At 39.2% G+C, this 72,089-nt stretch overlaps 3 protein-coding genes and 1 long non-coding RNA gene across 4 annotated transcripts in view; 2 read left to right on the top strand and 2 right to left on the bottom strand.

Annotated features, from left to right (window-relative positions):
- slc6a15 (solute carrier family 6 member 15) overlaps window positions 1-4,291 on the bottom strand; it is a 16,762-nt gene extending 12,471 nt beyond the window's left edge. The window contains exons 1-2 of the mRNA XM_026175030.1: window positions 4,132-4,291; window positions 2,196-2,677 (exon numbers count right to left, since the gene is read on the bottom strand). Coding sequence (XP_026030815.1) covers window positions 2,196-2,496 — 301 coding nt within the window. The 5' untranslated portion in view covers window positions 2,497-2,677; window positions 4,132-4,291. The remainder of the gene's footprint in view (window positions 1-2,195; window positions 2,678-4,131) is intronic.
- Window positions 4,292-19,246: 14,955 nt separating this feature from the next.
- lrriq1 (leucine-rich repeats and IQ motif containing 1) lies at window positions 19,247-53,801 on the top strand. Its single transcript, XM_026175025.1, has 27 exons — window positions 19,247-19,326; window positions 19,464-19,555; window positions 20,362-20,458; window positions 20,565-20,647; window positions 20,746-20,860; window positions 22,486-22,661; window positions 24,193-24,267; window positions 24,605-26,257; window positions 26,412-26,564; window positions 26,681-26,831; window positions 27,648-27,841; window positions 28,595-28,722; window positions 29,014-29,087; window positions 29,548-29,641; window positions 32,680-32,859; window positions 36,977-37,366; window positions 37,893-38,076; window positions 39,845-39,970; window positions 40,181-40,270; window positions 41,503-41,594; window positions 42,964-43,035; window positions 43,138-43,226; window positions 44,083-44,184; window positions 49,654-49,762; window positions 50,175-50,235; window positions 50,815-50,935; window positions 53,526-53,801. The coding sequence occupies exons 2-27, from the start codon at window positions 19,478-19,480 to the stop codon at window positions 53,657-53,659; spliced, it is 4,821 nt and encodes a 1,606-aa protein (XP_026030810.1). The 5' UTR covers window positions 19,247-19,326; window positions 19,464-19,477; the 3' UTR covers window positions 53,660-53,801.
- On the bottom strand, window positions 20,647-21,522 carry LOC113026348 (uncharacterized). The gene is made up of 2 exons (XR_003272906.1): window positions 21,214-21,522; window positions 20,647-21,132 (listed from the first exon to the last, which is right to left on the bottom strand). It is a non-coding gene; the product is annotated as an uncharacterized LOC113026348 (long non-coding RNA).
- Window positions 53,802-58,657: 4,856 nt separating the features above from the next.
- Window positions 58,658-63,666, top strand: alx1 (ALX homeobox 1). The gene is made up of 4 exons (XM_026177043.1): window positions 58,658-59,030; window positions 59,386-59,690; window positions 60,050-60,178; window positions 62,525-63,666. Exons 1-4 carry the CDS (start codon window positions 58,841-58,843, stop codon window positions 62,858-62,860), a joined length of 960 nt encoding a protein of 319 aa, XP_026032828.1. The 5' UTR covers window positions 58,658-58,840; the 3' UTR covers window positions 62,861-63,666.
- The last annotated feature ends 8,423 nt before the right edge of the window (window positions 63,667-72,089 follow it).

Raw genomic sequence — 72,089 nt, 5'->3', positions numbered from 1 at the left:
TGCTATACAAAAGGTTTTTAGAACTTACCTGTTTACATTTAATAGAGGCTTATATTTATGCTTTTATGAGTTAGCTGTCTGTTTTTAGTGACAGGTAGGTACCATCTCATTTGCTAATGGTCAGTTAGCGTCACCTAAGCTAATTCAACTCTGGATTTCTGCTCAGCTAATTCTACCAACAGCCTGTAGACACAGAAATCAAATGGCACCTTACCTTTCTAAACAAAATGATAGAATTTCATCTGTAATTTGTTTATTAGCACTAATTAGCAGATACATAAAAATATAGTCTCTGAATGTACCTTGCTAACCAAACTTGCTAGCGTTAGCTGCTAAGTTAGCACTCCACCTACTAATCAAATTATGATTAGTTCTGGCTCAAAAAACAAGATGGTGATAGCTGTTCTATTTTATAATACACATTTGGTTGGTGCAGAACATAAAAGAAAAAATGTTGTCCTCTAAATTTGATGTTCAGAGCTAAAAGAGAAAGATGAGCAAAAGACCCTTTCCTTTACTAAAGCTTCTGCTCCCAAGTGGGTTCAAAACTCACTCACTGGTCCTCACAGACATAACAATATAACACACACACACACGCACGCACACACACCGGTTTCAGCCCCCATTTTAATCTAATTACAGTGGAACACAGCAGGGTGACCAGAGCCGTTTAAAACAGACCTGAAAGCATGACAGTCTGTGAGAGGTGGTAATTTTTCTGAACGTCCCTGAGCACACATGCACACTATCTCATGCCAATTATATACACACTTCTAAGAACATGATTCAAGGTGGTATTCTATACCAATAAAGAGCCGGGCCTCTTTTTCTGAAGACGTGTCACTACAGTGGAGTATTTCAGACTCCACTGTAGTGACACGTCTTCATCAACCACACATTTCTCAAAGATTCTGCATCTACTGACCTCCCCCTAAACCACCTACCTGTGACTCAGAAGTGGGAGCGACTTGAGGAATTAATATTCAAATTTTCCTTTTAATAAACTGCAGAAAACTTACATTTCCCCCTCTTTTTTAAACCTGGAGTTGTGTATAGTGTTGGGCACAAACCCCAGTCTCCCAGGTTAAAGTCCTGGGTTTGACCTGTGCAAAATGCTTTCTTTCTACTCAGAGAGTGGACGTCATTACTCTTTAACTCTACATGCACTCACAAGTTATCATAGTCCCTAACAAGCAAGCAATTATGAGGTGTTTTTCACATAATAGCACATTAATAACTAATGTAATTTGCCTAACACATGATTTTTTATTAACTTATATATTAATAGCCATTTATGATCATGATGAGGATTACTTTTCCTAGTTTGGGGAAATGTTGTTTGCCCTGAGTCTACACAGATCATTCAGATCTTCAGTGTAGTAATAAACCTGGACGGAGTTTCTATCCTGTCTGGCCAACCTGTTTAGTTAATCAGCTTTCCAGAGACACTCAGTAGCTTTACATAATCTCCATGCAACACCTTATCAGGACACACACACATACACACGTTAGACTAGAGACACAACAATTGTCTGCGAGGAGTCAATCAAGTAGAGCAGACCGCATTGTAGGAAACGTGGTTATCATAAACTATAATCCGAAGCATCACGCTCTTCTTAGAATTATTTCCTGTATGTTGAAAGCAGTGTCAGAGGTTCTGTGTTTGGTTATTTGCTCTTGTATGTTCTATGAAATCACAGACGTAACAAGGCAGTCGCATTAACATTCTGTCTGCGGTGAAGCTCACAGCCGAGTCTAGTTTTGATGGACACATCACGGGACTCTGCACCCACATGGTAAACACAGAGTACAACACGTTCACTGTAAAATGGTAATTTCATGAAGTCATGACGCCATTTAAAGCCCATTCGGAGTGTCTGCAAAGAAACAAAAGTGGAAGGTGATACTTCTGGTTTCTCAGCAAGGATGAACAAAAAAACAACCAAATCAAACACATCTTCTTTAACTATTTTTTATCCTCTGTAAAAACATGCACATGTAGATGCTAGACTTGGCTTCTACCCAAGAATATCACATCCCGGATCTACGAACACTTTTAATTACCACGGAAAACACGGAACTCCTTTTGTCCCCTTGTGTCTTGGCCTTTGTTCCTTTTGTTATCATGCTTAACATGGTGCTACCCATCAGTTATACGCTCTTACTATGTGTGTGTGATGCTAGCTGAGACTCACCCCCCCCATTCTTCTGACACAGGTAGGGGAATCTCCAGACGTTGCCCAGGCCTACAGAGAAGCCAACCTGGGCCAGGATGTACTGGAGCTTGCTGTTCCAGGCCGGTCGTTCCTCCTCCTCGGCATCTGACCCTCCTTCCTCCACATCGCACTCTTTCCCTTCGCCTTCATGGTTGTTGACGATCAGCGAGCTCTTCTTGAAGGAATCATCACAGGCGTCCTCGTTGGAAAGCAGATCTCTGACAGACTCCGTGACATCGTCGTCAAGCTCTCTCTTGACGGCCTTGCTGTTTTTGGGCATTTGATAAAGCAAACAAGGGCGAAAGGGTGGAACGTCTTCTTGGCTGGAGGGCTGGTGGGACAGAGCCGGCGTGTGAAAAGAACTCTGCGCAACGGCACAAGTTTGAAAGTATTCTGGGTTCAACGGCCAGCGGGCTTTGACAAAGTTTGTAGAGGTTTATTTCCTCATTATCACCATATATCTGCGGGGGAGAGATAGGAACACAGCAAAGGGTAAACAGCCAATGAAAGTGAAAACCTGTCTTTATTTTTTACATAGTTTCAGGTACTTATTTCCTTCCTAAAATGCGAAAATAACTTTGACAAGAGATGACCAGAAATGAACTTACTAAACTAACTAAACCCAAAGGTAACCCTTTATTTGGTTTACCTTTGGGTGATTTGATTTCAGTTTGACTCCATTTATATATTTCACATGAAATAAACTACTTTTTTAACCTTACTCCTTATCCCTCAGCATCTTACTCGAATTTACACTGTAGAGAGAATTACTTCTCCATCTGAGGGATGCTGATTTATTCCTCACATGGATATCACATGACTGGAAAGGGCACCGAAATCAGTGAATGGGATTTTATTCTCAGTGCTTGTTCTGGACCAAAAAAATGGGCCTGGAGCATTTAGCTGGTTGAGCACGCTGCCTAGGACAGTGACACACTGGGATACAGAGGCTATCCCGTTTCAAGCCCCCTGAATAATTGAACAGGCAAAGCGATTTGCATACAAACCCAAACATTCCCTCCTTTTACCTGATGGGGAAAGCCCTCAAATATAAAAGCATATGAGCTTCCCAAATTACACTTTTCTCTCCTATAAAAGAGCTTCATCACGGTGCATTAACATTTAATGACGCTTAGTACCGGCAGCACTGGAAGAGAATCAAGGGTGTGCCGACCACCTAAAGGCTGATTAAGGTGCGCAGCATCCTTGACTCCTAAATGTGAGCATCCTTTCAGGGAGGCTTCACATCAAGCTCAAATCCATCCTCGACCATTTTCATTTAAACTGTCAGAGGCGCAAAAAATATCCCCAGCACGACGAGGGGCGTTGCGACCACGAAGCACTGCGTGTCTCCCGCCTTTCACCACACAGAGGATTAAGAGATTAATAGATTTCTTTCAGTGCTTCCAGATTAGCCTGGTTTGAATGAGGCAAAGGCCATCGTTTCATAATGCAGTGAGCACAACGCGGCGTCCAAAAACGAGCAACGATGCTGCGCAAGCCTCGCCTCTGTTCATATTAATCGTTTAATAGCAGAGCACTTATTACAAATATTAAACATATGAGTGCGTCTAGAAGGAGAATGACTCATTCTGTGGTATCTTTTTTTGTATGCACATGGCTCGGCCTGTTGGGTTAACATGACACACCAAAGCGGATGAAGCAATAGATTAAAAAATAGAAGAAAATGTATTATCAACCCAACCGGTGTCACTAGTGCCATGTGGCGTTGTCCTCGTTAATTCATTTCCTCCCTCCCGCTCACAGCCGTCATGTCATCGCTGAGGAGTGTTTCATCATTCATCGGTCATCCACATCAGGGTACCTCAATCCACCCAATACTCTCAATGTATCACGCCTTGCCTTTACCATCAGCCTGTTTATCCCTGCTGGAGATGCCGAGGATGGTACTCACCTTCGCGGAATAGCAATCTTCTGAAATGACTCGTCTCAAGGAATGAAATTGTGAGAGCACATGCACGGGGAAGACATTATCACCAGTTTGTATCTCAGCCGGTGTGTAGAGCGGCACTTCGGTCTCCTGCGCTTCACTTGTCTGGCTCACACAGTAGAGCGCCGCTCAGAAAGGAAAGGAGGGGGGCGGAATGGGTGGGGGGGTTTCTCCGCCTCCAACTCACTCGTGACCGTCAGTAGGCAACTCTTTATTTACTTAATATTTAACTTTATTTAGCTTATATCACATATCTATGTCACACTACACGCCACGCATGCTTACACCGTTCCTATTTAGTTGAAATAAGCATATTTGTACCCTCTTCCTCCCCCGGTTTGCCACTTGGTACACTCCACTACTACTAATCCGGCAGAAAGGGGCTGGCTTAAGGACAAAAAAGCAATGTGCCTCTGTTTATAAACGCGGATTTTCTCTGACTGGATATGTATTTGGATCGTACATGTATTTTTTTATTTTTTGCAATTTATTTAAAAAAAATACAGACTGAATTTAGGGGGCATGGCGTGCAGATAGCAAGGTTTCTGGTTCAAGGTCGTCGTTTTGAGCGACATCCACCATTCGACCTCCCAGAGCGGTGCGATGAAATTTACATACATCCTCGACGAGAGAGAAATCAGACAGAAATATTGTTTTGTCATGCTTTTTATTTAAGATATATTTAGATAATACCATTATGTCAGCAAACTAAATGAATGAAAACAATGAATATTATATTACAGGGAGTAACACCTGCCGTCATGGGTCCAGTTAGGTCTACAGTAAATGTATGCCAAGGTGTAATATGGATCAGAGATTCATTATATATTTAAATTGGAATCTTGAGATCAAACTAAACTGTATGTCGTCCATGAAGTGAATTGAGCTTCATACCTAAAAGCATGACGACTAAAAACAGGTATAAAGGCAGTCATCTGGATACTCACATTTATTTTCCTATTACACGGAGGTGGCATAAAATGTCATTTTCTGAAATGTGGTCTCAAAGATTTTCACTTTGACTGTTTGCAGAATATTTCAGACCAAGTATTAACTTGTCAGAATGTAGGAGAAGTTTGAGCGACTAAGAGGAAATATGTGGTTTAAGGTTGCATAACCTGAAATTCGGGCGTTATCTCGGAGATGATAGGTTTACCGTTGCCTTCGTTTTTTTCCCTTTCTTTTTTCTCTATAAAGTTGTTCTATTCTCTGAGAAGAAAATCATGCACTTGGAAACACCACCCACGTTTATGTCCTGTGTTGCCCTGGTGGCTAGTGTGAAATCCACCCACAGTATTTCAGGTGCATCATCACAGAACTCAGTAGTTGTCACCCCAGTTGATCTGCTGATGTAGGCTACTGCAAATCAGAGGATTATAGAAAGGTGATTAAAGGACTGGGAGATTTTGTTTTTGATTTTTTTTCTAGAGGAAATTGATCTTTTAAAAAGTTTTTCCACTGGTTGATTTTTTCAGAGTGGTTATGTAGATCTACATTTCACAAAAAATACATTAAAAAATACATAAGTACAGAATACAAAGAACTAGCACCTGAGGCTAATTAACAGAGCTGATAAGTCTGGGTTAACCTTCTGGGGATTGGGCGCAGTGGATTTGTGGTGTTATGTGTTATGGTAAATGTCACGGATTCAGCTTTTTCTAGTTAGGTAAGTCATAAAGTGAAAAGAAGCACTTCTTTTCACTTTATGACTTTATGACAGCAACAGCAGAGGATTACACTGGTTCTTGATGACTACTGTATAAACATTATTCAATGGAATAGCAAAGTAGCTTCAGGGGGTGGAAACAGTTGGCTGCTCAGTCTACAGATCCAAAGATAATGATGATGATTTGTGTGCTGAGTAAAAGGAAGACCTCTAAATTGAATTCAGTTCAATTCAATTCAATTTTATTTATACAGCGCCAAATCAGAACAACAATCGCCTCGAGGCGCTTTATATTGTACGGTCGACCCCACAATAATACATACAGAGAAAAACCCAACAATCAAATGATCCCCTATGAGCAAGCACTTTGGCGACAGTGAGAAGTGAGATTCAGGATCACCTGGTCCAGCCCTAACTATATGCTTTAGAAAAAAGGAAAGTTTTAAGCCTAATCTTGAAAGTAGAGATAGTGTCTGTCTCCTGAATCCAAACTGGAAGCTGGTTCCACAGAAGAGGGGCCTGAAAACTGAAGGCTCTGCCTCCCATTCTACTTTTAAATACTCTAGGAACAACAAGTAGGCCTGCAGAGCGAGAGCGAAGTGCTCTAATAGGGTGATATGGTACTACAAGGTCATTAAGATAAGATGGAGCCTGATTATTTAAGACCTTGTATGTGAGGAGCAGGATTTTAAATTCAATTCTGGATTTAACAGGGAGCCAATGAAGGGAAGCCAAAACAGGAGAAATCTGCTCTCTCTTTCTAGTCCCTGTCAGCACTCTTGCTGCAGCATTTTGGATTAGCTGAAGGCTTTTCAGTGAGTTTTTTGGACATCCTGATAATAATGAATTACAGTAGTCCAGCCTGGAAGTAATAAATGCATGAACTAGTTTTTCAGCATCACTCTGAGACAGGATATTTCTAATTTTAGAGATACTGTGCAAATGGAAGAAAGCAGTCCCACATATGTGTTTAATATGTGCATTTAAGGACATATCATGGTCAAAAATGACTCCGAGGTTCTTCACAGTGTTACTGGAAGCCAAGGTAATGCCATCCACAGTAAGAATCTGGTTAGATACCATATTTCTAAGATTTTCAGAGCAGAGTAAAATAACCTCAGTTTTATCTGAATTTAGAAGCAGAAGGTTAGCGGCCATCCAGGTCTTTATGTCTTTAAGACATTCCTGAAGTTTAATTAATTGGTGTGTGTTATCTGGCTTCATGGACAGATAGAGCTGGTGTCATCTGCATAGCAGTGAAAATGTATACTATGTCTTCTAATGATATGGGAAGCATGTATAATGTAAACAAAATTGGTCCTAGCACTGAACCCTGTGGAACTCCAAAATTAACCTTAGTGTGTGAAGAAGACTCTCCATTTACATGAACAAATTGGAGTCTATTAGATAGATGTGATACAGCCCACTGCAGTGCAGTATCTGTAATACCTACAGTATGCTCTAATTGCTCTAAAAGGATATTATACTCAACAGTATCGAACGCTGCACTGAGGTCTAGCAGGATAAGCACAGAGATGAGTCCACTGTCAGAGGCCATAAGAAGATCATTTGTAACCTTCACTAAAGCTGTTTCTGTGCTGTGATGAACTCTGAAACCTGACTGAAACTCTTCAAATAAACCATTCCTCTGCAGATGATCTGTTAGCTGTTTGACAACTACTCTTTCAAGGATTTTTGATATGAAAGGAAGGTTAGAGATTGGCCTATAATTAGCTAAGACCGCTGGGTCTAGTGATGAATTTTTAAGTAAAGGTTTAACCACAGCCAGCTTGAATGCCTATGGTAAATAAGTGATTGTTAGAAACAGGTTTATCATATTAAGATTGAAGCATTTATTAATGGCAGGACATCTTTGAGCAGACTTGTAAGAATGGGGTCTAAAAGACACGTTGATGGTTTGGAGGAAGTTTTGTGGTCTGGTTACCTATAGGCTGGCCATGATCAGCAGCCATCAACTTTACGACTCATGATAATCACATAGCTGTGTATCTTCTGCAGATCCTTTTCATTTCTCCTTTAATTTCCTTGTATTCAAGATCATTGCGTCTTTAAGAAGTTATGAACATAGGCCAACAACCAGTAACTAGTCACTGTGAGACCACTTATTTTGTCACTGGCCAATCTGGTCATTGGTTCCTCCTCCACAATATGATCTATGGAAGCAAGTGGAAGCAACATGCTACAGATAAAAACCCCCAAACAAAAACAAACAAACAAACAAAAAACTTTAGTTCCAATAATAAACCTTAATGAACATTGCGTTATTATTAATATTTTTTGGTCAAAATTAAAGGACCTCCATAGTGACAATAAAATGTAGTTAAGGTTATGTAAAGGTTTTTAAGAGTTAAAAGCATGCTAACGTTCAATGTTTTGTTGACCCATAAAAAGTGTTTAAACAATTCCAGTCTGGTCCTGCATGCTCCTGCTTGATGAAGAGTGTAACTCAGCGTGGAGTCACACGTCACACTGCGTCTGTGGCTGTGAGTGTGACTCCACATGTTGCAAAATGAGCTGATCCTCATGTGGTAATGCAATAAAGATCTCTTTGTAGTAACAGTAAGGGTGGTTAACAAAAAAACAACAACTATGCAGTGAGGGATATAATATATTTTTAGGGGGAAATACTTTGTCTCTCTTTGCGAAAAAAGCGACTAGCAAAATGATATCAGTAAAGTGTAAACCTTTAATAAAGTGTTTTGGGATATGAAATCAGAAATTGAGGGTGAAATTACATAAAATGGTCCTCACACTTATCTCTTATCGTTTCACTGCAATCAATTAGCTGTGCTGATCAGACCCTGTGCTACAGTAATTTAACCACTGACTGACAGCTGACTGGAGCCAGTAGAAGGAAAATGGAGGCGAGAGAAGACCATAAACAGTGAATGGTGGCAGAAAAACAGCTAATCTGTAAGATGCAAAAACCAAAATCATTAAGAACCACAACACAGGAAACTGATATAACAAGTACAGCAGAGTGGAAAGAAAACGCTTGTGGACAAAATACACAAAGGGCAGGTCTCCCATGGAAAACAGCTGCAGCTGATGACAGACAAATCCTTCAAGCTGTGAAAAAGAACCCCAAAACAAATGTCAGTGACGTCAGTACCAGTCTCGAGAAAGCAGGTGTTATTATGTAGAAGACTCGAACAGCAGAATTACAGAGACGATGCTGCAGGATGCAGACATTATGAGCTGCAGGGATTCAAATGTAGGATTGAAATTTGGGCAAAAATAGAAAAGACAAGCCAAGTCAGAAAGTAATATAAGAGCAAAATGAGCTTTTACCAAAGTGTTGGAAAGCCCACATTCATAAGATACTAAATGTTCAGTTATGATTTGTTGCAATTAATTATTAAACTCGTACTGCACTGGGACTTAGCCATTTTGTCTTTTTTGTCTTTATGTATTGGCCAAATTAAATAAGACTTGAATTAATTCTCTGCATTTATTTGCAGTTCTTTTATGTGTGTCCCAGATATCGGTTGTTTGTTTGTAACAAGGTATAAAACATGTGGTTAAGTACGAGGTGTTCCCCATCCCGTGATGCTGTTTTGTTTTTGTGATGGTAAACACAGAACTGGTCACAGATGGCAGCTTACACTGGTTACCTGCTGAATACTTCATGAACTGCCTCTGACTTTGGTAACATTATGCCATTTGGTTGTCATGAGTTTTCCCCTCCCGGACCTCTGATGGAAAGTTATGGCGGATTGGTTTTCACTGTGTCACAGATACGTAGGTTGTCAGCCAATGGGAATCACACAGAGGTAGCATAAATAAATGAACTGGGGACTTGATGGTGGACATGAATTTCCAGGTTTCTTAGTTTGAGGAAACAAATCTTGCAGACAGGTCACTTTTACAATGTTTAAATGTATTTTATTTTGAATAGTGTTATTTAATTCCCTGATTTTTCTTTAAATGAGTAATTAATTAATAACGAGCAATCAAAGGACTGAACAAGTAAAGCATGATTTCTTAAATGAAAACTGTGAAATAAAGTAAGTTCATAAGTGGACTAGCTTTCAATTTAATATAAAATAAAGAGCATTCTAGACCCATTATCCAGTCCTATGATATATATTTTTATTTTTATTGTTACATAGAATAGTTATTTCTACCTTAAATGTGTGCTGTTGTCTCAAAAAGATCTGATTTTGCCTTGGGAAGGAACAGAACATGTACTTGATGTGCTCTCTGCGAGCTGCTTTGAAAAGCCTGTGTTCTGTGATTGGCAGCTTGATCCTAATTTGATAAAACAAAAGAAAACAGCCAGTGATGAGACTTCACTGTATCAGCCTTGGTAAGCCCCCTCCCCCTCCCCACCACCACTACCACCACCTGAACATTGAGGTCACAAGGTCATGAGAAGTTGTGATGATTGGAGAATAGAAATGAAAAATAAGGTACTGATGATAAATACAATCTGCTTCCACTATGTTGTGTCTTCTTGAGTCAAAGTGTTCCAGGTGGTTACTCGAGGATATTAAAAAATAATAAAAAAAAACCCTCCATGGATTTGTTTTCAAAATGTCCCATTTTTGTTTTTCCAGGGGAAAAAAAGGACTAAAGAGTTTTGGATACATTGTGGATAAAAAGTTTTTGACCCTTTCCTGATTTCTTACTTTTTTGGATATTTGTCACACTCACATGTTTCTAGATGATCAAACAAATTCTAATCTTAGACAAAGACAACTTGAGTAAATACAAAATGCAGTTTTTAAATTATGATTTCACTGATTTCATTGAGTAACCAGGAAAGCTGAGTTTCATGTCACTAGTCACATCCAGTCCTGATTAATCAAGAAATCAATTTAGTCCTAAGTCCAGTATATGCTTTAGCAAAAGTAAAGTTTTAAGCCTCAACCTAAAAAGTAGAGAGGGCGTCTGTCTCCTGAATCCAAACTGGAAGCTTGGTCCACAGCAGAGGGGCCTGAAAGCTGAAGGGTCTGCCTTCGATTCTGCTTGTAAATACTCTGGGAACCACAAGTGAGCCTGCAGGTTGAGTGAAGTGCTCTAATGGGGTGATATGGTACTATAAGGTTATTAAGATAAGATGGGGCCTGATTATTCATGTGAGGAGCAGGATTTTAAATTTCATTCTGGATTTAATAGGGAGCCAATGAAGAGAAGCCGATATAGGAGAATTATGCTCTCTCTTTCTAGTCCCTGTCAGGACTCTTGCTGCAGTGTTTCAAATCACTTAAATAGATCAGTCTGACAAAGTGAAGCAAGCTAAAAGATCAACACATCATGAAATTATCTAAAGAAACTCAAGAACAGATGAGAAACAAAGTCACTGACATCTGTCATCAGTCTGGGTTTCAAACGCTTGAGGCTTTGGGACCAGAGATGGGCAGTAATGCATTACTTGTAATGTGTTACTGTAATCTGATTACTTTTAAAGTAACAAGTAAAGTAAGGAATTACTATCGCAAAAACGGTAATTAGATTACTGTTACTTTCCTGTAGCAACGCTGCGTTACTGCGTTACTAAAACCATGATTTTTTTTGCGAGAATGTCTCATGACAGTGACGTAAGCGAGTGCGACGTTCATGACAACAGCTGTGTGCAGATCAACAATAGATAATATATCGATTGTGGGAGAGAGTGTGAGCGTGCAGCGTTTAAAGCGTGGAAGTACTGACCTTACTTTGAGTTTGATTCCATAAAAAGTGACAAAAACATTAGCGTCCGCTGTGCGTGGGAAGAAAACTTCTTTTTACAGCGAAAAAAACCCCTAAACTTCCAAACAAGCACCGAGTGCGCAACGACGTAATGGGAAACTCACAGAGAAACTCGCGGATTCTTCAACTGACCGCTGCGGCACACCTGCACCAGGGTAAACCTCCGCCTACCCTACTCCTGCTTTACAGGTGAAAATAGAGCAACAGGACCGCTGAGTCTTTGACTTTATTTATTTTCTGCTGTGTTTTACTTGCATCTATTTGAAAGAGTGAGTGTAAACACAAAAAATATTTTATTTTATGTGCTGGAATGTGCAGAAAATAGGTTAAAACGTTAAACTAATTTATTCAAGTCAGAGAATGTTGCATATAATTTAATTTTTACTTGATGCATAAAGTTAAAAGATTAAAACTGATAAAACAAGTTTTAAAAAGAGACTTTTCCATTTGATTACATTTTGTATGATGGATTATGCAGAAAAAGTAGAATTGGGCTGAAAGATCTATCGCTTTATCACCTATTCAGGTTGTAAATCGTGTTTTTAAAAAGTAACTAAGTAATTAATTACTTTTGAAAATAAGTAATCAGTAAAGTAATGGGATTACTTTTTGGGGACGTAATCAGTAATTAGTTACTGATTACTTTTTTCAAGTAACTTGACCAACACTGTTTGGGACTCCAGTGAACAATGCTAGCTGCCATTATGGAGAAAGCTTGGAACAGTGGTGAACATTCCCAAGAATGATCAGCCTACCAATATTACTCCAAGACCACACTGACAACTAATCCAGGAGATCACATAAGATTCCAGGGCAACATCTAAAGACTACAGGCCTCATTTGTTTCAAGGATCATGATTCAATTATGAGAAAGTGACTGGGTAAGAATGGCATCCATCCATCCAATGTGAAAACCCCTGTGGCTTCAGCAGGAGGGCTTGAAGACAAAGCTTTCCAAATGTGCCTGTTTCCAGCCAGAGTTTCATTACTTGGGCCATGCCATTTCTTATCAGGGTGTCTCCACAGGTCCCAGCAATGTTAAGGTAGTAGCTAACTGGCAGCCTCCTAAAACAGTTTCAGGAATATGGTCCTCTCTTGGCTTTGCGAAGTTTGCTGTCTCTCTGCATAGACTGGTGGCACAGTCTTGGGGCAGAGCATGATGGTGTCATTGGGAACTGGACTGAAGAGTGTCACCAAAGCTTTAAGCCATTAAAAACTAAGCTCACAATAGCACCAGTGCTTTCCTTTTACAGATTTCTGTGTGCCTTTTATTTTAGAGGTGGATGCAAGTAATTTCGGCCTGGGCCTTCCCAGTAGGGAGGAGGTAAAGTGAGACTAACAGGCTATGCTAGCCGAGGTTTGAGGCTAAATTATAGTTCAATGAAGTTGGAGTTTTTGGCACATAAGTGGACCGTGACTGAAAAATTCTTGTTGGGCTACAAGTGTAATTTTTATACTGACAAGAACATCACCAACACCACTATGCCCTCCAGCAGGCCGATTCTGTGATAAAATGAAATCCTGGTGTTTTAGCTTAGGTTTGTTTGTTTAATTGTTTAAGTTCATTGCCCCAAAGGTGCTGAGGTGGTGCTCCAACTTTTGCTGCCTCATGTACTAATTAGGAGGTGCTGACTCAAGTTCATCAGGACCACGACCATAAAGGTCTGGAAAGGACTAGACGTTCATGGTGCTACTGGCCAGGTATGTCTGCTGAGGCAGCTCACTGGTGTCAGGCATGGGAACATTGTCAAGTTGCAAAAAACACACAACCAGTTGCTCAAAGCTATATGGGACAGTTGTTGTCTTTTTGCCCAAATGAAAATTTTGCAGCAGGACGATGATCTGAAAGACACCAGATAATCCACCTATGTTCAGCCAAAATGAGTGTCCTAGTCAAAGATCAGACTTAAATCTAACTGAAATGCTTTGGCACAACCTTAAACAGGCTGTTAATTCAAAACAAACAAACAAACAAAAACCCTCCAGTATAACTGAATTAAAACAAGTGGGCAAAGAAGAGTTGACCAAAATCTCTCCACAGTGATGTGAAATATTCATTGCCAGTTATTGCAGTTCTTGGCACAACCGTTTTTTTGAGGTTTAGGGGGCACTTAACTTTTTCACACTGGGCCATCCATGTAGGTTTAGATAGCTTTTCCCTTAACAGATGAAAATGCATTTTGGGTTTAGTTGCAGTACCTTTGTCTCATATTCAAATTTGTTTGATGACCTGAAATATTTGAGTGTGACAAAAAATAAAAAAACTAAGGAGCAGGTGGGGAAAGTTTTTCACACCAGGCTACATATAGCAGAGCAACAGTTTGTTGTTCTTTCTTTTTGCACCTCACCTGGATATCAATTGCGATTAGCTGCTTTGTTTATGGGTTTAACACATTTAACACAAAAAATAGAACCTGCTTGTAGAAAAATGGTACCACTAGTGTTACTACTTGTTCATATGCCACTCTTTTTTGCCTTTATGTTTGTTTATTTGTTTATTTATAAGGAACCCCATTAGCTTCCACAGCAGTGGTTGCTAGTCTTCCTGGGGCCCAAACCATCAAATACCACCGAATAAAATGTTACACAATGAGTTGGATGCAAAATATCCACATAATTTGGTTCTTACATCCACAATAAGGTTTGACAATTCTGAAAATATAAGCATGTAAATATTAAAAATGATAAAAAAACACTCAAACAAAATACACAATTTCCATTACAAGTGACATTACCCTCTTACAATATTTACAAATAAATTAAAAACTGCCCAAGTAGGCTTTTAAGTGATTTTTAAAATTATGAATAGAAGCCAATTCTCTAATTGCATAAGGCAACTTATTCCACTGAAAAGATGCTCTAAATATAACAGAGTTTTTCAAAAAGTTACTTTTAACTCGAGGAGTTACTTAATTGTGGTTAGTTGAGAATCGTGTAGCATGATTATGTATTTCATCTGTGAAGGAAACTGTTTCCAGGGCCTAATCCGTGGATCGACTTCCTTCGAGGCGTGGACGTCTATCAGCAGAGAATGTACCTTCACCTATCAGCAGAGAATGTCCCTTCACCTATCAGCAGAGAATGTACCTTCACCTATCAGCAGAGAATGTCCCTTAGTCTGTAACACAGTCAAATATATTCTCAAGTAATATTCAAGCATGCCATTCAGCGTGTTAGTACGAGCTCGGGAGCAGCTTGGGAGAACAAGAAAACAGAGACTGCTTCAGGTTGTCTTCCCAAATTGACTCAACTTTATTCACAAGTACAACAGTTTATATAGAGGGTAAAATTCATGAGACAGCAGATTTATCAGTTTAAACCAGTACAGACCAAGATAAGGCAGCGTCTTCCTGCCCTTGGGTGAAGAAGCATCCTTTGTGTAGTGTATCAGTTCAGCTACAATTGTGATTATCTCAGCGACATATTTTCAAGGCACAAAACAAAGAGTTCTTACATTAGTGAAATCTGAAACAAACCATTTGGCCTCAACAGGCGTCTCCTAAAAGATTAAGAAACTAATGTAGCTGAGGGAGTGATCTCTGTGGTATTTCAACCTTGTACCAGCCTGTGATTCTCACACATCAATTCTTGGGTCAAAGAGAAAAATAACTAAAACAAAGGGGCCTTATTGAATGACAGAGTTTTCCTGCATAATGTCACTATAAAACAATATCCAGTAAATGCTCCCATGGTACTAAAATACCTAACAATCTGGATACTGCAACTGAGCATAAAAAAGTGTGGTGTGTTTACCAGTATTGCTTTCTTTAAAAATACAAGAAAGCCATAGTATAATTTAGCTTGTACAGCTAGCTTGTTTGTAGCCTTTCTTCATTTCATTTTTAATAACATAAACATTTGATGATTTTTTCCATTCAACTTTCCAATAAAGCTTATACTGGGAAATAACAAAATAGTTAAAATCATGTCGGTCATGTAGGTTTCTGGATGCAGAATTAATTACATTTTTTTATTATGGAAAACTGGCATTCACTTAAATAAAAACGACAAATTTTTCATGTGATACGCTGCCCAGATAAATCATGCCTTATACCCCACATTCAAGTCTTAGGAATTTAAGGTTTGGCTCTAACTTCCTATAGCAGATGAAACTGCATTTGAAAAAACCCTGCTCATTTAAGAATTACACATGAAACAACTAAACACAGACACACACACACGGATACACGAGGCGTGTTGGCTGGATTTGATGCTCTTTCAAAGTGAGGATTAACAGCTCTTTTCTCTTTCCTTGGAACTATCCTGTGCTCAAGGCCAAGAACAAGTCATGGGACTTACAGAACATATCAGACCTGAGCCAAGTGCTCTCATCATGTTTTTTTTTCTTTTTTAAAAATCCCTCCAAGGCACATGTGGTTGCCGATTTTGTAATATCAAAGTCAGTGACGTGCTGTAATTTAGTCCATTTGGTAATTCAAATAGGTGCAAAGGATAAAAAATGATTCCAATAGTAGGTAGAGATCTTTTAATCTCAAGACATACAAAACTCAAATTCTCCAAAGTGGATTGAAAAACTATCCAAACAGTAGATGTTTACAACTTATTTAATAAATGAATACCTTGAAGATTAAAATGAAGACTAGTAGTCGATAAAAAGGTAGGCAAGTTACTTTTAGTGTATATAACTGAAAATGAAAGCACTCATGCCTTTGCTTCTATATTTTTGTACATTTCAAAATTGTAACAAGTTTTCTGTTTGGACAAGATGTAAGTGACCAATAATCACAGCTTTTTGTCTCATGCCCTCTTCCTCTATTCTGAATTTCTTGTATGCAGAAAAGTACTATTTTCTGGAAGAACTATAGCAGTTAGTGTCCTTTACAGTTTGCCACTGTTCATTCTGTCTCTACACAGTGGATTTTTGTACACTACATGCTGTAGGCTGATACAGAATAGTTTAGCTCGGGACATTCTCAGTAGATACAGAATTTTCAACTCTTTTGTGGAATTAACAAAAGAGCTATATTTCATTTTGCTCCATGGCTGTCAGCATGACCATTGATACAGGCTGTTCTTCGAAGTGTGAATGTTAAACTTACGCGGGGAACATGTTTGGAGTTTTTTGGAAAGCCTGGAATTTACAGTTCAAACAAGAGAGATGAGTTGTTTAAGTATTAAATGAAAAAAGCACAACTATTACTTTAAGTCACTTGTAATGGACTAAGCTAATCCCAAATTAACCCTCACCAAACCCTCTTAGGTGGACTTATGATTGCAACAATAATCCCACAGTCATTTGAAGCTGATTTAGATGTACTAAAACTCACAATGGCAGCATAATGTTAACTTTGAAAGAGAATCCAAATCTGCCTTGAAGTCTAACTAGTTCACTTGTGTTGTCAGTCTACTGAGAAGAAGAAAAGCTTGGTTAGGAGGATGCTGGGATGACCTGGTTGAACTTCTCAAATCTGAGCCACTCTTGTGTAGAAACAGCTTTGAAAATGTACCGCAGGTAATGATTGCACAAGCAAGACGTGATATGACAGTAGATACTTGCAAGAACGCAACACAAGGCGTCAAGCTTGCAGAGGTATTTGTGCAGGATTAGCTTGCTTAACATTTTCCCCATCACATGCACATAGTATATTACCATCAGGTCGAGTTCCTTTATCATCTCACTGAAGCAGTAACCTGAATGTTCAAGTCTGCAAAATAGATAAAATGTATGTTTTCAGGCATGACGTCTAATTCTTCAGATCAATTGCATTAATCACTAATAAATACACACGGATATTGCAAATTGTACCTTTGTGATGTGCACTAAGTTAAGTTAAAGGTTAGTTGGGATACTGGCAACTTTTTTCCTCCAATCCCTCTTTCGTCAAATCCCTCAGATGGAAATGATAGGCTCGATTTGCTCAATGGCTGCCAAGATAATGGCTACAGACGAGTAACAGAAAACCCTTGACAGTGTAAACACATGGGTGCTATCTAAACCTCTGCTGCGTTTGGGCCGGAGCCGCTATTGACTGGTGTAATCTGCTGCATAAATCTACAGCTTGGCCCTGTCTGGCTGCTGTCTGGGTTCCGTGCACTTGGACAAAAGCGCCGGACACCTTGCCCACTGACAAAGGGCCTAGCCCTAATTGGAGTAGACAAGGCTTGCTGATGGAGCCTTTTTAAGCAATTGAACTTGGTCAATGAATCTTAGGGGACCTAATACAACATAAGGGACAGGCAGTTTGACTCCAACAACGGCAGTAGCACCAAACTGTCCTGTAGCTCCCCGTCAGCCTAAGCACTGAAGTTGGGCTATGACCCATAATGACTTTTTATCAAAGTACAAAACGGTGAAGGTGTTGATCTTGTGCCACAGTAGGGCTGTAGATGGGCCGTGTTTCATTGTTATTGTGTAATTCAGCTTTGCTTTTTAAAGGACCTGGCGCCATTCCACTGTTTTGTTTTCATGTATTAGAATAGAGAACAGGCCTCACTGTGTCTCCTGACCAAACAGTTTTGGATGAAGGACAAGCTGTTCTTCGTTTGAAAGTTATCAGGAAGGAGACTGGGTTCCTTTTAGAAAGCTATCAGGAATGTGTATGGGAAACCTGTGTGGGCCACTGGAATCTCCTCAAAGAGAAGACTATAGGACAAGTGCAAAGCCCTCACCACGGGAGAGAGGAACTGGTCTTTGTGATCAGAAATGCCATGGAAAAAGTGCGCATTGTTAGCAGCCCAACAGATTTTGTCCCTCTGGTCGTGTGATTCACCTACAAGGTCTCGGGCTCACTGACCCCCCCCCCCCCCCCCCCCTGCTGGCTGTTAGAATGCCCACACAAGTCAGTGACACTACATTTTCTTCACACTAAGTAGCCAAATAGCTTTGCTGACCTCAGATTCATAATTTTGCTTCTGTAACTTCTGTGCAACTTTTTTCAATAACTGTGCAACAATATGAATTATTGTTTCAATGTTTTCTAGTTGGACTTCACCAGACAGATCTACAATTGTTATGCTATAAGTGTATTGAAAATTAAAGCATTTTTATTCAGATCATTTTTCTGTAATTTGATAGAATTTGATATTAAAAGATGAAACCTTTGGTGTATCGTCTCTCTAGTTATTGTCACGCATTATAAGGGGCTTCTTCTAGAGCTGTGTACCTTTGTGATGTGCACTAAGCCATTGCCTGTGATCGCCATCTTGTGGTAGTTTTTTCCTCTGTTCTGGTCGCCTGTTGATCAACGGGAAATTTAAACTGATGATGTAAAAAATTAAATAAATGCCTGCTTATTTACTCTTTTTTCTTTGTCTCGTGCGTTAGGAAGTTTCCAAGGATCAAAATAATTCAAGAATAGAATTATTAAATTGCAGCCAACGTTTGAGGCATTTTGAAATCATTTCATTTTTATAGCAAGCAACACGTGATTTTCTTTTTTCTTCTTCCTTTTTTAAGGACACAATGTATGTGCCACACATAAAAATGCCTAAATTAGCGCCCTCTTCATTCTTCATGTAAACACCATTAGAAAAGGACTCCTTTTCTAATCGTGTTTACATGAAAAATGAAGATAAAAATACTGACGTCAATACAACAAATGCAGTCTAAAAAAATTAAAAACAAAATGTAAGCCGCCTTTTTCCATTTAAAATATGAATTAGTTTTTCTTTTGCGTTTTGTTCGGTAAGTCCCTTTCGAGACTTCGTAGTTCACAGCGTTGTTTCCATAGAGACAGAACTTCGTCTAGACGCAAGAGGATCTTTCAGCCAAGTTCTTCTAAGCTTCTAAGCGAGTATAGCACTAGTGCTGTATCCAGGTAGGACATTTTAAATAATTACGTATAACTTAACGGTAAATATGAGTACTTTGGATAAACGTGTTACAGTAAATGGTTTCAGCAACTGAAACTTAGCAGACCGTCTAATCATGCCTTCATTTTCACTGCTCTGACAGATAAGTAAATCGTCATGCTGGAGCTGGATGAGCCATTCACCTCTGACGAAACTGAAGAAGAACAGGAAAATGTTTCATGTCATGAAGAAGAGGTAAGGGTGTGGGCCTAAAAATACAGCACATGCATGTATGTTTCCGCTATTCTCCAAAATATTCTCTTCATTTACTATTTTTTGTCCAATTCTGCATACATTCTATCACCCGGAGAGCTGGAAATTAACAGCTATTTGTCAGGGTAGACACCTTAATTTATATCTCTACCACAAAAGCATCAGGATGATTCGTTTGAGAGCCACACATGAGCTTAGAGTGACACTGAACAGGACAGCGAAGCTAAACGGATAATGGATAGAAGATAAATTATGCACAACATAAGCTGACCCTCCGTAAATCCACTTACTGCCTTATGACTTATACATCCCAACTATTGCTTTTTCATATAGTGAGTATGGATGGGATTTAAGAAATTCTTCCAAATAAAAATAAATGGTACCAAATTGTCCAGTTCATTGGACTAATATCTCTTTAAGTGTAGTAATGCCATTTATGAATGCTGCTTAGAAAACAAAATGATAATTGCAACACAGTGACCCCAAAACCTTTGAGCTTTTGTATGTGTGGGTCACATACAGTGCAGACCCTTTTTTCCTTACTTTGTTTTTCTACTTTTGCATTCTCCCTGAACGTCTGCTGGCCTACTTTAAAATTAATCAGAAATCAATAAGGAAACCGATTGACCCATAAGCAGAATAGACAATGGATTTAGTATCAGTAAGAGTTATTGCTTCACTTTTGTCCCCACAATGCTTGCTAATATTGTTAATATTGCTTGCTTATATTAACATTTTCCTTTTGTGGCAAAAGCAGAAATAATAATTAACCTATTTTCTGACCGCAGGCTTCAGATAATTTCCCACCAGCTCTTCTAAGCTACTTTGAAACATCAAAAACTAGAGCGGCAGTTTGTGAGAAACTTATCCTTGAGGAACTTGAAGGTAAGTAATAACTTACAGCATTTAACTAATGTGTACGGTGATAAAGCTGAGATTATCTCCTCACCATTCTGGATTTTGTCTGCACTGTCTTTGAATTCCATGTCAGACTTCACACCATCAGATTCCACTGATAATATGATGAGGCTATCAAATGAAGTCAGCAAAGATATGGTGAAAGTGAATGAACAGGTAAATTGGTCTTAACGGTCTAATCTTGGTTGTTTTATTACATCTAAAATATGTCACGTGGCCTAATTTTTAAAAATGATTTCTTTTTACTGATACAGGTGGGTGGTGAAACAGAAAATGAGGGAAAAAAGGCTGATGGGTCCCTTCTTCAAACACGAATAGTGACACAAAATCCTTTGACTCACAATATGTCCATGTGGCCTAATAATGAAGGTAGATAACATGTACATGTGTATTGTTTGGGACAAAGACACCATTGTTGTAGTTTTGCTTCTGTACATCACCACAATTGATTGTAGATCAAACAACCAGCATGTGCTTGAAGTACACAGGCCAATAGCTAAACTGGACTCAAACGTTTTTACAGTGTTTTATTATGAAGTCAACAGGTGAATTTGTGGCAAAGTGTTACTAATGATGCGGCCGTGGGTCAGTGGGGGTGAAGGGGGAATTGGCAGGTTGCGACGGGGATGGAGCGGGTGCATCTGGGAAGAAAGGAGAACAAGGTTAAGAAGGCGCCAGACGCAGGGTATTTAGCGGAGGTGGTAATGACTGACAATGCTTACTGATAGTCAGGGTGAGCTTGGCTTTGAGGGAGAGGCGAAGAGAATCCAGGTGAGTACTGAAAAAGGCTGGCTGACCTGAGTGCCGAGGTGGTGAGTGGTGGCTGGAGGGCAGGCAGGTGAGGTTCTTTGTATTTTTCCAGAATGCGAAGATAATCCAAGGAGAGCTGAGGTTGAAGGCAATGGCAAAGAAGGTCCAGGAAAACTGTAGCACAGGAAACCAAAGTAGGCAACAAAACAAGTGGCAAGAGCATGGGGCAAAACCTTAGCACCGGCACCGACACCAACGTGAGGTCATTGACAAACTGGCAGCAAAGGAGAGTCTGAGTGGAGCTTAAATCCTCAGCCTGATTACCCAGAATCAGCCTCAGGTGTGCAGGACTGCAGGAGAGATGATGGCTCCGCCCAGGGGTGGAGACCAAGGGACTCAGGTGCCTGGTGGAACTTTCCAGTCAAACCTCCAGATCCTGACACAGACTTTCTTTTTTGCTTCAGTCCCTTATTTCCCCCAGGTTCAAATTTAATGGGATAATTGATTGACAAGCAGTGGCCATGTGAGGCCTGATCATTTTTTTTAATTTTAAATGAAGGAGATATAATATCTCAAGTCAATTCAATTCAAGTCAATTCAATTCAATGTGTTTAATTTTTGTTTTTATAGCTTTATACTGTAATTTCAATTATTTATAATATCAGGCCAAAAGAGATGTTAGTGGAAGTGAGTGAAAAAAGTGAAGAAAAAAAAAAACTATCAGAGAGACAGCCAAAACTTTAGAAATGGCCAGAAAAGTGAACAACTTTGAGGTTACTGAAGTTCTGATGTTGCATAATACAGCCATAATACACTCGAAATAAAGGTAAAAGGTAACATAGTTTGCCACAAGACGTCACTACTTTCATAGAATTTGCTGTCACTCACGACTTCAGTAACATGAAAAGGTAGATAATCCTGTCTTGTGAATAGACTTTTAAATTTGCAACTGAAAGCATAAAGCTAATGGTGATCAAGCTTCCTGGAGGTATATTTTAGTTAAATCATATATAATGTAGATGGACTCAAAATCACTGCCACGTCACTGATGTAAATTAAGAAAAAAGATTAGATTTGGATCATTCTTTATGCAGGAAATTTGGTTGTTATTTGTTATTAGTGCATAACAATCAATGGAGAGGCAAGGCATGTCTTACTTTGAGCCTGATTTGAACTACATATGCATGGCTTTCCTTTCTTGCTTACTGAACTATTGAAGCCTTACATTTTTGTATTTGTCTTAGATGGAGCTGGAACAGATCGATGTTGGGAGACTGAGAAATATTTGGCCCGGGACTTTAGCAAACATGACATAGCACCAGAGAAACACTGTGATGAGGAGATGCATAAAAACGAGGAAAGGCAAAAAAGAGAAATTAACTTCCAGGAGGAGCTGAGGAAGATAATGGAGGCAGAGAAAGTAAGTTACTTCTGACTTTTTTTTCTCTCCTCGACATAGTACTTTTGGATCCAGGTGGTAGAGCAGCTATCCCATAATTGCTACGAATAAACAATAAGCTGGTCTTAAGGGTAATTACATAACCCAGCCTTACTTGGATATGGAGGAAGTGGAAAAGAGGCCTCTGATAGCCTGGTGCACCACAGAGCCATTGTTTATGTTTATGGCTGATACCTTACTTAGTAAGTACACAGACTTAGTCCACAGACCGATCAAGCTCACCACAGAGGATATGAAAGGTTTGACTGTAATTGTCCACTGGAGCAAAAATTGTGTGTCTTTAGGACACTGACACACTGAGAACACCATCCCCAAAGACACAGTGGGCAGAGAAGCAGAAGATCATCATATCAAGAAGAGCCTGAGTAAATGTGGTTATCCAGCTGGGTATTTGACTACGCTGGGAAGACAACTAAGCAGTGCTAAAGTGTCATCTAAAGTGAAGACCACTGGTGATTCCTTATGTGTCTGGAGTGTCGGAACAACAGTGACACATGTTTTCATAACATTGTGTCTCTGTGGCTTTCAAATTCCAAACAAAACTCTCAAAAGTTTGTCCACCCCGAGGATTGTGTCCTCTGCCTTAAACAGAGTAATATTGTGTACGCAGTTAAGGACCAAGAAGATTGAGATGAATTATGTAGGTAAACTAAACAACCTCAAGCTTAAGAAATGGCACAACACATAAGAGATAGCTTGTCTAGCCTGGACTCTACAGTCTATTTACAGCATTAAAGCAGTGGTCACGCTTTCACTGGCACATGGAGGAACACTGATTTGAGCATAGTAACAAAGGAACCCTCCAACCAAACATAGTTTACACAAAGATCACATTGGGAAGACAGGTCAGAAACTGATAAGAAGAACAACGAAAATACACAACATGAGGTGAGAGGAGGAGAAAAACGAACTCCACGCAGAGTGAGCTCCTAATGGGAGAACAGTTTGAGAACAGAAAAAATAATAATTAGGATAGATTGCAGATTATTATTGTTTAAGCTGTAGAGTACTGCAGCATTTTGGTAATTAGTGCAGTGTATTGTGATTGCAGTCCTGTGCTTCTACAGTAACTGTGGCAGGAGCAAGATTGGTGCTTGAGTTATTCTCTCGCTCCTTTAAAATGAACTTAAACTCCTGCATTGTAACCATTTTTGACAATTTCTGTCCCTTCTGTAGATTATTCCAGAAAACCAGGCCAGCATATTTAAAAGCCTTTTCCCCCTCAGTTCTGTTCTGATTCTCAGGACAAACATTTGTATTATGATAATATGATGGGCTGGTATGGTGTGGTACAGGCTGGTATGTACAGCATTCATCACTAAAGTCAAGGGACCTGTTGTTTTACTGTGTTCTTAAGGAGTGGCCTCAGGATTAGATGTTTCATACCCCTAGACAAGGGTACGGAGGGCAAACTGTCACAGAGAAAATACAGAATGCAGCAAAAATGGCTGTATTAATTAACCCTGTTGTGTTTTATTTATTCTGGTTCCAGCTGCATGAAAAGGAACTGGAATTGATGGCGAAAAGAGCCCAGGAAAAACTTGAGCAGGAGATGCTGCTTCAGCAGGTAATTAATTTTTTTATTTTTTTCAAATTTGTGTGCAGTGTGACGTAGAGCACAGGCTCACCATTGTATTTTTAGACATTTGATATATTTTTGGGTATTTGTTATCAGCGCAGCATTTAGTAGAATCAATTTACTGAACATACTGGATTTATAAATCAGTGGTCCTCAAAAACACACCTTAAATTTAGTACTTATAGATGCTTTTTTCCATTTTGATTGAATACTTTTTGTGATGTTTGTAAATTCCATGTAGTTTGCTTAATATATTTCAAAGAATATATTAAAGAAATGAGGCAACTAGTTTTTTTGTAACTCTATAAATATCATCTCTAATTAGGAACTGATTGGTAACTTACAAAAACAAGTGGAGCAAGAGAGGAGGATGATTGAGGAAGAGCAGAGAAAGAAAAACAAAGAGAAGAAAAGGAAAAATGAAGAAGAGAAAAGGAAAAATGAAGACATGCAAGCGAAAAAGAAGCAGGAAGAGGAAGACAGAAGGAAAATGAAGGAGGAAGAAGAGAAAATTAAGAGTGAAGAAGAACAGAAAAGGAAGAAACTGGAAGAGAGGAAAAGATTGGATGAAGAGGAAAAGAAAAACATGATAAAATTAAGACATAAAGAAGAAAAGAAGCAAAAGGAGCTGTGGGAAAGGGAGGAGGTAAAGAAGAAAATGGAAGAAGAAGAGATTAGAAAGAAAGAGGAAGAGAGAAAAATTGAAGAAATCAAGGATGAGGAGAGGAGAAGAGAGATACAAGAGGTGGAGGAGATAAAGCAAAAGCAGAAGGAGAGAAAGAAAAACAGGAAAAGTGAGGACGAGGAAACAAGAATAATGGATGTCAAAAACAATGTGACAGAGGTTTCTGGAAGGAAGATGACTGAAGATCAAAAGACAAAAAATAAAGAAATAAGAAGTATTAAGGAAGAAAAGAGAATAGATAACGGAGGTGAGGAAGAGACGACAAGAAAGGAAATTGTAAGAAAAACTACAGAGCATAAAATGGAAAGAAATGAGGTAGAGCAAAGAGAAAAGCCCGAGATGAAGAAAAAGCTGTTGAATGAAGACATCAGGGGAAAAGATGAGAATAAAAGAATAGATGACAAAATGCAACTCACGGAAAGTGAGGAAAAGAAAAAGAACGATGAGGAGAGTTTGGAAAATCAAGATATGATGAGGAAGGAGGAAAAGACTAAAACAAACAAAGAAGAGCTGATTACAATGAGAATGGAAGAAATGAAACAGAATGAAGAACAAGAACACAGAAACACAGATGAAGTAATAAAACTCAAGCCAGAGATTTGTGAGAATAAAGACCAGAACACAAAAATGGAACATGAGAGGAAAAAAGATAAAGAAAAGAAGCAAGAAGAGTTGCAGAAACACCAAGAGGGGCTTAGTATAGGAAAAAAGAAGGATGGGACGGGAAACAAGGAAGATGCAAAGGATTATGGAAATGAGGTGAAGGAAAACATACAAGCAGAAGAAAGGAAAGTAGAAGAAGAGTTGAAAGAGCGAGTCATAAGTAAGAATGAGCTGCGAGACAAGGAAAGAGAAAATAGCAGCATGCAATCTCAGAATACTGGCAGGATCTCACACCCAGGAGGCAACACCACGCGGACCTCAAGTGCTAATTCACTGCAGAGTGAATCTACAGCTGACCCCGTCAGCTCTGAAACTGCAAAACAACAGAACCTAAACAAGAACATCAGTCAGATCCCTGTGTATAAAACCAGTAACTGGCAAGATCCTGCAAAGCCTGGCACTTCTTCTTGCTTTTTGCCTGCAGGCCTTCCAGAGCACACAGAGCAGAAAAGGCTGTTGTGGATGAAGGAATGCATCCCTTGGTCTAATCTGTCCTGCCAGAACAGGAGGAAGCAGAAAGGATCAGTCCGGAGTAGGACAGGGCCAAGGAGGGTGGCAGAGGGTAGCAGTCTGCCCCCTCTGTGCCCACACACTCTGCTTCAGTCCACAGGATGGAGATCCCTGCAGGAGGTAACATACTGTGTGCTTGGTTGTGATCCAGGAACACTGATGAAAATGTTTTGTACTTAAATGTTTGTTGTGTTCGGAAAGAATATTCACACATAGAACCCATTATTTTCATTTGAGATCCAGAAGCGCTGAAATATGTTTGGCTCTCTTTCAGGTTACCAGTGTGACCTTGGAGGACTTACCTGGCTGTAGCCTTTTTACCCTTGCCCAGTGTACTCAACTTCAGTCGCTCACCCTCAGACGCTGTGGACTGAAATCATTGGAAGGTATCAACCACTTACAAGAGCTCTGGTACATTGACCTACAGGTGATTATATAGTTAAAAAATAACAAAAATAACAAAAAACTAGTCATTACTGTGATTTTTTTTCATGTTGTTTCAGTCATTTCAGTCACAACAGCTTTGCTTTTGTTTTGTTTTAGGAAAATGACATCTCATTTGTGGATTGTGAAAACATGAGCAGCTTACGAGTTCTTCAACTTGCCCACAACAAGCTGACTTCCATCCATGGTTTAAATGGTGCTGAGAATTTGGATATTCTTGATCTCTCGCATAACTCCATCACCCGTATTGGTGAGAACTCATGAAACACTGACAGCTATTGAAAAAAGCCCCAAAAAAGAAAAACGGATTAATTTTTTCGTCAGTATAATGTCTGAAAGTGTTTGTGTTTTAAATACTTATTTGCTAACAATGTGTGTGTAGCAGCTTGAGATAACGCGTGACTGATCCGAACACCTGGTAAGTCTAAAATCCTCAAAAAAGAGCAGCATTCACTTAACCTGAGAACAGGCACGATGCCATCGTGTTCCATGTAAACACAGAAAGTAGTATGAGTGTGAAACTTCAAAATAAAAAGAGTCTATGGAGTATGTCAAATGCATTTGGACTTCTTTATGTTTAACAAAATGAATGAAAGTTATGGCTCTTAACATCAGAATCCTGGTAAAAGACATGCTGCAGTTACAATACATTTCTTACATATATTTCATTTGAAATTCTAAAGGACTACATTCAGAGCTTATCAAACCTGAGAAATAAACGTGAAAATGGAAAAAAACAAACAAACAGTATCTAAAATCTTTCATGCAACATTTTACTTATTACCTCACATGCTAAAGGACTATCATAGATGGACACCAGGAATTCCAAGTTTCCCTCCAGGTTTAACTAAACTTCCTCTTCTGGTCAAAAAAATCTATGTAATGTAATGTAACACAAGAGGGCAGCATCTCTCTTCTTTCCTGCTGAGGACTTCACACCATTCACTCTGCAGTGAAAACTGCAATTTTGACTCCATGTACAGACTGTACTTTTTTTTTAGACTGTATCATGTCAACTTTTAAGACTCATGCTCTGCTTTCTGCATATATTCTGTCTGCTTCCTAGCTGGTCTGGAGTCTGTAAGGAGGCTACAGAGGTTGTCAGTGAACCACAACCAGCTGATCAACACCAAAGGGATGAGAGATGTATATACACTGCTCCACCTGGATTGCTCTCACAACCACCTGGCCAACGTGGAGGGTCTGGAGAACAGTGCTCTGCTTCACACACTGGATCTAAGAGGAAACGGCCTTACTGAGGTAAAAACTCACGGCAGATGACTGGAAGCACTAAATCTAATATCACTGTTCACTGTTGCAATTTTGCGAGAGCTGCAGAGAAAGTGGTGTGGGTGTTTGAGACAGGTGATGGGCTTGAATTAAGCCTAAAATCCTTTTGCTTTTATCTACTACGTGCCCTTTTAATTGAGAAACAGTTCCCCTTATTCCAGAAGTTACGTTTAGTGATAAATGATTGTCAAACCTTCAAAAAATAAAATTAAAACCAGGCAAGTATGACAAATATAAATAAGGTGCTTAATTTCAATTTAAAAAAAAAGGAAGCTGATCCATCAGATCTAATCCAAGAAGTACCTCAGTCAAACACATGCTGTTGTTTGCTAATTCGCATTTCTCAGCTGTGAAAATAAATTTTACCTGGCCAAATTTCAAATTTTCTCCAGTCCAGCAGATGTGCTGTTAAAAATGTATATTATTGCACACATGTGATAATGGCCCACTCTATCCTCAGTAATCTTTCAGTCACAGATTAACTATGCTTGTGTTTGCCAAGCCTGAAAGTTTTATCACAGTGCTTCACAAGCAGTGTGAAAATGAACCTGACGAGCTTCGCTTGTGGCAGGCACTCATAGCAGTAGGCATAGCAGGGCTAAAACAACTGACATTGATGGATGAGGTCGTTTCGTTGCTACAGCAGGAGCAGCGGTGTGAAGTTAGTCTAACCTCACAGTGTGATGGGTGTTAACTGACGACTTTGTCCTGTTGCTTCATCAGCCCCCGAGTCTGAACAACCAGGTCCTCCTCAGAGAGCTATATCTGGATGACAACAGCGTCTCCTCCCTTCACGGCCTCGCTGCCTGCTGGCTTCCTCTAATGCAGCACCTCTCTGCAGCTCAAAACGGGTATCCAGTATTCATCCAATACTACTTGCCATCTGTCTTCGCCTAAGTTTTGTTATGTGATATATATTCAAAGTAGAAAATAACACACGTGCCACAATTTTTTCTGGCTTTTCTTTCTTTTGAAAATGTAACTTGATATAAAAAATTGCAATCAGTAGGTTCTGTAAAACCACGACGAGTCAAAGCCACACAGTCGCATAAATTCAAAATGCTTCTGTGTTTAACGGTGACATGAGCGATGCATTGAGATGTGGTCTAGCTTCTAATGTAATTTGTCTCTTATTTTCCTAGAATTACTCAGCTGCCCTCCATGTCTAATTTTGTGTCCCTTGAAAATCTGGATCTTAGATACAACTGCCTGTCAGGTAACATGTTTTCTTTATAAAATGGTGAATGGGCTGTGCTTGTTTAGCGCTGTTTTACCTTAGTGGTTCAGCAAACGTCTCTTGTTCACTGTTATGCAAGCGCTACTCCTAATAGAGCATCGCCTGCTCTGTTAGGAGCAGCTTGGCCTTCATTGTTTTGCTCAGGACAGCCTGAGTATAGAGCTGCTAATCCTGTGATTAGTGGTCAACCTGTTTTACCACCTAAGCCAGTTTAAAACCTGTGGTTTTTCTTCTTCTTTCAGCTCACCGTACTTGAACTATTGCTTTTATATTTTGTTGATCTTATTTCGGTGCCTTGTGTAAAATTTTGTAACTTTGTAACTTTGATATAAGTTCACTACACACCTCTGCTTATTTCATGTAGGTTGATATAGTTTGTAAGTTGGAGTTATATTGAAACTGAAGAATATATTGAAAAACGTGTCATGCTCTCTTTCAGACCTGCAGAATGTGTGTGAAAATCTTGAGGGATGTCAGTTCCTGCGTGAAATCCACCTCACAGGGAATCCTCTTCAGCAGGAGAGTGGCTGGAGGTAGGGTAAGCACTGGACAGAGTAAGAAAATGACATGATATACTGTTTTTTTAGAACTAAATATGTTGTTATCTGTATGTATCTGCTTTCACGACCCATCATGCAGTGATAGTGCATTGCGCTAGTTTCAGGAATCTTGAATTTTCTGGCTGCCTCTCGTTGAGACATTTTCCTCACCTGCTCCACAGTTTCAAATCAAGATATAGTAATTAGAAATTTCTGTTCTTTTTGGAAATTATTTGGATAGAAGTTCCAGTTTCTGCCTCTTTTGCTCTTAAATATAACTTGATATGATGGGTGATCAAAGGAAAATACCACTGAAAAGTCAGTATTTGCCTATCCAAAATTTAGTCTGTGGGCTCAGGTAGTCTAAACATTCCAGCTGAACACTGGTCTCCCTGTCCACTTCCAGGATTACCGCTCTGATCTGCATTGCCTATTAGGTTACCAACATCTGTATGTGTGTATGCCACACTAAGTGGTCATAATTTCCAAAATATTGATACAGCAGAAAAATCAATTATCTTTTCATTGTCAATTTGCTCATTCACTTACATTGCTTAAATATTTTACCAGTGTTAAGGCAGTTGCAATGAGTTTATATGAAAAATATGCAATGAGCACTTATATTCTTTGAGGTTCTACTGGGATGTCATGAGCGGTGATGTCAGCTGTTACAGGTTTGCAAAGTTATTTGGCTCCTCAGAGTCAGTTACACCCAGCAAAATAACCAAAATATGAAAAACTATACTAGTTTTGGAAACTTTTTGCTTATTTAATAGTCAGATTTTTATCATTGTTCATATGTTGGAGTTACTGCCCAGCAGGTTCAATAAAAACATCAATAAAAAAACAAAACAAAACAAATGTTCTGTTAAATTTTTGCCAGTACCACTGCCAATGTTGGTTTCCATAAATGGTAAATGGCAAAATTTAACGTGTGATTAAAAAAATACAGGAAAAAGAGCCTTTAAAAATTTATATTCATTTTAAAATGGTACATTGTACCATATTTTTTTAATGATTTTTATTGTGCTGACAATATGAACATAAAATCTATTTTTTTTTATCTTTAGATTGAGTTTTTAGAGGATTCTTTGCTGGAATAGGTGTAAAACTATGAGTTACTTGTGAACACTTTCTTCCTTAAGCCATAACTGAAACATTACCTTAATTTTTCACTGAACTTTACTTAACCCCCAGTGCCAACAGTAGAATTAACCCTCAATATTTCCACACTCATGCCCTTGCCCTTTCATCCTCAGCCAGTGATAACACTGGCTAAATAAAAGCTCCAAAAGGCAAGCGCTAAGAATTACAATCCCTGTAGGTACCCCTGATCCAGGAGAAATAGATGAAGAAAATACTGGCCCTGATTAATCAGAGCCGCTTAAAGAGCCTATGTTTTGGAGGAAGTCTTCACTAAATGAAATACGGAGTTATGCTTATAGGAACTGGAGAATCAGGATGAAGGATCCAAAAAAGTGTTTTAAAAGAAAAGGAGGATAAAATTTATAACAGTTTAGTAAGACTCAAGTTGAAGTTTGAGTATCTTCAGTGTACTGTAGATATAGCTGTGAATAATGAAGTCCTTATATTAAAAAGGTAATAAGTTGCTGCTATTTATCCAATTTTGTCTAATTTGGGTTTGGAGCTTCATTCTTCTTCTTCATCTATCTATCTATCTATCTATCTATCTATCTATCTATCTATCTATCTATCTATCTATCTATCTATCTATCTATCTATCTATCTATCTATCTATCTATCTATCTATCTATCTATCTATCTATCTATCTATCTCTCTCTCTCTCTCACTCTGGTAAGGAAAACCTATTTTGAATATATAAGTACATGTAAAGTACTTCACATTATAAAGAAAGACATTTTCATATAAACCATTTATGAATGCATCTGAAGCAGTAAATGACCTCAACACATGTTTTGTTCTCTCTGGTGAAGTCGTGGGACAGATTTAAGAGCATACAGTACTCTGGGAATCGGTTTTAGAAAACCCAGTTCTTAATGTTTTAAAAACTGACTTCGCAGCCCAAAGGCTTTTATTTTTGCAAATTTTATTGTTGCTGTTCCCTAGTGCCCTGTAGAGTTTCCAGCTCCACATTTTCCCACTGCACAGAGACCACATTTGGCCAGTGCTCCACTAGTAGATGCTCTTAGTCTGTTTCTCTGGCAGATATTTGAGATTCCTCTGCTTGCACATCCTTAGCCTCGGGCAGTGGTTACCTCTCCCCCTGTATCACAGCCATTCAGGGCGCTCCTCCAGCTGAATGCTCACACTACCTAACATATGCACTTTGGAAAGGATTTCTATCCAAAGTGGCTGTGTAACTACACTTTTAGAAAATGGCACTAGATTGATAGTAATGAGTTCAAACAGGTTCAGATTGTAGACTCAGACAACCAATAATACCAGGGGATGACTAAATCACTGTACATATGGTCCTTTAATTAGTTCAGAGAACAAAATGTACTGTGTACAAAACAACATATACTGTGAGAGGAAAGTTAAACGGTTTCCTCAAAACACTACGGTCTAAACAGAGAATGGTTCTGCCAGCTTTAGAGAAGCTTTCTGTTGGCTGTGAATATTATTTTCTTAGTCAGGCAGTGATTGTAATTTGACAGTTATGAGTCGTATTAGTAAGTAAATAACTGGAAACAAACATAGAACTCAAATTAAACTACGTCTATTTGGCAAAACTATTTTGTGATCTACAAAATCTGTTGAGTAAAATAAGTGTCCTGTTTCATAGCCCTGACACCTCTGTGCAACCTCAACCTGAGTTCCATTCAAGTTGCCCTCATTGTCTTTGTTACCTGTTAATAGTGTTGTTTATTATAAACTTTAAAAAATCACCAAGCTGTTTGCCTTTAATGCAGAGGTAATGAGTTCATACAAAAATACAGATATACATAATACCAGTTGCAGTTAAAATGGTATAAATGATGCATTTAAAAATATTAGTAAAATCACTTCTGCACAGCTCAGGTTTTGCTGATTTTACTTTCCTTTTCAGATCCACACTACAGAAATCAGTGCCTGGCCTTAGAGTCATTGATAGCCAGGAGACAGATTCCTTTTTCTTGCCTCCAGCTGTTCAGCAGGTCAGCTCGGCCTCAGACTGCTTCCTAACTTTCTGCCAGGCTCAGCTTCAGCAGACTCAGAATTTACAGCAGCATCACAGCAGGGAGCACAGGTAAGAGACAGGCTGCCTGTGTGGATGTGCTTGCAGTGTGCTATGTGTTTAGTGTGGATAGCTGCAGGTTTTGCCAGTGGTTGGATGTGTGTTTGACCCCAGAAGTTACACTTTCTAAAGTTATCCACATTGTGGAAGAGAAAACAATCTGCAGATACAAGTGCTTATTGTGAACTCAGTTTACACAATTTCCATATTGTCAGATTTCATACTCACACTCATCTTATATGATCTGTATTTGTAAACTAAAATATTGCAGGTAAGCTGCAGATTTCTGAAGAAGCTTGAAAGCAGATCATGGGGAAGAGGTGCGAAATGTTCAGCTTCAAATAATAAAAAAAAAATTGGTTATGGTAATAGAAAACGAATACTGTACTGCAGAATTCTCGTCTCTTCTACTGTATGCATAAAAATCAAGTTATGTTTGACTGAGAGTACTTAAGATATAAAGAGATAGGATGAAGGCATGAGGTCAAACCGAGAACAGGTTGAAAAGAAAAGAAGAATCAAATAGTAAAAGGGAATAATAAAGAACAGGGCAAAACAACAAAAATAACCCAAAACCAATGCACCAGAGGTCATATTACACTTTTTTTGTCATGTGCTGCTGAACCTGTCAGAGATACCGCCATCAAGCAGCGAGGAATGTTAGCTATCCTCTTGTTATGTCTGATACATAGGGCGTAGTGAGCCTAAAGACAACGTCCATCTATTTTCACAAGTCCTTCAATGTCACTGGCCTCTGCACATATTGACACTCCTATACAAGGAGGACCACCAGCACTTAAAACAGTGGTCAACTTTCTGCTTATCTTCCTGACCTTTTCAAATTACACAGTACAAAAGATGAAACGCGGTGGCGGCTTCTTGTATGGGTCACATCGAGGACTCCTATGGCTTGGGGGAGGTTAGCGTGGCCCTCCCCTTGCTTCGCCCCTCACTGAGTGCCCTCTACCCTTCTGGCCTCTGGACAATGAGCCATTTTGGGGGCTTTGCAAGAGCCAACACAGCCATTTAACCCCTGGCCTGACCTTGTGTCAGACTGAGTTTTTAGGGGAGTTGAGAAGAGTGCCACACGCCAGTCAACTGGTGACTGTAAGGTGAGGTACTGTGGCGTATTAGGGCTATTACTCTCTTTTACAAGGTGTAGGGATTCTACCAAAGTGCCTCTGTTTCACCCATAAATGAGCATGCCTTACAATCCAGTCCTGTATGCCATTAAATCAAAACATTTTGTGGATGTGGTGGGAAAAAGACCAATAAACCCATCTACTACCGCAATCTCCCCACTTTTTCCACTGCGTTCTATGGCACTCAGTATTTTTTAGGTTTGAATTGCTCCTTATGTGGTTGTAATGTAAAAGAAGTGAATCAAAAATTATGTTTCTATGTTATGTGGAAAAAGATGGGTTATAGAGTTTTGCTAAAGCTAGTGTGTGAGCAGTCTGAGTTAAACAAATGAAATGAGTACTTTCCACTCATTGTGCCTTCTGTTTGTGGTACCATCACACAGTATGGTAAAGAAAAACTGCTAAGGCAAAAAGCCAAAGCTTTGAAGAATACACCAGTATTAGTCCATTTCAGATTGCTGAAGCCTCATTTTAGCATTAGCTAAATGTGCCCTGAGCATCTTGCAAAGGGTAGTGTGAACAGCAGAAGCAACTACAGCAACCTATATGTTTTTTTGTGTTTGTTTTCATCAACATTTTAGCATTATATCTTTTATCCTTTCTCCCACCACTCACCCCAGCCAGTCATGTGAGATAGTTGGCCCTGCCGGAGGTTTTCATCCCCACTGTTGCCTAGTGCTTGCTCTTAGGGGTCGTCTGATTGTTGGGATTTTCTCTCTGTTTTTATCAATTTTATTGTTATCACCAAACCACATTTTTCACCCACAATGTAGAAAAAGTGAACACAGAAGTGAAACAGTTACACAAGACTTTTGTTGTGTTAAGTATACATATCATTTCTGGAGCTGTGAGGTCTTCTATGTTCTGTTCATAGTTGTCTGACAGTTGCGACAGACACAAATTGAATTTTCAAAAGGACAGTAAACGCCTCTATAATATAACTAGTATAGGGTTTGCTGCTGGCTCAGGAATTTCTTACAGCTCTCGACCTCAGTTTTTTGTTGAGTGGCCTCCTGGGGACACCCATGTGATAAAGCAACACCAAATATCTCTAAATTTCCTGTATTGCAAGTCAGAAGACAAATAACCACTGAGAGCTTTTAGCATCTACATACATGGTTGGATATGTTCACAGGCGAGTATTAATCAGTGAATAACTTTTCATTTTCCTGTCATGAACATTGTATACTGAAGCTTTCTTTTACCCGTGTTATGGTGACCCTGGAGTGAACCAGCAGGTAGAGGGAGGGAGGGTCACTGGTGTCACAATCCTTTAAGACCTTCTGACTCTTCTCTTTCTTATCCCACTGAGAGTGAAGAGCGAGGTCTTTGTAGAGAAGGAGTTGCACTACTTGTGGCTACTGGCCTTCCAGACTGGCCGAGCGTCTCTGGCCCCTCGGGGTTTAAGACAAGGAGCGGAGCATAGCTAATAGATTAATTAAGTTTCCATTGAGGTAGCTTTGTTGTCAGTTTATCCCCTCAATGAAAGAGACATTATATGGTATTAGGGCACACACAGAGCAGGCAGACAGCTCTTTCTCTCTCGCCCCCTCACCACCCCTACCCTCACATAAATATAAGGACACACTGACCACACCTATCACAGGCTGGCCAAGAATAAGAGCTAAAAATGGATATATATGTGATATTTAACTCAAAATGGAATGGCTTTGATCCTTTTTGAATGATTTAATTTTCTAACACCACCGATCACTGTGTGTTTTTAACCCTTGTGTGGTGTTCGTATTTTTGTTACTCAGCCAGTGTTCATGGGTCTGGTGGACCCGCTAGAGTTTTGGCTTTCCAAATTACACTATCAAACAATTTTATGTTAAATTACTCAACAGATGTTTACTTCATCCCAATTACAAGACATATGAACAGCAAACATGGTTAATTTTTTCCCTTTACCTTTGTTAGATCACATTTATGAATTAATGTGCTTCTCGTTTTTCTTTTATATAAAATGTTATAAATAAATCAGTTATAATCAAGTGGAGTGAGTGGAAAGACACAACACATTTACACGTGAAAAAATAATTGATTGTTTAATTTTTCTTTTGAAAAAAACTGAACACGGGTCTCACAGACCCGAACACCATACAAGGGTTAAATAAATCTTTCTTTGAGAGTTTTGGTTATAGACTAGTAGTATAATCCTCATTGTGATTAGAATGTATGTGAATCTATTCTGGAAACAGAACAATTTTCTTCTTATCACCAGTATAATTAAATCTGACCTGCATAAAAGTCAAAGTTATAGCTTATCTGCTTTTACAGTATCAGAGCAATCCTCTCCACGGAGTTCACCTCACAGGACATAGAGAAGACATATTTAAAGAATCTCATTCTTGCATTAAACAACCCTAAAAGTGGTCAAAGGAGCTTGCAAAGAAAAGCGTCTGGACTTCTTTAAGTTACTTGAAGACGTTTCACCTCTCATCCGAGAAGCTTCTTCAGTTCTGCTTCTGAAGAAGCTTCTCGAATGAGAAGCTTTTCTTTGCAAGCTCCTTTGACTACGATGACCTGGATGACTGAGAACCTTCACAGACAACCCTAAAAGTGGATAACTGCTTCTCCTGAGCTCAGAACAATATGCTACAATTACTGCTTACAGTAAACCTATTAAATAAATTTGATTGGGAACCATGTGGACTAAGATTAACTTTAATGTCATTCACTTTATTGCCATTGCACAGTCATACTTTGTGTTGTACAATGAAACTGGGGTTCCTTCCTTCATCGGTACTAAAAGAAAGGCGAACAGTAATCATGATAAATAAGATATATGCAGAGTAAGGTGTACTTGAAATGCAGAAATGAAATGGGCAGCGATAAAAATATATGTGCAAAAATAAAATCAGTTATGTAGGTCAGGTCAGGTCAGGTATTTGCATTGATTAGGACTATTGCCCTGTTGTCAAAACTGGTCTGTATTGCCAGTTAATAATGTAACGTGAAATATTTTTGTATGTGTTTGTTTACAGCAGACTTGCATTTCCCTTTAATGATGTGCAAAGCTTCTGCCGGCACTTCAGTATGACTCTGAAGCTGGCTGAGGACCAGAGATTTGCCCATGAATATGGTGAGACCACTGTGTCTGATGAACACTGGGCTGCAAGTCAAATAGCGCCTGAGAAAACACTGGATAGTGTCATTGGTGAAGAGCTTATGGATTGCCGAGATATAGAGTCCAATAACAAATTACCACCAGTCTTTCCAAATAGAGACATCATGAGATGCAGCTATTGGAATTTTGATGAGACTCCAGCTACAGAGAGTCACTATGACACATTTGGCCCAAAACAGGGTCCAGCGACCTTCTTCAGTGATGAAAAAGCATCTGTCTCCAGCCATCAAGACTTAAACCTCAAAAAGTAATTCACTCTCTGCTTTTATCTGAGTCACTCGTGTGTATGTTTGTATATTCACTCTAATAAAACCTTTGTATTCGATGAAAGATCAGCTGATAAAAATGCATGCGATGAAAACCTCCAAATTCATTCGTGGTATACAACTGGATGCTGCCGACTTAAAGCAAACACTCTGTTTTTATGTAATTCTTTTAACAGAGCTCAGCCTTTTATTAGTTTCTGCTGCAAAGCATTTGTCATCATTGGAGCCTCCTCTACTTGATTTACACCAGAAGACGTTGAAGATTTTATTCATTTTAACACGCAGCTTTATCATTAACACTGTGCTATCTTCGGGAGGACAATACATCTTTGATTTGAAGGGTGGCTTTAGACAGGCTTAAACTCTCCAGAGTACTGCTCTCCAGATGTCTGCTCACATATAAATTCATGTTTTGAAAGATGAAGGTGCTATGATATCATGTGCAATATATCCCTCACTTTGTGTGTATTTAAATGCCTGTGTGTGTGTGTGTTCTTTTTTGAGCAGCACAGCAGCAGTTGTGATTCAGCAATGTTGGAGGAAATACAAGCAGATATGTGGGAACATTAATGCTCCCCCCATCACAGAGAAAGGAGGAGAAAGAGGAGGAGATGGAGGAAAGCCAGAGTCAAGACTTTTCTATATTAATAGGAGCACTGCTGGCAAACACTGTGCGGCAACTGTCATCCAGGTAAAACATTTGTAGCTTGTAGCATTTGTAGCGTCCTAGAACAATTTCCCTCTGAAGATTTCTGGGTAACAACTTAGAACGGTTATCCAGGCGAGTTCATATGAATTCAGTCAGTCAAACTGTTTACTTGTAATAGACCTCATAGCACCATATCACCCCAACAGAGCACTTTGCTCTGAGACTGCTGGCTTGCTTACCTAGGATGTTTTAAAGTAAAACAGGAGGCAGAGCCTTCAGCGTCCAGGCCCGCCTTCTGTGGAACCAGCTACCATTTGGAAGTAGGAGATAGACACCCTCGCTACTTTGAAAATTAGGCTTAAATCTTTCTTTTTTGAATTGGAAATGTTGTAGTACTAAATCCTCCATTTTTATGCTGCAATAGGCCTAGGCTGCTGGGGGCTTCCCAAGGTGCACTTTCTTTTTCATTCACCTTTTTTCACTCACTATGTGTTTACACACCTCTCTGCATTTAATCATTAGTTATTGTTAAACTCTGTCTCTCTCTGCGTCCTTTGTCCTGTGTTCCTCCCCACACCCACAACTTGTGACAGCAGATGGCTGCCCCTCCATGCGCTTGGTTCTGCTGGAGGTTTCTTCCTGTTAAAGTTTTTTTTCCCACTGTCGCCAAATGCTTGCTCATAGGCAGTTGTCTTATTGTTCGCAATTTTCTCTTTATTATTTTAGGATTTTTAGCTTACAGTATTAAGCACCTTGAGGGTATTGTTGTTGAGATTTATATCCATCTATCCACTGGGCCACTGTGGCTATGACGTCTATTTTCATTTCGCAGTTGCAGAATTCAAAGGCAGAGGATTTTTGGTAGCAAAAGCTTTTAGGTTCCTTCTTGTGGCCTGAGATTTATGTGTGTAGCCCAGATGCATTGCTTGATGCTTTGCATTTGCTTTGAACGTAGCCTGGCTACACTAAAATCCCTGAAAGATCGGCTGTTGCTCCTAGAGGATAGCAGAAACTGCTGAATATCACAGATAGCAAATAGTTGATTTGTTCTATTTTGGGTTCATTAATTAGTGAGTTTATAAAAATTTGATAAAAAAGAGTAGGAAAAAACCCCATCAGAGTTTGTCATAGCTTAAGATTATGCGTTGAGAAGAAACTGCTCACATTAACCTTTTATTGTGTAATTAAGGATCTTACTTCTGCATGTAGAAAGTGTGCCTGAAGTCACTTCCTCTTTATGGATATCTGAAAATGCCAATTTTCATCCTTAAAAACTGAACTTCAGGCCTCATACGTTCTTGAGGCTTATTCGGCTAATCCTCTGCACAGAGGTGTAAGCTGCTCTTCTGAAAAACATGCTACTCATCACCCCTCTCAAATCCCTTTTCAACACACAAAGTGTTTGATGACTCCTTGAGGGCTAGGTAGAGGCTGGGAGTTGCCGTGTACCGTGCACTACAGCACTGTGTAAGTGTAAGTGTGTGTTTTGTGCATGTCAGGGGGGTATAGAGTGATTAATCAGATTCCAAAGACGTGCGGTAGTAAGAGTTCTAAAATTCCTGTGCGGCTCAACTTGAAGTGAAGTGTGCCCCCCCCCCTCTGCCCATTGGGAATTGCAGGATTTAGAGGCGCACTGGAGCTCTATTTGTCTCAGAGCAGCCTGGAGTCACACAGAGTTCAGACAGCAGAACACTCAGCAATTAAAAGAGGGGTTAACATGTTTTATCTTCCTAATGGGATAACATGCAATATTTACGTTTGCTCCATGATTCATTGAGCAACTACCATTTCTTTTTCTGGGTACCTCCAGGCATTCTGGAGGGGCTACTCTCTGAGGAGGAGGCTCACATCTGCTCTTGCTGCTGTGACATGCCCCAGTGTTGGAGAGGATGACACCTTTGAGGAGGTGGACATAGATGAATTTGTCTTTGATGAGGTATCTGCACAAGCCTGTATGTTCTTCACTTTCACGATTCGGCAGTTGTTCCCCATCTCGCACCCCATCAGACCAAAAAACCTGCACAGAGGCTAACACATAAATGTAACACATAAATATAGTACTGTATACTTCACTCCAAAGACACTTTATTTGTGGTTTGTTTGTCATTGCCGTCCAGAAATTCAAGTATTTTTCATTTTCATAAAGGCAGCTTTGGAGGAACACTGCACACTGATGCTTTCTCAGGACTCGTCTACCAGACACCAACTTGTGTCAGAGCAGCAATTATCTACGAAGGTAAAGTTTGATATTCTTAAAACCTGGTAGTCCTGACATGATATTCTCTAATACTTTGAAACCTGCTATGCAAATTGTGAATTTTGGGATTAACCATCTTGTGTTATGTCAGTGTTGGAGTTATTTTCTTGCTTGTCTACCTCCCCTCCAGGAATTGTCTCACCCTCCCTTATTGATCTCTAAATTTATTCACTTGGAAAAACAGGATTATTTCCTGGAGGGCTAAAAGTTGCACAGCACCAGCAGATGTCATTTTTCATGCTGGCTGGACTGTCGTCCTGTTTTTTTTCTTCATTTACCTCTTGTTGGATCTTTTCTTTGGAGCGTGCTCAGCGCTGTACATCATGGTAGCCAGTTTAAGCAAGCTGATGTGGTGCAGCTGCTAGCGTGGTCAGCCTCAATATGTTGACACTGAGGCACAGATCAAAGGCAGGGGATGAACAATTTAGCACTTTAACCAAGAGAAAATAGAATCTGGAGAGTAATTAAGCTGTTACTTTGACTTAAATATGAGAATTCCATGATTGTGAACCGTTCACTCGGTCAGCCACATACCTACAACAAAAATAGGCCCCTGAGTTAAGTGTCACTGGATATAATAGTGTAGAATGTAATCACTTCCCCCAAGAGTTACAGATAACTGTAGTGTTATTCCATGAAAAATTAATTAGTATGCCACAACAGACTGCTCAGATTTTTGTAACTATAATGAAAGCATGCACAATTTTACCTTTGTTACAGGTCCTTTAAGTACACAGATGTCAGTTGAAGTTTTCCACTAGTAATCTATGTCTATTTTTTTCCTAGGATTTTTGAGTGTGCTCAAGTTCATAAATACAGGAGAAAGCTACATTAGTTTTTCCAGCCTGAAAAACACATTAAATTTTTAAAAAAACTGCAACCAAATCAATTTTGCATAAACTCCAAGTGTCACAGTCTAAAGCTAAAATCCTGCCTTTGTTCAGCGTGGTTTTATCTCCAACCAGCTTTGAGTTTGATGAACAGTATAATAATGAAACATTTAGAAACTGAAAAAGCAAAGCCGCTCCGATTTAATGTCTGTGATGCAGAATAACAGAAATAAAAACACACACTGGTATCCCAGATGTTTTATGTGTATTCTGGTAATTCATTAGGAAAACTACAACAAGTGTGTTTTGGTAACATTTCAAGGTAACAAAAAAAAAAGAAAAGTAACTTAGGCCTGTCATTAATTGATATATGTATTTCAGCCTCCTGGGCCCTGTCTTGATCCCTCCCAGGACATACTCCCCCTACCAAAGCACGCCTGGATGGCTGGGGAACATGTGGACGGTTCTAACAGGTACAACAACCCACAGCCACAGCATTTGAAAAAGCTGTTTATTTTAAGCTTTATATAGATTTTCATAATTATTGTACAAAGTTATATAGGGAAAAAGAAGATAAATAATTTTCATAATAGGACATATAGCAAACAGTGTTGATTTGTGACATTAATATTTTTCGTTAATGCAACTCCAAGTAGAAAAATACAATCTTTGCTAAGCACATTAAAGAGTCGGATGTATCTTAGAAGTTAGAGATTTTAACTGGGTTTACTTTTTCACATATGAAGCTCATGATATGGCGTTTGCTCTTGGAACAAAATACAGACAACCTGAAGTATGTGTTTAAGTGTTTCATGGATAGCAAAATATAAATCTGATATTAAAAATGCAAGGAACAATAATCAAACTGGTCCTAATAATGCAAGATTTTAATGTCATAAGATTTTAGTATAGCATAGAAAAAATGATGATACAGATGTTGAAATTTCACTTTCTGGATATAAAGGAGGATGACACACACACTAAATCACATTTATATTTTTGTTATGGTTGTGATCCACAAAATGTATCCACATATTCAGCTAGCAAAACACTCAAATAAGCAGGTTCACTGAATGACTGTTCAGTTCTCCTCTCTATGATGTTCAGCTGATGTCACTGGTAATCTATAAAGTGGTAATATTTGTTTTCGTTTACTTTTTTACTTGGTGGCATGCAAATCATAAAATTCAATGGCTTCCATTGAGGAAAAAAATGAAATGGAAAGGAAAACAAGGCAGCACTGCTCCACTTCCAGCATGCTTGTTATGTTGGTTACAGTTATGTGAATGACAGGTGCATCTTTTGCTACAGACCAGACAACAGTTTTCAGTTTAAGAGTTTGATCAAGCTTCAGTTCAAGAGCTGGAGCAGGAGTGTGCTTTTCCTTTTTTAAATGAACTTTTAGAGGACTGAGACTTTTAAACAATCAAATGTTTAATGCATGTTTTTACTGTAAGATCCCAAGGCATCTGAGAGAACAGTTGCTACTAAAGACCACAGCTGTGGAGCATGCCACCATCAGAGTGCACTGAAAATGTGTTTTTGGCCCCAATAAAGATTGTGTTTGGACACACAAACACAATCTTCAATCACCACTAGCCCTACTCGCCCAGTTTAGCTCCCTTTTTCCTTAAATGAAATGGGTTTCCATTTTGCACATCTTTATTGCACGTCCACTGAGCATAATAATATTAGCAGCCATGCAGGAAAAAATACAGGACAACCTTGACTTAAAGATCAGCCATAATTCAATCCCGAAAGATTTAAATATCTGTAGTCCTGTTGTGAATTTCTGCATCTCAAGTTATGTTTTTAAGGACAATAATTTCTTTATGATTCCAGAAACACATCTCCTACTTCCACCTCAGCGCTTAGTGGTCTCTCTGAAAGATCAGAAAAGATTCTAGAAGAATGGTAAATCATCATCTCCTCCTCACTGCTTGCTGCAACTGTGTGTTGTTAGTAAATGGCAGAACGGCACTTTCTATTTGTCTTTTCTTTCCTTGCCATCTGCAGGGGCTTTACTGACAGCCACACAGCACTTCTGCTGCTGAGGAGAGCTCGGAAGATGAAGTCAAAGAGACAACTGCAAAAGAAGCAAAGGGGTTAGTGTGTTTAAAGTGGGATAGGTGGAAATTTGAGATTTGGACCCTTTGTGTTTGCATGTGTGCTTTTTATGCAGTAGTTCAGGTTTAAAAAAACTATTTTTGTATGTTTTTAGAAAATTCCCCATAGAATTTGAATGCTGTGATTGGAGATTAAACACTGTTGTGGTTTCCTTCTTCAGTCACCTCATATGCAATGCTTCCTTCATTCATTAATCCTTCTACACCTCAGCTGATGTTTCTGTCTTTATATAGTTCACAAAATGGAGATAACTCCTGTTAAGACATAAATCTGTTGTCTAAAAAGGAGAAAGATCTCTCTTCATTCTCATTCTTCAGCCGTGCTTTAGTAGCAGTGAACCTTTCCGCCGCATGTATGTTAATGAGCCATAACAGACAGCAGAAGCCAGGGCTGTCACCTCTCATTGGACTTATTTACGAGCCTGCAAAGGAAATAACTATTGCCAAGAAAGCTCATGACAAGTCGTCTTGTGGCGACTTTCATTCCATTTCATTGTAGTGGTTTAGTGTAACTGCAGTGAAAGGTGACCTCACCTCTGCTCTGTTCCAAGAAACAGTAGTTCTGCCATGGGTATCATGTCATGGTCATGTAATGGGAGGTTGGTCTTTGATCAGACTTTCAAATGCATGATTGCATTAGTGGTGCTCTTGTCATCTTGCTCCATCGACACACAGGTCTTTGTCGGCTTTAACTCCTAATGGCATCTGCCTCAGCTGAACCACAGCGCTGTATTACATATGCACTAATATTTTCTGACTGTTTGATCCTGGTTTTCTGCTTCTGGTTTAAAGCCTGGTGTGTCCTGCTTTGACCTTCTCTTTCTTGCTGTGTTAGATCCCTCCGTCCGACTTGACTTGTTCAGAAATTGTAATTACCAGCTTGGTCCAGCGGAGGCACAAAACACAACAGCACGATACAACAGAAATTATGCAAAAGGTAAGAAAAGAGATCTATGCATATTTTCTAACCCAGTAGTATTTCAAATGCTTGGATTATTTTTAAGAATTTTTAATTTAAATTTAAACTATTTAAGTCTGGTCTGGTCTTAGACTGGACTATTGCAAAGCAGAAGGGGTAGATGGCCTCACATTTGTCTCTAAAATACTGTGATATATAGAGACACTCATGATCAACTCAGTGATTGCAATTTTCAAAGGTCCTGCAACTACAAAACAAGCCCAAATCACCACCCGTCCACCGCCGTGCTTAACAGTTGGTGAGAGGTTTTTGTGCTGATATGTTGTGTTTGGTTTTTGCCTGTTGGGCCACTGCGCTTTATGACCCAACATCTCCGCTTTGGTCTCATCAGTCTAAAGGTGAAAGATGTCTTCTGGATGGCTCAAATGTCCACATTCTTTTAAAAGAGAAGAAGCTTTCTTTTGGCAACCCCTCAAAGCCATATTTTTCCAACCTTTTTCTAATTGTACTGTCATGACGGTCAGGGTGTACTTTTCACAGGACTGTATGGCACAACTTTTTTCCAAAGAGTTTTCAGTGTTATGGAAATACAGTGTCAAAAAAAGGCTATGGATTGATTATATGTGGGATAGTGTGATTGGTTGAGAAAAGTCAAAAGCCTCCCTCCACCTTCATCCATATTCTGCTGTGGCCTGGTGCCCTGCCCTGAGGTGCAGAGAGGATTTGGCATTGTGACACACACAGACAGACTTAAAAGGAAGGGAAGCGCTGGAGGGAGAGCATAAGGGAGAGTTGGGGGGGGGGGGGGAGTCTGTTTTTATCATGAGGGACTGTCTCCGTCTTTCTTTTGGACCCCACCACCACGTACCAGGGTCAAGGCCTCACATCCATGGAGTAATAGTCTCACGGTCATCCAGCAGTCAGAGGGATGCTGGAACAGCAGCATTTGCCAGCAGAAAGTGAAGCGATCAGTTATAAGACTAACATACTAAAGAATTAGCTGTGAAGACGAAGAGCAGATTTGCCTGTCATTTTATGTTGCAGTCTTAAAAAATAGAACAACCATGATCTTTTTAGCGTAAAAATGTGGCGATTTATATGTGAATGAGTTCTCTTATTTTCATTAATTCTGAAGTTCTTCTGTCAGCAGACACTGTTTTGCCAGCATTACAAGGCATTTTCATCAGGACAGTGACGGACTAACAAATGTTCCCTTTTGGAGTAGGTGGCACAACATTCTTTTCCAATAATTATTTTCCATTGACAATTTATAAAATGCATGAAAAATGGAGCTTGACTATGACAGCATCATCCATCCATTTTCTTCCTCTTATCCAGCTCAGGGTCATGGGGGGAGCTGGAGCTATCTCAGCTGCGTGACAGCATCATTATGTTATCTATTGTTTATTTGAATTGCAGGTGTATTATGTCAACTTTCCAACATTGTGATTGCTGACACTGGAATTATGTGTGAGCATAATACTGCTGTGGATAAACTGTCAGCTAACTGGCAATCGAGGAATAGCTGTATCCCGATAACATATTAAATTACAACAATATTTCCAGCTCTGTTTTTTCCCATAGCTTCATCGCTCCTCCCCACCCTCTTATTGACAGTTTATCAAACGGGACTGATGCTTTTGAGCTAATACAACTGATAAAGTAATGGAAGGATCTCTGGTTAGGGCATTCTCTTTCTTTCCGGTTTATATTCTGTATCCTCAGTCAGTTTTCTGATCTGACAGAAATGTGTAACTCTATCCAGCTTCAGTCTAGGGGAAACGATTCCTACTGTCTTTTTACAGCATTGCTATAAGGCTGGCGAGTGAGGTGCTGTGTCAGTTATTAACTTGTGGTGCTGTGAAGCTGGGTCTCTGTAAAAGGGTCCAGGTTTGACTACATCCTCGCCCCCCTGGTCCTGACCTGTGTAAGACACCCCCTCCTCCGGATTCATCACCAGTGCCCGGGGCCTGGCCAGCCCAGCCCCAGACTGGCCCAGCCAGCGCTCCCCGACAGGGGCTAACGTTTCAGGCCTCGAGTCAAGCTCCTTCTGGAGGTGATTAGCCTCAAACCCATGACAGATTCTTTCCAAGATATCTGACGCTGCGTGTTTATTTTATCCGGGCTCTTTGTGTGGATGTGCTGGACATGAGTAACCCACTTGAAATGGGTATCAGTTTACATACCCAGACACGGAGACAGAGAGGGAGAGAATAGTGCAGAGCCACAACAAATTTTCTTCTAAAAGTTTAAAAGAGAATATAAATATACCTTTTCCTTATTATTTGCATCTTTTGCATGTGTCTGGGGTGCTGCAGATGTTGACAGTGTGGTGTGCCTCTAAGGAATTCTCCTAATTTCTACTCTTAATTACCACTCAACCCCTCCAGATGCACGCACAGATACACACACACACACACACACACACACACACACACACACACACACACACACACACACACACACACACACACACACACACACACACATACATATCCATACATATACACACAGAGTTCTAATCATCCTCTTCCATCCAAACTGAGATCCAACCCCACCAAACATCCGTCCTCGTGTCTCAGGGACACAATGATATATATTTTTGTTTCAGCCTGGTTCCCCTACCTCCTGAGCATTTAACTTGATTTCACACTTGATGTCATCAACAAAGTCAAACTGAAACACAATCATTTTGTTTATCATTGATCAGTCAAAATAGCTTAGGCTGTTCCCCACCATTCATATGCATCCAATTTCAGCCCCGTAATCTCTAAGCTTCTATTTATCTCGTGCAGTGGAGCCTTTCTCCTCATACTACATGACTGAGGCGCATTGGCACACTTCAGAAACGAGCTGAGCCAATGTGCATTGGGCCATCAGTCATTCACAGAGTCAGACATCTAACTAAAACCACCGAGTTGCTAAAATGTCACACATTTCACTTAGCAAATGCCTAAAAAAAAAGGATTATAAAATACTTTTCTATATTTCTTTTTCATTTTTTTCCTACATTTTCCAACATTAGCCATCTGCACAAAACAGAAACGTATGCACTTTAGCCGTCTTATTAATTTAAATTCATGTTACTTACAGAAGGTCCCTTACAAGTCTCCAGTAATCGAGAAACACATTAATCTGTCAAGTTAGAAGTCCTTTCAGGAGCAGTGCCTGAAAATGTGGGAACTAAACATTTACATTTTTAATTTCTAATGTGTTTGGATAATATGCAATTTGAACTGGTTCTCTTCAAGTATCGTCACAAACATTTTCCTGTCAGTGTTCCAGTGTTTTTACAAAGTTAACAAATGGATCTTAGAATGCTTTTAGATCAAAAGATGATTAGCGTGTATGAATTGCTCCATCCTACTGTGGTCTTTATTTTCATGTTTTAGCAGACCAAAACCAGCCAATATGTTTGCAAGAGACAACTTCATTTTACAGACCTTATTGTGATTCAGATTAACTTCAGTGACATGTTTGTAGAATCATTTAGAGTCAAGTCGCCTAATGCATGAAACCAAGTTTTAGGGGTTAGAAAAGCTTTACATCTCTGGTGGATAGATGTTCTAATCCACAGATGTGCACTGTTATTCCATCTCACACTTTTACATTTAGATTTGTTTTGTGACACAGCATGTGTAGAAAAGATGAAGATTCAGGTTTTCGACCTAAAACGGCTTTAAACATGCATTTTTTTTTCTCATTGCCAAAAGGAGAGGGACTCTTCTGGCTGCTCCAGAATTTATAAAAAATCGATAAAAGATTTCTAAAAAATCTACTACTTACTTGATTCATGACCTCAGTGAAGGGTTTCTTAATGAGTATATGGTCTCAAATGCTAGTTTGAGTCTGACTGAGTACAACTTGATGTCCATTTTTATAAAAGGAATATAATGCAACATATTCTTCAGTGTGGGCCTCCCGCTTGATTGATAAATCACTACAGTGTCTTTAGTTGGCTTCAAAAAACCAAGATTGCCAAGTCATCCACAAACTATGGGCATCTTTTATCTATGGTTTATGCCTGAAGGACAAATCAAGAATCCTCTGACTTTAAAATATGTCTGTTATAAAGTGACTTGGTTGTTAAACTTGCTATATTTGTGCACGTGCACAGTTTTACTCTTGACACAACTGTCCTTTAAGGTCACTATCATTTGTTTAGGAGTTTTTTGTTTTTTTTTCTACTTGTTATTGGTACTGGTACTGACTCTTTGCAGGACTCAGTGTTTTTTGTTCCTTTAGTGAGGTTCGAGGAGAGGAGACTACTTAGTGACAACATCATCTCTCCTTCATCTCTGCTTTGCTGCAGGCCAAAACCTGAATGCTACTCCTCCTCCCCGGCGCTCTGATATTGACGAGATCCCCTAATGTGGTTAAAAGCCCCCCTTAACAGGCATGACTTTTACAGGCCCCCCTCATGATGTCCTGGAGGAGTACTCAAGGGGGATTGAGGAGGTTGAAGGAGGTCAGGAGGAAGCTCTCGTAGGGGGTTCTGAGGGGGAAATGGAGAGAAGAAATCTCTCCATGCTGCTCAAGTACATCAAACTAAATGATTTTTTTTCGTGGTTCTTATCTTGCATCAGTGTGTACAGATTTCTGTGCATGTGTTTACCTACCCTTTGTAATCACTGTATTTACTCTACGCGAGCAGGCTGGTGTTTGAAAACTGATATCTGGACTTCTCATGCACCATCTCTCCCTCTTTCTCTCTCAACTTCGGGAAGTGCAAGTAGCCATATCCTGCCCTTTGCTGCCCCAGGGGAGGCATCTATCACTTGACGTTTTTAGTGTGGCTTCTCAATTAACCCATGAAAACTGTAAAGCTCTTTTCTTCTTTTTACAGCTCAGCAAAAGCAAGTGAATGGCTTAAATAAATGCGTCATTAGTTCCAGCACTGGCCTGTCAAAATAAATTATCAGTTTACACCCATCTAAGGCAGCATTACTGTCAGTACAACCTAAATGTTTATTTTGAATTACGACCTTATTATGGGATTTCAGCATAACCCGTAAATCACCGGCCTCTTGGATTTTTCACTTTCACAAACTTTTGAAACATTGCTTGGATTCAATTTTACAAAAAAAAAAACAAGTCACTGCCATTGTTGGAACAAAATGAGGCCTTTCCTGTTGCAACTTTCAGCAGTGCTACATGAATTATTACACCACCTTCTGCCCTAACATGACTTTGACCACTAATCTGTCCCGTTGAGGGAAAGCTGGCACGCTGTAATGGCAGTAAAACATGTCAAACTTTGCCACAGAACAGGCCCTGCAGTTGTTTATTTGTTCAGCTTGAACATTTGTAAGCATCTGTTAACACAAGCCTTGTCCTTTCATTTAGACTCATGCTATCTTCTCCACAGCACACGGTGATGAGGCAGTTATTTCTTTATTGCCACTGTTGTCAAAAATGTTACCTAACCAACAAACTGAAAAAAGAACAGCCTGTGACCCTTTATTTCATTTCTTCTGTTGAGTGCAGCTGGTGGGGCTAAGACGGGCCATCAGCAGGCAGAGAGGACAGAGCAAGTTAAACAAGATCAAACTCAGCAGTGGCTCCATACCCAGGCCACTCATGGGCATTCAGACAGGTGAGCTATTTAATGTAGATCATAAGGTGATGAAGGTGGTGTTTATGCATCTATCTGTATCGATTCACCTTAAGACCTGCGCTGTATCATTCTAAAATAAAATATTCCAGTGCACTGACAATGACATATTAACTTAATTGATTAACTTATTAAATAATTTCCCCCAGGGATCAATAAAGTATTCTGATTCTGCTGAATCAGGGAGATGACAGAAATAAGTCAGTGTGTAGGCCTGTGCTATCCCTGCCCTATTTAAAAAAAACAGACATAATCCATATAATTTGTTTCTTTTTTTAAAATTTAATATGAGTTTTTTGCTTGGAAATGGAGCCTGCAATAGAGAGTTAATCACTGAATTGGTGTGAAGCATGCAGAACACTAATCATCTAAGCATTTTGTGTTTTGTCCTCAGTGATCATTTCTTACCGGACATAAACTCATCCATTCTGAACGGAGGCAGAGTGCAGCTCGTAGTGAGTATCGGTCCCCCCAGCCATGCTGTTTCCCCCCCTTGATTTGAATCTTTTTTGTGGCGCAGTTGCATGCATGTAAAGCTATGTAGTATTTACATTTACCAGTCAGAGTCACATCCCACACCATAGGTCCTCTTCCTTGGAGTCTGTCTCATCAACTTTGATTTAAAGGAGGAAGGGGCGGGGGGAGTCTGAGGTTTAGCTCTGTAGTGACACTTTCAATTGGATCAAGTGGGCGCGATTTCTTAATTTCACTTGTTGAAATCCCAGTGTCACATTGGAGCAGTTTGTTTAGACCTGAGAACGATGCTGATGGTTGTGAAGTCTTTGAAGTCACAAACCACAGGTCTCCTCGTGCCATTATGGAGCAGTGTGACTTATGTTTACTGGCAAGAGGGGCCGCCCCTTTCCTCCAGTTTCTTAGATATATCCTCTGACTGCAGAGCTGCTGGGTTGTTGATTTTCAGAATGTTCGACTACTTGCGTGAGATGTTAAATTTTGGGCCTCACTTGTGTGTGTGTGTGTGTGTGTGTGTGTGTGTGTGTGTGTGTGTCTGTTTCTGTGTGTGGTGCATGCAGGCTAACCCAGCATATGCAGATTGTCTAAATCACACCAGTGGACTGTGGACGAACAGCAATTTGGTTGGCCAGGGTTGCAAAGTGAACAGTTATACCCGTAGAACCTCCTCCAGTCATGCAAGTGAGTCTTGTAAACTTGTAAACTGCTTTTCTCCACAACATCACAGTGATACTGGGAATAATGAACTGGTCTTTCAGCAGAGTGTAAAAAATATCTGTATGTATGTGAAGTAAAAAACCCAACTCTCCTTACAGAAGTGTTTCCCTTAGTTTTTTTTTTTTTAACACATATAATTTTTAACACATATAATTTATAGCAAATTTAGAGATGTATATATATTTAAAACTCATTATGTATGCAAAATGTATTTTTATGCAAATGTATTAATTATTACAATTCTAGAAAGTTGCCCTTAACTTGAAACCAAGTTCTGACTTAAAAATAACAATTAAGAAAAGGACCAATAAACATATGAGCTCACTGTCACATATATCTCTATATTCTCCTGTTAGCAGTCACAGAGAGAAAAGCACAGGCTCAAATTCAAACTCTTCAAAATCTTTTGGCAGGGGTGCACATAACTGTGTGTTTATTACATGTGATCTCTTTAGGTTTGCATAGTTGCACCTATGACTACTGGGCCACACAGATCTGAGTGCGCAGAGCCAGGGATAAAGACCGCTGCTTATTCAGCCTAGACCGAGTCCGCTGGTCGTCTGCTGCGGGAGGGGAGGGGAGCCACAAGGTCGGGCTGGGGACAGAGTGTCGTGAAATTTTCCTCTGACAGGAAACAGGCAGCGAGGGAGAGAAAAAAATCAGTCCTTTCAGTGAAGAATGACTGGCCCTTCTGTCAGGAGTAGTGGGGCTCAGGAGTTTGAGTGACAAAGATGCTACTGACAGGCTGACAAGCAGATGACCACATTAAACAAGCCCAGGAATCTGAGTGAAGGAGAGCCCTGTCCATGTTAACGAAGCCAAATTGGATTCCGATGATGATTTCAAAATGATATCCACGAGGTGCAGCAGCAGGAACGAGCATTTCCCTGTTAGGCAGGCAGACTCTACGGGGAGTGTGGCCGGGAGAAAGAAAGCCTCTTTGTCCGCACTGATCAAAACATCCATTATCAAAATTGTGAAGGACAAATTGAAATATGGATGTATGTGTAAGGAAAGAATATTTCTTGAAAAGCCAATTAGATATTTTATAAACTTGGAAAGGGTATCTAATGGTCCCAGTGGTCATCAAAAAGTCATGGCTTGGAAATTCCTTAGGGAGTAAAATCAGGGAACGCAGCTTCTTTGATGTAAATCTTCATACTGAGCCTACGTGATCCTGCAAAAAAGTGTGACTAACAATCGCCTTCGCCTGTAAAGGGGCATACATCATCAAGGTGGGGGTTTAAAGTTAGAGGGTTCACTTAGTTTGGTATAGCAGTAAAGACTACATAAATAGTCTATAACCTGTTGCAATGCGATACTCACCTCTTGCCGGGACAGTACCATAAAATGCATTTCTCGGCTCACACAATATTTTCATTACGTGTGCAGAGGAAACTACTTAAGTTAAGCTCCTCTTGCAACCCTAATAGGAGTAAGATGACTGAAAACAATTTGTTTGGTCACAGTGGTTTGTTAAAATGAGCAGTTTAAACAAAAATAAAACTCTGTACTGTTAATAACAGAATGCACAACTAGCAGTGCTATTAGGAAAACATGCAGCAAAAGTTCAGTGTTTATTACACTGAACTTTTAGTGCAGTAATGCTTCTGATTTCAAACGCATTACTGCACAAAGTTCCTTAATATACTGAGCCACCAAAGCTGACCTGGAAATAAACACCAAAACACTGTGTATTAAGAGAGACCACGAGGAAAGGAAAATCGCAGTGTTAGCCCAACAGACTTGAACAAAATCAAAACTTAGAGATGTGTGATTATGTGTGACTTGTGAGCGGATGGTTATTCTATACAGTTTGCCAGCTGTGCGGATATTTGGGGCTAGCATAGAACGTGCGATGCATCCCAGCCCTCCCACCTAAAGAGCGCTTCATGCTGTTGGACTCCCTGTGTGAGGCAGCCGTGCTGACTGTGGGTTTGCGCTCTACACGTGGAATGCATCATACCCTGTAGAAGCGCTGCCTTTGTTCTGTATGTTTGAAAAGCTTTGTACTGATCCCCAGGTGAAAGTGGAACGGCCTGTGATACAGCACACACACTGCTCCCGAGAGGCACCGAACAACCCGCCTGCTCACACTTAAGTCTTTAGTGTGAGATTTAATGCAGCACCATCTCGAGTATTTTGAGTCACACAAAATTGACGCTCAATTTTCAAAACATGTATATTAAGTACATATTACAAATCCTCATATTTTAACCTACTTAACACTGCATCATTAGTTAAAGCTTTTATATTTACTTTTATGCCATGCATTTTTAAGTACTTAACAATTTCTATAATGTGACCCTGGCAAACTAACATGACGTTGTGTGTTGCAAAGATAGCCTTCCCTCTAGAAAACTATGTTATGAAATTAATAATAACCCATGTTAATAAATTCTATAAAATATGTGAGCAGACACAGAAGTACAAAATGAGTTCTCGGTGTCAACTGTTGTTTAAAAACACATATAGTATGAGTCAGCAAAGTAAATTCACTCTGCTTGTTTTGAATGTTAAATACTGATGCCGTCTTCTTCCATTTTGTCTCCAGGAAAAGAAGTCCCATCTCCCGCGCGAGTCACGTCTGCCCCGTCAAAAAAGGAGCGTATCTCCTTCCGTGACAACCCGGTTCAGCTGAGCGGTGGCTGGGGAGGAGGCAAGAAAAGGGACAGAGTGCGCAAGTAAAAACACAAAGCCTCCTTCCAGAGGTCACCACTTTTCCTGCCCTTGCTCTGCAGCCTCTAATAGATGCAGTTGCAGCTTTCTTATATGTACTTCGATGCATTTCGCGTCAAAAGATTATTAAAATATGCGTTGGAAGAGCTCACGTGGATACTTTAGAAAATTTTTAGCTATTAAAATTCGATGTGATTTTCCTTTGCCGGTCAGCTTGATTTTTAATGCTGTTTTATTGCCTGCACTAAGATGGAAAAGCAGATGAAAACTCAAGACTCCCTTTTCTGTAAATTAATTAAGGCCAACAGGACTCAGACCAGCCCAAATATCTGCAGGCGGTTCTATTATGTTCATTCAAGTATCAAATGCTGTGTTCTCAAGTATCATTGCCCAAACCTCACTGCATCCAACTAGCACCAAAACACATGGAACAAAGTCACAAATGTTGAGTGGATGACATGCTTCATATGCAAATGATGGCAGGAAATAAGAACCAGGACTTTTAATGCCTGTTTCTTAGGATGCTGTCATTTTGCCTCCATGCAGATTTTAAATACAGATTGTAGCTATGAGATCAGTCTTACCCTTTTCCAATTTTCTGTTGCTTTCTCAGAGCAGACTTTATGAAAGTGCAGAATTTTAGTTTGACTGCCCTGTATTTGCGTTTAACACTTGCTAACCAAAAGTGCACGTGAAATGACTGCATTTATGTTCTCAGCATAAACGTTGGTGTTAGATTTGCAACACTGTTTTCTTTATCTTCTGCTGTGGATCGTAATGGCCTTTTCTGTGTATTTGAATTTGGAGAGCCAAGGCGTCCGTCCACAAACACAAGCCCTACTGAAGGCAGTGAACATCAGGCTTGAAGGTTCCTTGCTGAAAATGATAAGTTAATGAATGTCAAAACAAATAGTCAGAGTTGCAGAGTGGCTCCCTGGAAGGAAATGCATGTCGGCCTGTTTATTTTCCTTCTGTCTTTCACTTAAGCATGGCTTGAGGCTGTGTTTTGACTGTACACGATCTGATGGGGATTTTTGTCTTGGAGAGTGGCGCATGCCAGAGATGTGGTGGTCCTGCCCACTTGGGGGCTGTTGTGAAACTGGAGAGCACTGTTCTCCTGCAGCGGGGAGACTGATTCTTCTAGTTGCTTTTTTGTAGACTGTGATCATACCAGTACTGCATAAGTCAAATCTGATGCTTTGCTTTACAGACAGGTGTAATGGCCTATCTGTGCCTATGTCTTGTCACTAGTATTACTTGACACAAGTTCAGATTTGCCATTAGAGCTGTTTTCTGCAGCTTCCTATTCTGAAGGGATGTTGTTAAGCTGTAATCTACCACTTTTCATTTCATTTGTTTACGTTTGGATTATGGGTAAATTATATGTAACCTAAGAGATCCAAAACCCATTGCCTTGTAAAATGAGAGCTCCACTGCACATTTAGATAAGACCAAGAATGTCCCTCTCAGCCTCGTCTGCCATGTCAATGGGACTCTGCATCCAGATCTCTCCAAGTGCTCTCTTTAAATGCATTGAAGTCCATAAAACCACATTTCCATGTTTTCACTACAATTTGCAAATTTTGCACATTTTTGCTGAACATTTTTGAAGTACGCTGTGGAGTTATAACCAATTCCTGGCAGCTTTTAGGTTCCTATGCATTTCTGAATATTTGAAAATGAATTAACAGACACGTGAAATGTTAACTTTGGCCAGTGGTTTCAATTTAAAGAAAGCAGTGGCTATCTGGAAAGATTTCTCAAGAACACTGGTGTACTTGCAGAATAATTCACTGTGATGTTAAAATAGTTAAAACATGAGAAACACACAGGCCTTTAAATGTGTAGGAGGTTTTTGGTGGTCCAACTAATGCAAATAAAGAAAGCTGTGGTGAGGTAATGCAGGATAAGGGTGTGGCGTGACCTTGACATCAAATTTGTGTGTTGCAAGAAAATAATATATATTCTGAAGTGATTACATTTTTTTTAGTCAATATTAAATCTTAAAGAGTTTGAATTGTATGTACATTCTTTAAAAGGGACCTTAATTTTGCAGAGATGTATTGCGCTACTTAAAAATGCTTTAGAATGTAAAACCCTTATTGATAAAAATGACAGAGGAGTTGGATTCTATTTATTTCTACTTTATTAGTAACTCTGTCAGAGTAAGAACATATTGTGCAAGCTGCCCTCTAAAAAAGAAAATGGAAATGTTTTCATTATCAAATGTATCATTAAATGAACGTTTAGACACACTTTTTATGTCTGTTTTTTTATGATGACTCGAAATATAAGATGTGTTTTATGAAGAAGTAAATAAGAAACACAATTTTTGTATTGTAATAATAATTGATGTGATATGATTTTGTTTGTTAAATTTGGTTTGATAATGCCTAAACTGCCTTTTCCTTTGCTGCTGGTTTCAGCAGTTTACTACAATAATAATGGTTTATGTGGTGTTTTGTGCTTTTATAAGTACTTGATGTCTTTTAGCATCTCCCATGACACAGAGGTCATAGAGACTGTTTTGCTGTTCACTGATTATTTTTTTTGTTAAGCCTAAACCTTTTAGATATGTTTCAAGTATTAGGAAAAATATATTAATTTATTAATGTATTAATTGATTAATAATATGCGAAATTTATAGTCTACAAAAAAAAACCTTCACAATGACAAGACGAAGAAGAACGAATTTCCCATTTATAATTTCCCTGATATATAAAAAAGCATACACTATTATAAACAATGTATTTAACATTTCCTTTACCCTTGTACTGTACCATAGCATTCGATTACTTAACTGGACGGTTTGCAGTGGTTTCAGTCGTATAGGGGGCCTGTGCAACATGTTAACATGAACTCAGAAGACTTAGTGAAATCACTGAGACTTGAAGCTTGTTAGTGCTCAGGAATGCCTGACTATGGAAAAGCAAATGGCAAACAAAATGAAAACAAACTTTCGTGACGCTGATGCACTGCTTTCACTTTCTGAAATTCAGCCAAATGTTCTGCAGACTCGAGTGGCATCAATAAGCTCACAGTTTGTGCTTTTGGGGAAAATAAACTTTGGTCTTTTTCTGTGTGTGTTTCATGCAGCCAAAGTTTGAAGACATTTCGTTAAATTGAATTATACCCAAGGGTAGCTTTGGGCATCATGATGTCATGTTTATGCCTTCTGAAGTGGCAGATTTTGGCCTGTTCAGTTTCAGCTTTTTTGTGTGTTTGATCATGTTCAGTCACATTAAGGCTCAAAAGGTTGAGAATTAGTTCAATTCAATCATATATTTTAGAATTGTCTTTTTTTAAAGTCAAGTTGTAGGTCTTTCAAGGTTGCTCACATGACATTGGCAGCAGTACTTATAGAATTAGCCTGACTGATCAACTCATGACCAGCTTCTCCACTTTTGCAGAACCATGCAGGAGCTATTGTGGCTGGAATTTCCAGCAGAAAGCCCACCAAACCACAGTGAACTTTTAACATTTTCTCCACAGCATGAGCCAGTGTGCAAGGTCATCGTAGGAAGGCTAAGACACCCCCTGCTACTTAGGAGCACACCTATTTATTTTTATTTTTTCTCCTGTGGCACCATGCAGCCCCAGGTAACTGCCACTGACCCTCGAGCGAACCAAAGCTATGCATGGTGTGCATCGCAGGTGGTGTAGCTCAGGGTGGAGATGTGGAGGTGGAAGATGGGCTTTGGTTAGCGGTAATATAATTCTTACAATAAGAAAATACAGAAGAACAACTCTTCCTGTTCTTTTTTTTTTTGGTGAAAAACTCGCAGCTGGGTCCTGTGTGTGTGTGTGTGTGTGTGTGTGTGTGTGTGTGTGAGGGCTTAATGAAACTAAACTTTCCCGGATGTTTCAATTAAGAAAAACAGGAATGATCAATATTCCAGTAATGGAACTTTTTAAGTTTATTGCTAAAGTTCATAAAATCCTCTTTTCACCCAGCAGACAACAGTGGCATCCTACTCTAATTAGAGAGCATAGTTTTAGGCTTTTAGTCCAACTGAAAAGAATTTCTCGTCTTATGCTTTTAAAAAGTTTTCAGTTAGTTTTGCAAGCATCAAGCAGCAGCTTCATGCAGGTTTGCAGCCGTAATATTAGATTCTTATTACAAAGCAATGAAGTGCACAAGATCCTCCGCGCAGCTCGAAATGTAATTTAAAGTTTAGCTAAAAATAAAACTTACTCTAAAGCCACCAGATATGACATTTACATTATTATCGTGTTAGAATAATAATAATAATAAAACCACTTCTTAAAATCCATATTTTGATCACGTAAAAGAGAAAGTCTGGAATGTGCCACGGTGTTAATAAAGATCTGTTTTTGGGTGCAAATAAATGAAAAAAAGAAGAGAAATCTTGCATTGGGTTTTCAGAAGGATTTGAAATAAGCAGATTAAAAAATAATAATAATAATAATAATAACAATTTACCCGACAAGGACGAACGCATTTTCCACCTTCCTGTTTTAATAATTAAATATGATTGATTATTTTACTTCGTCACATGACAGATTCGCAAATGTCAAATCTGCTTTATATCGTTTTTACTAGTTTGAAGTTTCAGAAATGATCTTTTCTTTAAAATGGTAATAAATCAATCCTCCGAACTTAAATGACTTACTGCAAAATATAACAAACTTATTTATATGTTCACGCCAATGAAATCTCCTCATTTTGAGAACATCTGACTGTTGACTTCCTTCTGCTGCCTACAGGTTAAAATATCCCTCCAAATAAATAAATCACGAGCAGAGTTCTTACAACATTTCCAAAGACACGAATTAAATCCCATTTTCAGCTGAAAGGTTTAGCTGTAGAAAAATTATTGCCTCATTTTGGACGTCTAAACATGCTGTAAATTAAAGTCACTTTTGATTGTTTCCTCGAATTCGTTGTGGGTCTCCAATCACTTTAAACTGCTGTTTGGTTTGGATTCAGGGCGTAGGAGGAGTGGGAGGAGGGCGCTTTTTCATATTCAGAGAGGGGGTGCTCTTTAAGGATCTCGTTCTCTTTGGGGCTATAAAGACGTTGTGCCTTCAAGACAGAGCAAATTATCTTCATCGGCGAATTATTGCTTTACAAGTCGTCTCTACTCGTCGGTGCGCGAAGCGATTAGTTTCTCTTTTTTCTTTTTTTTTTTAGTGACATTTGATTAGAGCGAGCGGTTTTCGGTGAAGATGATGGAATACATGGAGGATAAGTTTGCCTTGAAAAGCCAAGCGATGAAGGCCAGCGATTACTACATGGATCAAGTCATGGAGAGCCTGGACAGCGCGCAGTACTTCACCAAGTCTCCCCCAAAATGTGTGCAGGCCTTCGGGCTGCAGAGCGGCGAGCACCGCTCCTCTCCCTGCGGGGATCAAACCCGTGAGTACGCTCATTTTTGCAAAGTCAAAGTTATCCCGCAAATGTGTGCGCGAGTTAAACGAGTTAAGCGAGAGAGAGAGAGAGAGAGAGAGAGGGGGGGGGGGGGGGGAAGCTTACATTCCCCGAAGTCGATCTTTTCAATGACGTTTAGTTTTATTCTCCTACTTATTAATTACAATTTCTTTTGGATTTTTATTTTAATTTTTTTAAATCGAATCTATTTTTTTTTAACATTATCTGATATGTAAAATAATTTAATTTAATCTCCAATACAGGCTAGTAGGTTACATATTTTGGTGCAGTGACTAGCAAATTGAGACTGTTGTTGTTAACTTATCACTTATTTGTATTGTAGCCAGTTACAGTGTGCCAAAAACAGATGAAGACACCTTGCACTCTGACCTCGGGAGGCCCATGGACGGTTGTTGCACTCTGCGGGCGTCTCCGGTGACCACCGGCTCGGAGAAAACCGATTTGGATGACATGGGAGACAAGTGCGACAGTAACGTGTCCAGCAGCAAGAAGAGGAGACACCGGACGACCTTCACCAGCGCGCAGCTCGAGGAGTTGGAGAAAGTGTTTCAGAAGACACACTATCCAGATGTTTATGTGAGGGAACAGCTGGCAATGAGGACAGAATTAACAGAGGCTAGAGTGCAGGTAGAGTTTACGGACCGACTCGTTTTTGCTTAAACATAATGAGAACAGGAGCCTTTAAGCGCTGAAAGGCGTAGCCTAGTACGGCAGCGGGCGTTAATATCCAAACCCATACAGCCTATGTATACGTGAATATATAAGCATAAAGGTTTTGATAGTTGAAATACATTTTCATGTTTCTTTTAATTTTTTGTTTGAATGTTGCAACTTTGTTATTTTCTGTTGTCCCGTTTTTTGTTTTTTTTTTTTGTTTTTTTTTTAATAGATTGGCTACTTTTCTGTCTTTCTGAGCCTTTGGGAAAAATAATATTAATAAATGTAAACATATTTTATATTTCTGTCTTTTTTCTTTTACTTAAAAGGTGTGGTTTCAAAACAGAAGGGCAAAGTGGAGGAAAAGAGAGCGCTACGGGCAAATCCAGCAAGCCAAAAGTCACTTTGCAGCCGCCTACGATTTATCCGTGCTACCGAGGACAGACAGCTACACACAGGCAAGTATTGAGAATTTTATTTTATTTTATTCATTTTAAGCATTCATGGACTTTATTCTCAGCGTCAAAAGAAAATGAGTTTCTTTGTCAGCTGCATGGGCTGGAGGCAGTACTGTGCTTTATAAAGAATATGAACTCTTTACTCTCACTCCTTTCTAAGCATCTCAGTTATGCAGGTCACTTCAAACTTAAATTAGTGCTTCGGCCACGATTGCTCGATAAATCACTAATTATGAAACCCATCTTCAGATAGGAGCCTGAACACTGATTAGAGTCGCTGTGAGGCGTCATGTCTGAATGAATGAGCTTATATCAGATTGCATGTTGGCTGAGCATTTGTCTTGCTGTTTGGACAAAGGTCAGTTACAAGATGAGAGGAGGTGAGAAGAGAAGAGATGCAGAATGTCAGTGTTTTTTGTGTCTTTTTCTCCTTTTGTTAGGTGTTACATTAAAAACGGACATCTGGCCTTCAAGTGTTGTGGAGACTTTTAGGTTTTCAGAGATGTAAATATGCACACAGCAGCTCTGTAGAGAGATTCGCATTTACACTCTGAGTTTGAGAAAAACAAAAACAAAACAGCTGACGTGTTTGATTCCAAGAGGCAAAAATAATAAAATGTAGTAAAAGGCAGAGTCACAGCTCTGCTATACCCTGGCTGAACACCAGGTTAGAATTCTGTTGGACTGTCTCACATTTTTTCCTCACATATGTTTCTGATAGATTCTCCTGGATATGAGCCATGCCTGTTCATACAGCTGATCCCCATTACTATCAATAAACGGACAAACCTACTTGTAACCCTGTTGGCACTGGCTGTTTCGGTCTGCTGAAACACACTGGACATGAGTTGCATTGCTGTGGCTTTTAGAGAACTTTCTTTTTTTTTTTTTTTTCTGTCAGCGAGGTTTTCGGTTGTCGTTGATTTCTGTGCAAAAGTTGAAGTCATGCTTAACAATGATGCATGTGGTCAAAAGGGCACCAGTCGATTCTTATGCTAGTTTAACTTAAGGATGTTCATCTGACTCCCAAAACAACCTTAGTCAGTCAAAACGTATTTGTCATTTTGTCATTTGATTTTCAGAAAGCCATGCTTCAGCAAAATGAGCTCTACCAGTTTGGTTACTGTTGATGTGCAATTTGCAGAGTCTTTTGAAGAGGCAGACATATTTCAGTCACTGTTTTTTGACCGAGGAAATTTGCATGCTCCTTAGTTACATTGGCCTGTCCTCTCAGTTTATTGGAAATTTCGCACTGTGTCAGGATCAAATTGTTTGGATGTGATCAAGCAGTCAGTAGACTCTGAGCTTATAAGTTAGACAGTCATCCTTCTGTAAGGTGAAGTTTATTAAAAATCGGTCATGTAGTGTTTGCTGTAGCTTATCACATGAGTGTATCTCTTGTGTTATCCTACTACTCCCTGACTAAATTTTGGCCACATGACCTTTTAGAGTGAATTTAGGACATTTTAAACTACTCCGGAGTCACTACGACTGATAATCATACACATCACCATCAAACGTAATCATATCAGCAGTTCACTGAAAAATGTTCACTTAAAATTTCATGGAAAGATGCATTACAAACACAACCCTTTAAACAATAATTTTAAGTTTTCACGCTTTGTATAAAAATATTTTTGTCCACATTTACATTTATTGTATTATTAATATGCAACCATTTAAGATTCCTGTAAGTAGTTTTTACACGCTTTGGATAATCAGGTCCGGATATTTTCTGAAGTTGACCTTTCAAGCATACAACATGTGGGATGCCCAAGCACTCACTGTGAATTTTTATTCTTACCTGGGCTCAGTTGGGCATCACTCAAACTTTGTATTATAGCGCTGTCAGTGTCAAAACTATGTAATATTCATTGCTATTCTCCTCTCTTTTTTTAGGTAATTGTTTGAAAACTTTAGTGCTACAGTAAAAGTTTAAAATCACTTGCAACTTTCCAGTTGCATGAGATAACATATATATAAATAACAGAGGACATTTTAAAAACAACAACAACAACAACAACATTTTTTAGTGAAAAATACTTCTGTAAACTAGATGCTTGTTAACTACATACACTGTATTCTCTGTATTTTATGTTCCATATAGACAGTTCGAAAGGCAATAATTGTACCCAGGATACATCATAGTTTACTTTACAAGATCATGTCTGTAACCCTGTATTTACAATTCTCTTAAATTTTTTCAAATGGTAAGTTACAGATAACAGGTCAGCGTACAGTGTCTTTACAAGCCCAGTTATTAATCCATATAAACTAATTTGTACTGTATGCTGGGATGAATTGAAGCCATTCCCTGTAGTATCTAACAGCCTCTTCACCCAACAGATCACCAACAATCTGTGGCCGAGCCCAGCTCCTGGCAGCTCTGTGGTCTCCTCTTGCATGCTGCCCCGAGGTTCCCCTCCTTGTGTCACTTCTTACTCCCACTCCCCTCGTTCGGCCGCCACTGCTGCTGACCATGGCTACATGGGCTTCCCAAATCAGCAGAACCAATTTGGCCACGTGTCTCTCAATAACTTCTTCAGCGCAGACTCGCTTCTCACGCCGGCAAGTAACCCAGCTTTTGACACCAAACCTGAGTTTGAGAGGCGGTCATCCAGCATCGCCGTGCTGCGCATGAAGGCCAAGGAGCACACAGCCAACATCTCGTGGGCCATGTGATCAGGGTTCCCAGAAAGCCCGGATACTGTGTGGGAATTTATTATCTTTTTCAATTATCACTTTTTACACAAAAAAGTGAACTGTTCTGAAAAAAAAGCTCTATGTCACTCACAGTGAAGCTCTAACAAGCCTTTCTTTGCTCGGTGGACTCGAGTTCACTCTCCTACTACTTATGGTTCTGTGCTTATTCAAAAAATAATACACTCAAGCTCGGACCATAAAATTGAACTAGGAATGAAAGTGTATGACAATCAGCTGTGTTTCTGGCTGAAGCCTGTTTGAACTAATTGAAAGTTGTCATCAAACGGAACCAATACATTCATATCAAGGTAATGGTCCCAGCAAATATTGTCACTCTGGTGAGAAGAGACATTTAATGAACCTTTGTGATCGGTGGAGATGAAAGCTGTGATGTGTATAAGCTTTGTCGTTGTTGTTTTTCTTTTCCTATCACCATTTCCTCTCGACAGAGACAATAACAAAAACCAAAGGCTACCGTGGGATTTAGTACCACTTTGTGCACACTTGGATCCAGAGAGAGGGGTCCAAAACCACTTCAGTATTTCCAAGCACTGTGAATAGCTTTCTTTTACCTTTCATATTTCTCCCTGTCTCAGGACTGAAGATGAGCAGAGCAGAGGAAAAACCTACTTGGCGTATTAACGTGTCTGTGTGCTTTGCAGCAAAGCTGTAATCTCTGTTTTCTGCCTTTGTTCTGTATCAAAAGAGGCAGGTGTTGTTGTTTTTTAATCATGTTTGTGCTATAAATTTATTTGATGGAATCATAATAAATGGATTTTACTTGATTCTGGTATGGCTGCATTTTTAAAAAAAAGATTACACTGAGATGTACGGCAGGTGTCGACAAACCATGGAAGAACCTTTACATCCAAGATCTTTTATTATTTCTTCTTTTGTGCAGCAGAGTTTTAATATAAGTTAAGAAATATTAAAAACATGAGAGTGTCAAACAGTTTTACTGGGTGATGGTTTCCATCATTATTAATATTAGTGCTGCAAATGTTTCTTTAGTCTGTATCTCACAGAACACCCACATCTATATTAATCTGCAGCTGACTATTTCTAGCAAATTCACTCTTTACTCCACTTTGAGAGATTGCTTAAGAAATGATTTAGACATTTTAAATAATTACATTTGAAAATTAAGTTGTTTTTAATTATGCTGTTCCATAGTTGCACAACTGGTTTATTATGGGAAAAATAGATTAGACAATTAAAGTCATGCATACCTCAGTTCATCAAAGTCAAGTATTTGTTTGGAATACATGATTTTTAAAATGATTTGTTTAACTAAATACCTCTATTTGGATAAAAATCAACGTCTTCATTCATTTTTTGGCCGTAGGATATGACTATGTTCTTTTACAAGGAATTTCTTTGTTTCACACGGAATCATGTTTATGCCAAAGAGCTGCAACAAATACCTATTTTCTCCGTTGAATATTTTTTGATGACTTGGTTATTTTGTCTGTGAAATTTTGTGAAATATTGAATTATATTAATAAGTTCAGCATTTCATTTAACAAAGATTTAAAAAAACCTACTGTGGTTGGTAGAAAGTAAAAAAAAAATGCTGGATAAATGGCACAACAAATTGTCAGCATTCTTTCACTTTACAAATTGATTGTAAAGTGAATCATTTTGGCATTAGCCGCTGCAGTTTAAGCAAGTTTTAAATATTATCTGAGAGATATAAAGATAATGAAAAATACCAAACAAGCTGTATGTAACAAACTGTATCCACTGTCTTTGAATACTTTTTATCTTACTTCTCTGGCCTGTTTGTGGCTCAGTTTCTACTGAACATGTAATTTTTAAAAAATGGTCACAAATGTTAGCGATTTGTCAAACAGATGGACACTAGAAAAGTCACTCAAAGAGAAGTTAACAGCGCTTGAGAAGGGACCTATTTTCAGCTGTGGAGTGACACAATGCTTTAGTATTCACGCAGTAGGACAAAGGGATTTGGTTCAAGATAAACTACAGTTTCTATGGTTATAGTAATGGAACAAGATATGAATAAGGGATATACGAATTAGATATATGACTCTTATGTAAGAGTACTAGCATACATTAATTGTTGGATTTAAAATGTGGTACTTACATGGGATTTGTTTACAACAAGAAAATATATCTGGAACCTTATCCAAAATCAGACCTTTCCTGTGGAGTCCAAGTCGGCTCATTAAATGCAGTTAATCTATTAATTCACCAACACCACAGTATGTAAAAAAAATAAAGTCTTGTAGTCTATCATGCTGTCATGTAATTAGGAGCATGTCATGTTCTTTCTCTGCTGTTTTTTTTACTGACATCATCGCTTTGTTTTGCTCTGAAATCCCAGCCAGCGGTGAATTGTGTTTTCAGGGAAACCCTGTCTATAGGAACAGCGGGCTTGATTCAATTAGGACCGTAACTTGTGTCAGATGCCTCGGTTTGGAAATAGGTTTGTTTTTTTGAGGTACTTCCTGCTTGCTGCCATTCTGAGAACACCAAGTGCCTTATCGGCGCACGTTATAACACACAAGCTTTGATGCTGAAGTGTTCATGGAACGAGCGCTGCATACACTCCCAAAAGTTGCAGTGAGACTCTTCTTATAGTGAACAAATAATTTACGTATGTCTTCACTTTTTCACAACTGCGTGTATTGTGATAAGATATTTGTAATAAAACTGCAGTTTAATGTTGCACATACACTTTCAATTTTTGAGTGGATCATGGCTGTTGTCACCAAATCATATCTTCTATTAAGTACTTAATGTTTGATTGTTGTAATTCTTAATGATAATATTGTGTCAAATGTTCAAAAGTTAGTCATCCATCCATCCATCCATCCATCCATCCATCCATCCATCCATCCATCCATCCATCCATCCATCCATCCATCCATCCATCCATCCATCCATCCATCCATCCAGTGGGGGAAATTATTTGAACCTCTGCTTTATTTGTTAGTTTGCTCAGAGAATATGAATCAAAAATCAAGAAAAAGGACATTACATGAACGTTATAAATTGATTTGCAAGTCACTAAAATTACAAGGAGTCAGTAATAAGTCAGTCAATCAATTACAGATACTTGTGATCTCAACTCGTTATGCGTATAAAGCACATCTGTCACACAGTCTGTTTCTTTGATCCCATCCTCTCTACCTCCGAGGACAACAGATGTCAGGAACAAGTGTAGACCTGCACAATATGGCTACAAGACCATCACCAAGAAGCTTGGTGAGAAAGTGACAGTTGTTGATATGATTATATGGAAATGGAAGGTCTAGAACTCCAAAAATCACACTCATGAGGTGAGGATAAGCATGAGATAGGTGGTGGATCCCCCAAAACTAGTTGAGAAAATCTTGCTAATGATCTGAAGGCTGGTGGAACCACAGTAACCAAGAACACCATTGGTAACACACTATGCCATATTGGATTGAAATCCTGCAGCGCTTGCAAGGTCTCCCTGCTTAAGAAGGCACAGATACAGGCCCATCTTAAGTTTGCCAGTGAACATTTAAAGAAGGCTTGAGAGAAAGTGCTGTGGTCTGATGAAACTGAAACCAAGCTTAATGGCATTAATTCGATCTGCTGTATTTGGAAAAAGTGAAACACTGAGTATAACCCAAAGAACACCGCCCCCATAGTCAAGCTCGGAAAATGTTAAATGGACTGATTCTTATATAGCGCTTCTCTACTCTACCCGAGCACTCAGAGCAGCTTCTGATACACGCCTCATGCACCCATTCAAGGTCTGTGACTCATGATGACTGGTGTAATTATGTAGTAACGACCTCGTACTTGTGAATCAAAACATCCCCGTGTTGATTACATTGCCACTTGTGTGATCCCATCACCGACAATCTGTCTTTGCTTTGTGGTGCTTATCTGTAGACTATAACCATGAACTATGTATTTACAGATACATCTACTTTTTCTAGTAGTGTTTCTAGTGACGTTTCTTACTAAACTTTCTTCACTACAAATCATTGATTCTATTAGAAATTGCCCAAGGCAAAAGCTTTGTTCCAGTGGTGTTGTTAAGTGGTGAGATCTTGTAGCAAAGAGAATAGAAACTGCTGTCTATGAAAAGTAAAGTGAGCAGTGTGACATTCTCACCGTACAAATGGTTTAATGAGATTCCACTTGCCATAACCCTCGGTGATATACTGTACTCAAGGAGTAATTAAAAATTGAAAATCTATCTCGTTCCAGTTTTTTTAAATTATTATTATTTTAAACCCTAATTTAAAAACTCATAATTTCTTTCTAGTCTGCCTCTGATAAAAATGCCTGTAACCAGCACTCTGATCTGCTCTTTTATATATATTCATCTTCTTTTCCCCCCTCCAACCATCACTATGTCCATGCTGTCCTGGCCTCCACGCCATCTTTTATCTCTCTCCATGGTCATCACAATGTGCCTGGAGACTGATCATGCAGTCAGGTCCACACTGTGTTTGTGTTTTTGTGCGTAGGCGAGAGAGAGAGAGAGAAAGAGAGCTCCTGCAGTCTAGATCCATCAACAGCTCCAATGGGTTTGACCCTTCCAGGTTAACCGCAGCCATTAATATAAAAGCTTCCCTCCTCTGCCTCCCTTCTTCCCGCACAACCTTACGTGGGGGAGTACAAGCCCCAGTGTGTGCGCATGTGTGTGTGCATACATACGCACATGGCCATTGGTACGAAGAAAAAGAGGCAGATCAAACGCTGTGGTGGCAGGCGGCTGAAAAATGGCACTGGCGGTCACACATGTTCCTCTGCTGTGGAACATGTGTCTTGCCCACTGTTGTTTTTCTAATCACTCAGCAGTGATGTTTTACTTCTTCCTCTGCTCTGGAAGGATGGACCAGTTCACCTTTGCCGTCTTCCTCGCTACATGTAATATAAGACTACATTTCTTTAGAGGTCATTTAATAAAAGATTTTCATGTCAGACTGACAAAGACACATTTCATAAATTATGAACTTATGTTAGCTGGTAGACATTTAGCTTTCTTTGATTTGCACAATAAAACATATAACAGTTTAAAACAAATGATACACTGAAACAGCACCAGGCCTTCCTTGCACATTCAGTGCAGTTTGAATTTTAATATTTAGCCATGTGACTCATGATTTGGCTACTTAGCACAGCAGTAAGTGCAACAAAAGAAAGAGAGCATTTGGAGAACATTACGATTTGTTCCACTGCAGCCTGTAGCATTCAAATGCGGTTTCCTGCTTTTAGTTACTTATGAACATATGTTGTGTGTAATTTGCAGTATTAATTCAAAGTTTTGTATTTCTGCAAAATATCTATCAAAACCAGTCAAATATCCAATGCCATTAAGACTTCCGGCACATGCAAACAAACTATGTACACTTCGTGAAGTACTGCTCGCTTTTAAAGCCATCTAGTGGTCATGTTTAATGCAAGCAGAGTGTATTACTCAAACAATGCAACTAAAATGACTTGAATTTACCTTGGTAAAATCTTTTTGTGTAAATCACTAAAATCCATTTAACCCCAGTACGTACACTGGGTGATGTTCACCCATATGAAAGTGAGGGTGATTGTGTTTCAAAAGCCATGTTGGTGTCTAGGCTTAACAGTCAGGTAATACTCATTTTCATATTATGTTTATTCGGGGCAAGCTGTTTTAACACCTGAGGCTCTTTTTACGTGTTTTTTTGTGTCAATAATAGGGAACAAGGTGGGCCTTTTTCTTTTTTGTGTTCCTTTGCAACACCTTCCTTTATAAAACCTCTTGTGAGTTTAAAAGCAGGCATACTTCTTTTGCCTAAGCTGAGCTCAGAATACTTCATTCTTCAGTTCATGGAGCTGAGAAAATATGATCAATTCAATACAATTCCAAAAATTCAAAAACATCATCATTTAGCGGTGTTGCTGTGTTACAAATGCTCTTACTTTATCTCTTTTTTTGACACATGTCCTGTTGTTGTCAAAGCCCCTCCAACTCTGCAAGAGCTTAATGACCCAGAGGAATCCGGGTGCATGGCCAAAAATGCCTTTCAGGAGGTCCCTTATTCTCAGCGCAGGGAGGAAGTGGTCCACAGCAGGCCTGAGGTGGCTTACAAGAGGCTATTAGGAGGCCTGCGGCAGGATGCCTCACAAATCCATTTAGGAAGAGTTGGGACTGGATCTGGACTTTCTACTGCTGGCTGTCAGTCAGAGCAGGAGAAAGCAGGTGTCCAGTTACCAAAGATGTCAAAGTGGAACGTGTATGTATTTGTGTGTGAGAGAGAGTTTGTAAGTGTTTGTTCCTATGGAAGCCATTTGAATGTATATGAAGTGTAAATATTCACGTTTTAGCTGTACCCTTATAAATAAAGGACATGTGCCAGTGGTGGTGCTGTGGGAAAGCTGCAGGCCGGGTCCCTTGGTAAATGGAGTCCACCATAACCAATGAAAAATCCAAATGCCAGTTACCTAATCTCTGATGTAATCTCCCTGCAGCACACGAGGTTTGACTCACATGAGTGGATTCTGTCACTCATTATTTCTTCCTCACGTTAGCCTAAGTTTTGCTGGAGTATTATTAAGCTGTCATCAGTGTAACATCATTTTAGTAAAGGTAGTAATAAGAAGTAATGAGTCTTTTCATGGTTCCAGGCTCGATAATGATAATGATTAAATATTGGGAATGCTAAAAGACATAACCCCACTGCTCCCTGAGGAAACTCAGCTCACCCGAGATATACAAAGCTGGGAGGTCAAATGCAGCCCAGAAGAATAGGTGTTGTCATTTTATAATTCACTCAACTCTCAAGTCTGTGTTATTTTCGTTCCTTAATTCACATTTCCAACAGATTTGTTTGAATCCTGAGCCTCTAGCGTGGCACAGTTTTTCAAAGGGGAGGAAATGATGTGATAGTTCTTCAATAATTACTTATCAGAAAGAAACTCAGCAAATCAATAAAGTTAAATATTTGGGAGTAATATTGGGTGATGAAGTAAAATGTGAAATACAGATTAAGAAAATTTCCAAAACCCATCAAGATTAATTTGAACTGTTTTTTAACCGTTCTAATACAATCTTGTCTATCTGTTAAAGCTTCCAGTTATATTTACATGCTGTGATTTTGTCACATCTTTCATAATGTGATTTTTTATGCCAGGCAACCAAATCAGATATAAAACCTGCAATGTCAACATACAAAAAAGCTTGAAAAAGGCAATACAATAGAATTATTGCAAAATGAAGCTAATAATATTTTTTAAATAAATGCTCTTATACAATTTGCCCTTTTAACATTAATTTTAAAGGTGTGATTGGCCCTGAAATTTTTTAATGAAAAAGCAAAATTATGGCTAAAATAAATCTGTGATCACTGAAATAGGTCTTCTAGTGTTCTTAATAATTTTACTTAAATGTTTCTCTAAATAAATTATTATATTATTATTATCATTTGATCTCCTCTTTATATTGACATATTGTGTCTTAAAAGTCAAAACAGGGACGAAGTCTGTCAATTAGCTGTGGCTAGAAGGCCTACATACATTACATCAGTTATATTTTTAAAAAATATATACAATTTTTACATAAATTGTAACTTTGCACTGGTGTTCAACGCTCCTCATCAGATGGGACCTTGAAGCATTGTATTTGCATGTTCCCCCTGTGCCTGTTTGGGTACTCTCCAAATGCTGCAGCTTTCTTGCACCACCTACTGACATGCATCTTAGGTGACTGGTGATTTTAAATTTGCTGTAGGAGTGGGTGTCAAGTGTGTGTCCTTGTATCAAGCCTTTTAAAGGGCTGGTGACTTGTCCAAAGTGTACCACTGCGCCAGAGAGTCAGCAGCAATAAGCTTTAACCGCCTTTATTCTGTGTACTTGTGGATAGTTGACCTGGCCAGTGTTTGCTGACACACATGGCACAAAGAATGTCACAAAAATTGGCTGAATCGTTTCCCTGACTGCTCCTCTCCTTTCACTAGTGGACAAAGAAATCCCTCTTAAGGTTTAGCTCTTCTGCTGTCCTCATTTAGCTTCCTAGAGATGCAGCCCGGTCCTACCATTGCAGTGGAAGTAGATTTATAGTCAGTGTGTACTCAGCTGAGTCTGCACTCCTGAAGTGGGATTTTGTCATCAATCCTAATTGACAGAGCAGTTTATCTCAGTGCGACACTTTCTTTCCTAATAACTCTCTGTCTTCTTCTTTCTCCTCAAAAACGGAAACTGAAAGTTTTAGTGTTAGAATTACCTTGGTATGAATAGTTTTACAGTTAAAGGCAGAACTGATGAACCTTTTTTGATTAACAAAGTTTGAAAACTCACTTTCTTTTGTGTCATGGACAGAAACAGCTGGTAGACTGATACATAGAAATATGACTTTTAACCTAAAAGTAAGTAGAGAAAAATTATCATCCTTAAGGTAAGAACTTAGGTTTGCACCCTCACATTTAAAAGTTATCTTAATGAGTCTATGTGTGCAGGTAGCCTGAACTGTAGTGCAGATTCTTCACTTTGAATCATTGTCTTGCTATCGCCAAATAAACCCTCTTCCCCCATGTACAGGATAATCTCTATCACACTTGTTTTCATTCATTTAAGCCCCAGAGTTGCACAATGTGGATGAAGATTCACATAGGAAAAATTATTCAAAATCTGCTGGATCTCAAGCGTTGTTAATATCGTTCCTTGGGTGTCTTGAAGACTAATCTGTCAAATAAAGATAGAGACAAAACTAACAAAAGGTCCTCTGGGCCCCTCTAGGCAAAGCAGCAGCTTTCTTTAATAAGTAGAATGTAAGCCCTGTGGTAACTCAGCACTGCCTGGGAGACATTTTTGCGATCTATTATTAACTGCTGATTTTTCATTGTTCTGTTTTTTCATGTCAGTGTATGATATCTAATGCCAGAATGTCTGCTGGACAAATGAGGCAAATCTGCTTTAAGGAAACGGGTACCAAACTGCCATCCAGGAGCTAAGTCCCTTTCCTTCATTTATAGTATTCAAAGGACTAAAAGACTCACAATATTCAGATGTTATAAACTGTTGGCGTGCTTGGGCCCTTCATCCAAATTAAAGATGGCTGTAAGCATCATGACATCACCTCTTGGTAGATTTTAATGCAGTTAATTTCAATTCGGCAATTTGGCGCTTAGTGCCAAATCAAAACAACAGTCACCCCAAGGTGCTTTACATTGTAAGGTAAAGACCCTACAATAATATAGAGAAAACTCCAACAATCAAATAATCCCCTATG

The sequence above is a fragment of the Astatotilapia calliptera genome, chromosome 7 (assembly GCF_900246225.1).
Source record: "Astatotilapia calliptera chromosome 7, fAstCal1.2, whole genome shotgun sequence".
In the NCBI taxonomy this organism is placed as follows: domain Eukaryota; kingdom Metazoa; phylum Chordata; class Actinopteri; order Cichliformes; family Cichlidae; genus Astatotilapia; species Astatotilapia calliptera.
The sequence above is the reverse complement of the archived record's forward strand: the minus strand, read 5'-3'. Positions and strand labels throughout refer to the sequence as shown.

Coding starts and splice junctions, on each gene's coding strand:
- lrriq1 (XM_026175025.1), top strand. CDS start 19,478: ATGCTGGAGCTGGATGAGCCATTCACCTCTGACGAAACTGAAGAAGAA. Junction 26,258..26,411: donor GATGGAGATCCCTGCAGGAG/GTAACATACTGT, acceptor GCTCTCTTTCAG/GTTACCAGTGTGACCTTGGA. Junction 26,832..27,647: donor TAACTCCATCACCCGTATTG/GTGAGAACTCAT, acceptor TCTGCTTCCTAG/CTGGTCTGGAGTCTGTAAGG.
- alx1 (XM_026177043.1), top strand. CDS start 58,841: ATGATGGAATACATGGAGGATAAGTTTGCCTTGAAAAGCCAAGCGATG. Junction 59,031..59,385: donor TCCCTGCGGGGATCAAACCC/GTGAGTACGCTC, acceptor TTTGTATTGTAG/CCAGTTACAGTGTGCCAAAA. Junction 60,179..62,524: donor GGACAGACAGCTACACACAG/GCAAGTATTGAG, acceptor TTCACCCAACAG/ATCACCAACAATCTGTGGCC.